The sequence below is a fragment of the Xyrauchen texanus genome, chromosome 21 (assembly GCF_025860055.1).
Source record: "Xyrauchen texanus isolate HMW12.3.18 chromosome 21, RBS_HiC_50CHRs, whole genome shotgun sequence".
Classification (NCBI taxonomy): domain Eukaryota; kingdom Metazoa; phylum Chordata; class Actinopteri; order Cypriniformes; family Catostomidae; genus Xyrauchen; species Xyrauchen texanus.
The window spans coordinates 19,562,605-19,634,693 of record NC_068296.1 but is presented as its reverse complement, the minus strand read 5'-3'; the positions used below and the strand labels follow the sequence as shown (position 1 = coordinate 19,634,693).

Below are 72,089 nucleotides of genomic sequence, written 5' to 3'. Positions count from 1 at the left end.
AAATAGAAATGTTCGTTTGTAAAAATGAGATAATTATTTAGATTGCCTATTTGTGCACTTCGCAAGAAAAACACATGAAACATTTGATCTAATCCTATTATTTAAAAGTCTAATTTTCCTTCTCGTTTTGTGGTGTAACCCCGAGCGTCATACATTTGCAAGGGAAACCATGAACGAGGCGAAACGGTGAGAGAGGGAGAGTGCACTCGGTCATGTTGGCAGAGGTTGAGGGCAGTCTGAATTGGTTGCCAGAGAGAAGGGAAGCATTAATGTTCCTCTCTTGTACTTAAAGGTGCTGTAAGTGTCCCTGAACAGCTGTTAGCCACAGTGTTACACCTGTGAAGTTTGCTCATGTGAAAACTGCTGGAAGGAGGGCGGCAAGCAGCCTGAAGTCAGTACAGTGACCCCTTCAAATTTTAATTAACTGCGAGCAGATGCACTGAAGACAAAGGTTCAATAAAAGACAAATTGGGAAGCATGAAGAAAGGAGAGAAGGAGGTAGAGAGGTTGGAAAACATACATTCAATCCAATCTGATCATTTTGCCCTTTTAGTCCAACGGTTTAACCACTCATTCCTAAAAACAAAAAAAAAAAAAACAAACAAAAAAAAAAAATCATAGGCCTACATCAGTCTCAGTTTTGACAGAGTAAAATGTTTAAACTGCATGTTTTAAAATAAATGTTGTGCAAATAAATAGGGCTTGCCAATAACGAGGATATGGTGATTAAAACGTTAAATTGTACATTTTGACGGTCTGAGAACAAGTTAAATAATTTAGTTCTAAACGTTAATGTCAGATGTCCATGTACGTTTTTCTACAGGGATATTTATACAGTTTGATCCGTGTAGAGGTGTGCGGTCCACCTGCAATAGCCTACAGCGAAACAATCTCCCAGAGGGGATACTAGACACCTGTCTGACAGCATGTGACATGTTTATATGACGGAAATGGTCATGTGATGAACACGTGAGCAAGTTTGCCTCAGGTAAAAGCACTTGTTTTGGCACTCAGAAAATTTTACACGTATATCAAAACCGCCTCGTTAATAGGCTATCTGTTGGGTATCCCAGTCGGATTTTTATAAACACTTTTTTGTTTCTTGGAAAGAGTGTACAGTGGCTTTGAAATGATCAAATGTATTAATATCACTCATTAAATAAGATTCAAAAAATAAGTTGCACTTTATGGACTTTTTAGTGGTCCACAGCTCTCATTGATTTACCAACGTTTTTACGTAATGCAGATGCTTTTAAACGGGCTGTAGATATCAATGTGCAGTTTACATCGAACGTGTTTTTGCGTCCGTCTGCGACGTGTGTTTTTTTTTCTCTCTCTTACAGTTGTATACCTATAAACATTCGCTTTGATTGATGACGTCTTTGATTTCGCTGTTTTTCAGCGTCTCGTAGCCTAATGGCGTCAATTAAAAAAAAAAAAAAACAGTTAAAAACACCCGCGTTCGACACGTTCGATGCGAAGTAGCCTTCTACTTACTTGCGAGTAACATTCTACTTAGTGCTTTGGGAAACCCTGCCTACAGTAGCGAAAACAATTCTAGACTTATGACAAAATTATTACATGGGCGTATTAAATGCATATTCATTAATATTACTTGGAGTGTAAATTATGTTGCCATTGCAATATAAAGTGTTGCTGAATATCCTTGGAAAGAAATATTTCAAAAGAATATTGACTTAAATATTTATTAAAGAATAGTGGCTACTATTGCCTCTCTCTTCTTGTAATTTGAAAATGCATGACCTTTTTTTAAAATAAACCAAACAAAGCAAACTTTGACTTGCAGCCTTTGTTGTAGTCTATTGGTTTCATAATTTTGTCTGAATGCATGAAAGAGAACACTATGCAAATATTAAAAGGAAACACACGTATAGCTGCCCATCTGTAGTCACTAGATGTATCAAACTGGTCAGTTGTGCCTAGCATAAAATATTCCACTGGGATACTCATTTTGATCAATATAAGAATGAGGAGTGATGGGCTTCTAAAATCAAGTTCCTAAATGGGCCCCAGCATCTCCCAATCTGTGCCTCAAGATTGTGATGATGGAAAAGCCCTTGGACTAGAGAACTGATTACATCAAAGAATCCCATGCTTATAGCTATCATTTGAAGTAATCTCTAGCCCTCTTCTGTCTCCTTCCTATACATACAGCGTTTCTCATTCCTCTTGTCATTTTCCCAATGCTCCTGTCTCTCATCTGTTCGTCATAACATGTAATAAACTGCCCTTTTTGTACAGAGTTAAAGTCAAAAGGGCATCAGATTTATTTTCAAATGATAGAAGAGGGGACAAGGGACAACCTCGCATATTGGCTTGGTTCTTCTCTTTCTCTCTTTATGTGAGTGTTCTTCCATTTCTGCTCACAGACTAAATTTAAAATACAGTGGCTTCAGAGTGTGGACTTCCACCATTAGAAACGTTTAGTAATCTATGCTAAAAGGAGATAGGCAAAGCTTTTGCCTTAAATAAATATTCTGGGCTCAAAACAAATTAAGGTCAAACAACAGCATTTGTGGCAAAGTGTTGATTACCACAAAAAATTATTTCAACTCGTCCCTCCTTTTCTCAAAAAATAAAAAAGCATAGATCGAGGTTACAATGGAAGTGAATGGGTCCCCCATTTTTGAAAGTCTTAAAGGCAGAAATGTGAAGCTTATAATTTTTACTATAATTTAAACTTACTTACGTTAATTCTTCTGTTAAAACTCATGTAATATTTGAGCTGTAAAGCTGATTAAATAGTAATATTTATGGTCGTTTTAGGGTTTATGGCAATGAGGTTATAAAATTGGATATAATTTGTGTCTTTACTTTTAAAATAGATCATACTGAAACATTTACAGATTGGCCCCTTTCATTTCCATTGTAAGTGCATGTTACCCAGAGTTTTGCTTTTTTTTTAAGAAGAGCAGGGACGTTGAAATAATTTTTTGTGGTATTCAATATTATGCCATAAATGCTGTTGATGAAGCTTAACTTGTATTGAGCTCAGAATATTCATTTAACATGTGCTTGTGATCATCAGTTTTAGTTGTGTGGTCCTCATCCACTTGACACACTGAATGCATAACTTTTAAATAATTGAAGGGAAACAAATATCCCAAGCACTTAGAAAAGAAACAATAGCATAATTATTGTAGGACCCCCCACACACACACACAAACACACAGACATACTGTTTTGATATGTCTGCTTTATCACAAGGCTGTAAAACATCTGTACATGTGCTGCTGCGTGGGCAGGACTCCCACACACTGTCAGTGACCTGCAATGATTCCTCCAACAACTGCTCTGTCATGTCATGTCTGCTCTGTCGTGCTCACATTTTCTAGACACTGAAATTCAAAACACAACATCTTCTCCTTTAGTTCGAACCGGGCCATGGCACTGTGTACACCTGAGCCTCCCAATGCTGCACCTGATTGTTATACAGACACAGTACTGTCAGACTGTGACACACATCCAGATCAGCAACAGTGTTTTGCTCTGTAACACTTTCTCTTTTCCCATTGCAATGTAAAACCTAAATATTGCTTGTCGTTGTTAAAGAGGGTCAAGATTATGGTGAGCACAATAACTCAGGTTGTGTCCCCTAATTAAGTATTTATGTGGTGGCAACTGGAGAAAGGGATATACTTTTACACAACACAAACTGCTCAGATGGTCTTTTCTTCCCTTCCCCCTCCATATATTGCCCTGCTTTCCCCAACGGCAGTGAGGCCATCATTTTAAGCACTTCCAGCAATGATATCAAAAGGTTTTTGGTCAAGCCAAAGAAAGGTCATTCTAATAATACCCAAGGTCATCAGTGGGAGCCAATGAATCTCCCAGTAATTTTTCATTTGGTCGTAGAGTTAACGACAGTTGCAGGGGGACGGGAACTTGGAGCCAGTAGCCATGTGATGTCACTAACACATGCCAGGGGATTAAAAGGGCAGGCAGGGGACAAGGACTGTTTTATTTCTTTTTACCGTATACATAAAGAGAATAGTACAATGTCATCATAAAAATTATTCAAGTTGCAAATAATATAACTTGAAAATATATGTTTGTTTTAAGCTCTGGTAAAGTTGTGCCATTTCTCTGGAATGTCAAAAGTGCTCCAGAGCCCAATGTGAATTCATGATATTACTTTATATTGCCAGTGTGTGCAGCCTGTGTTTTTATTCCAACATCTAGAGAGCATCCTGTATATGGTTTTTAGTCCCTCTCTAGCAATGTAGTTACACTTGTAAAACTCCAGAATGGCCTTTGAAAACCTATTGGTAAACTGTACACACATGTATTCTTGTGTCTTTCTCTTGAAAGCATTATGACATATTCTCAAGTTTACAAGCCTACATTCTTCATAATATCAACAATGACAAGCACACTCAAAATGCTAAATTGTTTTTGCTTTTCACTGTTTGAAAGGAAGGAAAAAATAAAATTGCAAATAATAAACTATGCTTTTCTTGCCCCCCATGTGTACAGCACTTACACTCTTCTTGGGGTAAACATGTCAGATCAATATAGATAAACACCTTTTCTGTGAAGGTTTTGGTATTTTACCTGGATGAAGGATTCTTAAAGGACAGAAGACAGAACAGCTTAGCTGTATTTAATAACCTTAGTATTAGCATAATAAAGTGTGGTACACTGAAGAACACATCTATTCCATGAAGAGGGAGTTTCAAAAAACAAAAATGCTACTATCCCTGAAATGCATTGGACCTTGAAAAGTGATGTTTAATGCATTTGATGTGAAAGTTAATGTCCTTTAACACATTTTAGGCACATATTAGATACACTAAAATGTATTTCTATAAATATGTTTGTGAATTATGTATGACAGGGTTGTTCAGTTTTGAGTTCTTGTGCACTTTTGTGTGATTGGAAAAGCCATTTGGTACTCTGCAACTCAGCATAAAAAGCTTGGCATATCTATGTGTATGTTCTGATTCTACTCTGATTCATCTTTCCATTCTTTACTGTGCTATTGGATGACAGTCAGACACATTAGTATGACATTTTTGTTGCTGTAGTTGCAGGTTGCAGTCTACGTTATCCTGGCGTTCACAGGCTGGTTTGTCAAATCCTTTTGCTGCCACTGTAATGACAGCATTGACCTAATTTTAAGCAACCCAGCACATCACTTGCAGCCTTCTCACTGCATAACTTCAGCTCATAATAATGATAAGGAAAGGTGTATTTTGACAAATATCTTTTGAGGAATGATCTGCACTTCACTCCCTATGTCTCATTTGCCAGAATGTAGAAAGCACTGTTTCTCTAGCACGAGGGCATAGAGTGTAAATATGAATTGCATTTTGCATTACTTCCAGATGAGTGAAGCTGTCAGACCAATAATACCAGCTTTCAATCCTGCATTCTGCCACTTCTCCCCCATTTTTTGGCCAAGAGGTCACGGGCAAATTGAAAGTGGCAGCTCTGCCAGCATGTTCAGCAGACTAATATTGTTAGAGCAGCCTGCCATAGCTCAGATCAGAGCTGCAAAACACGTACTGTCTGCAAGGGGTCCCAGTGTTTTGGCTGTTGGAACAACACAGTCCCAGGAAGGAGGCAAAGGAAACACTGAGGGGTCTCATTCCAGCTTCATGGTACAATACACTGATTATATGATAAAACAGGTTGCTAAATTCTTAATTTTTTTCTATATAATCTTGTCAGGTGCCTATAGCAAAGTCAACAATTCTTGCTTCCACACACAGGCTCTTTCAAAGATGTAGTTTTTACTTTGTTTTATTGGAGCCTAAGTTCTATTTTATTAAAATAACTTGACCCACTTCTGAACTCGTAAATTTTAATTTACCAGCAAATCATTTAGCACGTAACTTTATGGAGATCAATAAAAATTATGTAACACTTTGTAATCTTTCTAATTGATAGATAATTCAGGATCTTTTTGCAGAAATATAGTACTATGGATTTCTCCCAAATGATTATCACAGTGAGGTGCACAGAGATTTGAATGCAGAGTGACTCATATGCACTAGGTGTAAATAGCACTTGCCATTCAGAGCAGCTATTTGCACTCCAGAAGTCTAGTAGAAACACACAAATTGAAGGCAAACTCTATCTGCAGTGTTGCTGCAGTTACGTGGGGTGCAACGACAACAATGATGTGGATGTTCTTTTTTTCAATGGGACGGCCCGGTTTTGATTTGTCCTTTTTTTCCCAAGTTTTCCCATCCTGTTTCCTGTCCCCACTCTTAAAATATCTTTAATTCTACTTATAATAATAAATAATACAAAAAACAAATAATATAAAAGTTGAATATAAAGTATAAGATTTCCTCATAGTAATTTGGTCACAGTAAAGGTCGTGGAGTTGATAGTAACCATGGTTTTAGAATAAGAATCAGATGAGCTTTATTGCCAAGTACACTTACACATACAAGGAATTTGACTTGGTGAAAGAAGCTTCCAGTGCACAAAAAAAAAAAAAAAAAAAAAAAAACAAGACAGATAATAAAAAATAGAATATATAGATAGATAATATATAGATAGATATTAATTATAAGTAAATTAATAATATTGTAGTAGCCATATATATATATATTTTAATTTTTTCAGAAGTCATAGTTCTAATCAGAATCAGCTATATTGCCAAGTATGCTTACACATACAAATAATTTGTCTTGGTGACAGGTCAAGACATAGGTAATTAAAAACAAAAAACAAAAAAAGGAATAATACAAATAAATAATTATACATACGTACATACACTCACCTCCATACATAACCACGTACACACATGTAGTGCAAATCTATTACAAATCCGTTATATAAAGAACAAAAATACAGTATATTATGTACAGTGCAATGTATGTAATGGCAGAAGTGGATATGTTGGATAATATAAATAGACTTAACTGTGTATTGCACATAATTATTGCTCAATGGGGCAATTTAACTGTTTATGAGATGGATAGCCTGAGGGAAAAAATTGTTTCTGTGCCTGACGGTTCTGGTGCTCAGAGCTCTGAAGCGTCGGCCAGAAGGCAACAGTTCAAAAAGGTATGCAATTAACCATGGTAGAAATGTGGGTTTAACATAGTAACAATGTTACATTTTATATTTACAATGATTTTATCACAAAATACTATGGTAATACTATGGGTACTGTAGGAAGACCAAGGTTAAATTAATTGTATCTGTAAATGAAGGTTAGGGTTACATTTAGGGGTAAGGGTTGCTGTAAGATGTCTGTGGGACTCTGAACAAACTCAAAAAACAAACTCCAGTGATGCCACTATAATCTATGAAATTATTTAATTGGGGTGTTAATAGTATCTAACTATTTGGTTGCTATTTACACTTAATGTAAATGCATCTATCACTATTTGCACTTAGTGCAAATAACCTCTACCATTTCGATGCTGAAAAGTGTTTTTTTTCTTCTCATATTTATTTAACTGCCATTTTATTACAGATCTTGGAAGATACTTTGCAGCCTATTAGAGGAGGGATGCAGTAACTATATTACAGTCTTTTGAATATGTATTTCCCTTTTCATATGATGTCTGTTAGCAATGTCTTGGTAGCATTCATTGTTAACAATTTTATAAATGCCTACACATAAAAAAGGTTGTTTTATCTTTGTCTTAATGTGAAAAATTAGACCTTGACATTTTGTCACATAATTTTCTATTTGTACTAACTTCTAAGCAACTGTCCAATCATTTATTGTAAGTAATGGCCAACAGAAACTTTGACAACTTTTTTATCCAAATGGACAGAAAGTGGTCATATCGAAAATAACTTGCCTGTCTCCTTGCCCAAGGGTAATCTTGAGAGAAATGAGACTTAGTAAAGGTGTGTGTGGATGTCCAAAGATGGTAATTATTATAAATCTATGGGGATTTGTATATTCCACACCTTCAACATGCCACAGGACAGATCAAAAACATGCAAAATACAAAATAATGGTGCCTGTCACTGGTTTAATGGGAGATATAGCAGGAGTGCTGGAGGCTGAAAGGAGTGGGGGGGAGTTGTGTGAAAAAATGAAATGAAAGAAAAGCCTTCTCTGGAGTGAATATTCATATCGGTGTTGTCATCTACAATAACTAGAGGTGTCAATTTCGCATCATTCAGAGTACACTGATGTGTGTTAGAACTGATCTGGACAACATCTGAAAGAACAGTGGAACATAGCCAACCATTCAACGTGGGCACAAAAGATGTAGGCATGTTCAGGCTGGCCCTGCAGAAGCCTCTCTGATGTTATCAAAATATCAAAAGTAAGTCGTGCACAAGAGCTTTGACAGGGGTCAAGGTCCATGTCTACATCTTCCCATGTGTCAGGATAGGTCTGGGTAGGAGGCCTGTGGTGTAAATGGGCTTCTACGCCTGTCATCCCCTTAATAGACTTGTCAACCAATGGCACAGCCCAAGGAGCAAAGCTTGTGGCATGTTGTGCGACGACCATATGTGGGAAGGTGTCATGAAGTCATTGAGGAGAGGTGGGGGACTCAACATTGAGCAAAAAAATAAGAGCATGGTGTCAATTAACACATTTTAAACCTTACCCTGCACGCTTATGTGTAATAGAGGGAAATCTTTTTTTTCTCTCCACCAAATCTGCATGAAAATTCAAGAATTTTGTTCTAGGAACATATTTATTAGAAATATTATTCCAGCATTTTTTAATATGGCACTGCCTAGTTGGAATTTTAGAACTGGTGTCAAGAACAGGATTGACTGCATATTTACATTATTTGTCGATTACGTAGGCTTATTTATCGTTTTTTTCTCAGTATGCTTCGGAATTTTGTCAAGGTTCTATTAGGCTACGGTAGTTCAAATACATTTGTATTAGGCTATTGTGGCTTGAGGGCCCCATGTCTAGATGACGTGCTAGGTAGGCTAATATCACATGTCACTCGACAATGACAATAAAACTGTTCCAGAAGAACTAGCTGCATAATAAAGAACTATATAATCTATGGACAATTAAAAATGACAAAGAATAACCCCAAAGCATTTTGTACAAATCATTGACAGAGCTATAACTTACTCCAAAGCAGTGTTTCAAAATATTGAATATTTATGTTATTTTATCTTGGTGTAGAAGTGTTTGGTTTATTAAGTTGTTCAACGAATCAAACATTTTGAAAGCGAAGTGTATTGTTGTAGCCTAATTATTATTATTATTATTATTAAGTTTAAAAAAGTTATTCAACACCATTCCAGTTAAATTAGAGTCTAGAGAATCAGTTATAGGTTTAGAAAATGACAGGGAAATAATCCACTTATTTAGATTTTCTGGCTTATCTTTTTGTTCTAAGGACAGCAGAAATATGTAATATACTGCCTATACACAAGCAGTAGTAACCAACTATAGTCACCCGAAGAAGGTCATAGGTCAAACTCAGGTTTAATCAGTTTCTATGGCTTTCTAAATTAGATTTTTTTACTTTATAGACTATTAATTTACACTAGTATGTATGCCAGTTATCAATCATAATGTGAAACAATAAACAACCAAGCCTGTATTTGATATCAATGTAAATTATGGCTCAAATTACAAAGCACATATTTTCTGACACTATAGCCTATTTATTTGTTTGTCCCTGTGGTACAGGCAATATATGATACAGAACATAATAATAATAATAATAATAATAATAATAATAATAATAATCGCAGAATGCACTCTTTGAGAATGGTGCGCACAAATTCACGAGCACGTGTTGTGCAGTGTTAGGCTACATGTGATCAATTATTTCGTCATTTAAAGGTAAGTACATAACATACACTTATTTTTGTGCTCTATACTTTTCACAATCTTCAAACACCCAAACGGACTCACTGGGGCTTAACATTTAAAGAGCGTTACTTTAATTGTGTTATAAGCTACATTGCTTGTAATTGTAAAAAAATAAAAATAATATATAGCTATATATATATATATATAGTCATCCGAGTTCTCTCCCTGTGCTGAATAGCCTACAACATGGATATTCTCTCGTCTTCCAAAATATCTCTGTCCAAGTCCAGTTCTCTGTTCATCAGAAATTCTTTAGCTGATCTCTTATTTTCTCACTCTTCTTCTTCTCTCTCTCTCTCTCTCTCTCTCTCTCTCTCTCTCTCTCTCTCTCTCTCTGTCTGTCTGTCTGTCTGTCTGTCTGTCTGTCTGTCTGTCTGTCTGTCTGTCTATCTATCTATCTATCTATCTATCTATCTATCTATCTCTCTTCCAACCCCCCACCACCACACACTCTTTTTCTCTCTTTTATTTCACTGATCTGAGCTTGAAATGCGAAGACAGCACAGCACTAAGCCTTCAAACGTGTGATTTTTTCAAAAGATCTCTGGAAGCAATCTCAGCTCGCCTGACCCCTGACAGCTGCACATCTCTTTATTTCTCTCGCTGCCGACACTTCATTTGGTAGAAAAGCTCTAAGATTCACACCTCTGTTGGTCAGCACAAGAGTTTAAATGTGCACACTCAAAATGCCCCATATAGTGAACTAATAATAACAATAATAACAATAACAATAAAAGTAATAATAATTAAATCATGCGCGCGCCGGTCTTGTGCGGTCTTCTTCGTCATCATCTTCATCTCGTGACATATTCTGAACAGGTGAAAGTTAGTAATACGAAATTGATAGGCTACTTACCAAAAAAGTTGTTCCCCAAGAGAATCGTTATTATAGAAGAAAAAACGGTTCGTTAATTAACGAGAGCTTCGGACCACACTCTTAATTCTATTATTTGCAATTGGCAAACGGATGTTTCTGCTTTCTTCAACAGTTTATCAGAGACAAAAGCACATTGATTTTGATACATTTTGATTATTGCAAAGCCAATATGTATTCAGTTTATAACGTGTTGGTAAAAAGAAATCGCCTGAAACGATATTCCGCAATTTGTGCATGTCAAGTGTTGGGCCTAAAATCTGTAACATACAGTAGTCGCCTATTGCATGTGCATGTCTATTTCAGCTATTACAGTGATAAACCTCAAATTGACGGTCTTGTCTATGTCGAAATTGAGTAGGTCTAGTTCACAATTGTGAGAATGTGACCATGCCCGTCATTATATGTCATTCCTGTTCCACATGCATGTTTTTATTTAAGTTTCCAACTAAAGGAGGATAACTATATGTTAAGTTGAAATTGCTAACTACAACTAAAACATTTATTTATCGGCTTGACAAGTTAACGTGCAATTTTCTATGTTTGGTAGCATTTTCGCGTTGTGGTTCCTCCTTGTGATATTGACCAAGTTTTGGCCTTAGTTCAGCACCTTTGGACTTGACAGCTCCCGTAACAATACATTTCATATCTAGCGATCTACGTTCTGGTTTGGGAAGCAGGCGTTACTCCGTTGTGGAAAAAATAGATAATTAAATTATCTTAAAAGTTGCAACTTTAACGGGTCACCCAGTAGCCTATAGCCATATTCGCTGAAGTCGTCTCTGATGTGCTGCAAAACGCCTGATAATTTAGCAAAACTATTCGTATATTTTGTTACCACGTAGTTACATAGGGTGCTTTTAATTTAGCAGTAAATTATTATAAAACTTATAAAAAGATTGTAATTATTCCCAAACTATTTACTCAACAATATATCTGAACATCCAAATTAGTTCGTATTGTCGCTTTATTTCTCAAAGCACAATTTCTGTCCTGTGTTTTTGGTGTTTTAATTGTTTTAGTGGTCTTGTGACCTAATTTTAAAACAATTATAACAGGTCTTCTGCTTGTGTTGTTACTATTGCTGACACAGTAGCATTAATACGTTCATATAGCTATATGCACACAAAGACTTGATTATTGCTGTTAATTTGTAGTATACCTTGAATTATTAGAATTCAGGTTCCCCTCCCTCTTTTAAGGGTGAATATGTTGTGGGACCGTCCCTCTTTTGAAATGAGACTGTAGGCCCTATCATTAGATCGGATGGCAAGTCTTTATACAAAGTGTTTTGCATAATTATATACCAAAGCCAGAATAGCTACCCTCAAATTTTATGGGTCACAAAGCATCCACAATTGCCACATTATTGTCCTCCGAAGTCTGGCCCAACTAGTGACAGGGAATATTAAAAAAATCCCATACGACTAATCTAGGTTTGTGAGATTTAATTTTCATTCTAATAAAACAGCAAAGAAGATTATTTCTAAACTGACAACTTGTTTACATTTAGTGATAAAGTTCACAGAACTGGCCAAGACTTGAGGGAACATGATTGGAGACTGCACACTCCGTCTAACATTTTGAAAGCAGATCGGTAAAGCCAGACCCAGATCTATCCCGACTGATGTGTCAACTATAGTGTGTTAATGTGTTCGATGGCTGCATGATATAGCTTGTCTGTGTGTAATATTGTAAACAAAAACTATTATTATTATTATTATTATTATTATTATTATTATAACAATAATAAAATAATCAATATCAATAATCAATAATAACCTAGGGCTATTATTATTTATAATTGTTCGTATTTTTTTCCCTGCAATAATTAACTTCTGGAATAACACCTGTAGGCTATATGTTTACACATAAAACGTGAAAGAGAAGAACAGACTATAGAAATGGCTGAGAAACAATTTAAAAAGAAAATACCGTTTAACAAAGTAACAAATGTCATCATATCGCTAATATAATAATAATACTACTAATAAGCCAATAACATTATTACTATGATTATTATTATTATTATTATTATTATGATTACTATTATTATTAAACATTTTCAGGACAGTGGTCTGGAATGACGCTATTACAATATTTACCTACTGCTAAAACTAAGCATTAGTACATTTTATTAAGCATTATTATTTATGATTGAATTCGTCAGTGTACAATGGAATGCGGCTAGCAGAAAAACGAACAAAAAAGTGGATCGATTGGGGTTTACATTTAGAATGAATGTAAATTGTTCACATTTGAAAATATTGTTCGCATGGCCATTAAACTGCTGACGTTATGCAACACAATTAGTCTTGAAAAGTTGCAATACGTTACGAACACATTTAAAAGAGAATTTGTGGAGACAAAAAAAAAAAAAAAAAATCGGCATTAGCCTACACAAATGGTCAATATGCTAAAATATGAGTAATCTATTAAACGGTCTAATTAGTTAAAACTAATTTTAAAAAAAATGCTTAGCAAAATAAATTAATAAATAAATAAATAAAGCATCAACAACAAATAATAACAATAATAATAAGAAGAAATACATAAATTATTATTATTAATAATAATTATTATTATTAAGATGGTCTTTTCTTTAGTGTGTACAGGACTTAATTGTGCTTTCATTGTCTGTTATACTATTTTACAAGCGTTACAATCCTTTTTTTTTTTTTTTTACTTATGTGGATTATCGACATGCCGTGAACAAATATTTGTATGTCACTGATTATATCACAAAGCAGAACTAAATGAGAAAAAGATAAATAAAAACGCAACATAAAAAATAGAAAAACAGTTATGCGAATTTACAACTACTTTGGGAATTTAATTATTTAAATATATATATATATATATATATATATATATATATATATATATATATATATATTAGGTAGCATTTGCAGTTAATAGACAAACCAAAAAATGATTGAACGAAATAAATAAATAAATAAACTTCAGACTTATACAAGATTTTATACACGTGCATGAAAAGGAAAAGAAGGCAAAATTGTATTTAGGTCAGTTTAATAACAATGTAAATAACTATTACAAACTGCATCTATATGTTAATATTATCACATTTGTTTATTATTTGAATGAAATGTATGTCTTCAGTGTGGTGATGTTGCATATAACAAACTTCAGATAACAAATTACAAATATCTGAAACAAAATTACATTAAATTTTCATTCATGGTTTTATACACGTTTGATTAACTGTGTGATATATCAACATTAACTAAAAAACAAACAAACAAACAAAAAACATCGTCTGGTGACTTCGACATGTGTGATAGCAGAAAGAGGGAACAACTGAACATCTTTTTTGACGGATGAACAAAATAGCGCCATCTTGCTTTTAAAATATAGAACAGCATACATTCACTGTGAGATGTCTTTGGATTGCGTTTATTGATGCACACAGCAAAAAGAAATCCTTTTCCAACCTCAGTTTTTATGATATCCATATTTTTTTCTCATATATTTATTAAAGGTCAATATTTATTATCGTTTCTTGCTCCTTGTGTTTTTACATGTAGATGAAACTATATATTTAAAACCTTTATTTTCCCTTTATTTAGTCCTAAACATTTGGGCTTTGTTACAGCGTCCCCACACTGAAGTCTTCAACATGCTCATCTCAGCATGACTGGCAGCAGTGCTTGAGAATTAAATGCACCCGTGCATTATTGTTGCTGGAGGGGGCCGCTAATGATCTTAAAAAAAAAAAAAGAATAAATAAAAAAAAAAAAATTTTTAAATTAAAAAAAATAATTTTTTAAAATAAAAAAATAAAAACGGACATCGGTCGCTATCATGAGGTCTCTGTCTTTCTAATCACTGTGCAATAGGTGATCAGATGTTAAGGTGTACCTCTCAGACTATCAGACCCCCACCGCAACGTCTTTTATAGTTGGGCATTCTTCGACCAACTAATATTCAAAACTGAGTTCACAACATATATCCTGCACGCACACTGTCGAATGAATTGCTTTCCTCTTAAAATCCTACCCGTGGAAAGCGTGTTGGAAATGAAGTTGTGAAGAGGTCTAGCAACTTTCAGTCAACGCCGTTTTCAAACTGTACCTCTGAAAAACAGACATGTCTCTTGCAGAGGTGGAGAAGAAAGAACAACATCCAGACAGTCCGCGGTCGATGACAAAGAGACACAAGGCCTTCGTAGTTTGGTGCTTCTGAGTGCTGCGCTGAGAGGATTTGATCTTTACATCTTGTTGGAACACGTCTGTTGTTTCAGAAATATAGTTTGATGGTTGAGTTACTATAACCTAATAATGCACGTGTATATGGGAGCGCTTTCATGATACGCTCGTGTTACACGTTTGTCTACGTGTAGACCAAAGTACAATGAAATGCGCTCTGAAATCTATCAATTGAAAAGTAACGCTAGTACATATTCATATTCTCAATGGAAGTCACCAATTTCTTTGTCTGATCACAAAGAAAACGAGCACATTTCGCAATGTTACTTGACAAAGTTGTCAGAAAATAGTAGAGAACATGTATTCTTTTGTAATCTGGTATATGTTCAGTAGATGTAAAAGCATTTATATAACTTACATTAATTACAACAATACTGAAACGCTAAAAATATCAAGCTCAAAAATATCAGTAGTACTAAAAAGAATTATCTAAAAATAACAGCAGACAACAACAATCATAGGCTACTACTAGGATATTACTACTACTATACTATTACTACTTCTACACTAACACTACTACTAATAATACTAATTATTATTATTATAATTTTTATTATTAGTCTGTTTTTATATTACCTCTAATATACCCTCCTTACTGTATGGGAAAAGAGAGATTTAGACAAACATTTAGACAATCAAGTTCCATCCAACGATCGCAACAAAAACTTCAATATGCAAACTGAATGTTACATTAATTCCATTGTTACAAAATAAAATTACATCCGAAATGGATTTAAAAACGTTGTGTTCAAGATAATAACTTTCCTTTCCATAACTGTAAAAAGTAGCCTAATATCAAATAAGTTTTGAAATGCATTTGTTGTAAATAAACACTGTTGCATGTATAACTTTTAACGGTGTGCTTAAGATGAAATTACGCTGAATTCCAAACATTGTATTTTAGTTTATATGACTCATCAGCTTCAGACATCCCTCTCCTTCTATTGGCTCCTTTCTCACGTTTAGGTAAATCAAGTTCAGACGCTTAACTCTAGCGACAGTATTGCCGAGAGTCTTGGCAGTCGTCATCATTGTCAAGGTTGCTCCCTTTTGACTTAACTGTTTTAATTTGATGTCCTATTGTCTACGTCTTTAAAATCAAGTTTTGTTTTCTGTTTATTGTTTTTATTTTTTTATTTTTTTGAGACGCAAAATAAACAGGTTTATGTGTTGTTTAAATATGGTCGTTATTGGTCCAAAACAAAATATACATCAGATAATCTGTTAGCAAAAACAGTCATCTATACATCTATGTTTTCTTTCCCCTCTTAGGTAAAGTGCCCATTTGTAATGCTGAGTATGAGGATTTTTTATGTAATTTTTTTTAAAGGGAAAATAGTTTAATGAACCCATTAATTTCAACTGTATAAGTCTATTCGACATTTGGCTGGTCAGGTTAGGTAGCCTAAAGGGAAGAAATAGTTCAAAGCTATATTGACTGTTCAACAAATCTAACCAAACCAAACCTCAAATGCTTGGCGCAAGAAAGTAACCAAAATGTAGTAGCTTTTAAAGACAATCAGAAAGCTCTGGTCGTGTGCTTTACTTAAGAAACAGTGAATGGGAGTCATTGCAAAGACGTGTCATATAAGGGACAGATGTCTGAGAGGAACCCGTGCACTAAGAATGCTAATGAATGAACAAGAATTAAACTGTCCATTTGAAACTCTGCTAAAAGTTAGTGTTATATGTTCCTCTGCCGATGAAAGACAGAATGGGAAAAAATGTTTACCACACTGTCCGTAATGTACCATTGAATAAATATGTCTGTCTGCTGAAATACAAGATTCTTATAAACATCATGCGTGACACTGTGAGGGAGTGTGCTATTGTCATCCAAGTTGCTTTATAGTTCATGAAATGATTTAAGTTGGGATCAATATAAATAGCATTACCTTTCTTCGCCCCCAATGATTTGACACATTATTTTTGCATGGAGAAATAATTTATATATTTTAAACAAAATAAGGATGGAGGGGATATTTAATTGTTTGCGTATAACACCCTTACTGTCTTATCATCGATGTGGAGAATATGTTTGCTTGACTTAAACACGTTGGTACATTGTAAATTCTATTAAAATAACATATCGAGCTCAAATTCATTTGTGTTGTTGAATTAATACATGTTTCAGCCCAGACTGAGAATACTATACTTCGAAGCATCTCACCAACCCCCTCAGTCTCTCCCTTTGTGTTAAAGTTGGCTCAAGGTCTCGGGAGGTCCTGGAAGTGACAGTTCTGTGAATAGCGGGTAGATGGCACAATTTTCTAACATTTAGAGAGATGAGCCCACCAAGCCGAAAGCAGCAAGTCTATTTTAAAGCACTTTATTCAAAATAACAAAGATAGCTGACAGACGGACAGGCAAAATGCATGTTCATCGCAATGAAAGATTTGATGTAAGTATGGTCCACTAAATAACCAACACGAATCTTTTGTTTGGCTCCATTTTTAGCAAGAGATTTAAAAAAAAAGACATTTGGACCCAATAATGTTTTTGGCGGGGTTGTAAAAAAACCTTGGTTATTTGCCTAATATGGAGATTCTCGACAATACAATATTTTACACGTAAAGCGGTTGTAAAAAAAAAAAAAAAAAAAAAGAAAGCAGTCGACTAGTAAGAAAATCGTTTAGCTATGTGGTAAACCAGTCACATAAATGAATTGTTTAACTGCTCCATTACAGAACATTCCAAACAATTTGTAGCAAAATTATAGATGACGTCAGACAAAAGATTTCAAAATGTACATCATCATACATCAAAAGCCAAAACACTAAGGTCGTGAAGGGAGGTCTTTTCATATAAAGTGATATACATCTGAGGGATGAAATTATGGACATGTCCTGTCTTCATTCAAGACCAAGTCTTACAAGGGGCATCAACCTAACGAATCAGAAATATGTGGATCCCCAAGTGACGTGGACGAACAACACCGACGTTAAATTGTATTTTTTCTTCTTCTACTTCTTCTTCTCCTCTTCCTCCTCCTCCTCCTCCTCCTCCTCCTCCTTCTTCTTCTTCTTCTTCTTCTTCTTCTTCTTCTTCTTCTTCTTCTTCTTCTAAGGGAGTGGGGGTCTATGCTTTGCTTATTATCTCTGCTCTTTGGATGTCGCTATGGAAACCAATTGTTGGCTCTTCCTTCGTCGAGCTCATCATACGAACAACACAAGCGAGCATATGATAGCCTATCTCAAAGCTATGATGACTTTTGCTAAAGAGTATGACATATGTGTGACCGACCGTAAAAAACACATACACCTGAAGTCATAGAGCTTGTGCCATGTATGTGATGTCATGGGTATAGGCCTATTTTAATTTTGAAAATATTTAAGCCCAAAACATACAAAAACAAGCAGTTTTATTCCGTTAACTGTACCACTTGGGGCCAGATCTTGTGCCAATTTCGACTATCAACATCGGCAATTCAGTAACGATGCTTGCTGCTTGGACCAGTTTCGCCGAGCCAAGATAATAAAAACAATAAAACCTTTACATTTGAGAGAATACAAAAAAGCCCTCGCACCTGCAAGGATATCGACGTGCTTTATTCATTAAGTTTAAAATAGGCTATATGCTATAGGTATAGTTCATCAACAGAGAAGCAGCTGGAAATCATGTTGTTGGCAAGCCATATCCCATTTTTCCACGAATAAATAAATAAAGGTGACATTGTACTGAGGGAGACCTCATTAGTTCGTTGTCCAACGCTAATAAAAGAACAGAAGTGCAAATTATAGAGTTCAGCCTCAACACACGCTCTGTCAACTAAAATCAAGCTTGTGAAGCCATGATCCAAATTACTACTAAACTGCCCAATACAGAGTGCTTTTAAAGCAAACGAACTATCAATCCATCTCTGACAATATACCATAAAATCATACGATCTATTAGATCTGTGTAATTTTTTGAAAGACTAACATTAACATACTGGAATTTGTTCTTTTGAAAGCATGCAGTGACAATGGAATCTTAAAGCTACTACAGATAGTATGGAGTAGTTAATAGGTCTTATAACTGTGTGTACATACTTACACGCCTTCCTGTGCTTCATGCATTAGCGCTCCCATCAAACGCACATCCTGGACCACGTTTAAAACAATACCAAACATGCGTCAATCATTTCCGGTCACCTAAACAAGCTTTACCAATTGCCTCAAACAAGCAAACTTACCAGAATTAGGCTAAAGCTTTCGCCTGCCCCATCAGTTTTAGGAAGGAACCCGACATTTTTACCGAAAGAGAAGCAAATAAATAAATAAATAAATACTCAAACCAAACTACACGGAACATAAACTCCATATAAATTATATAATGTAATAATATAATAATAATACTTATTTGTATTATTACTATTCGTGCATTTGAACAGCAGCAAACAATTGTGCTAGTGATCTGATTACCCTTATTGTTTATCGTAAGTAATTAATAATGTTCATAAAGCCATCAAACGTTACAATATTACCCGATATCTTACCAATGTATAACCAAGTTTTACTCTGGATATGTTCTCCTTTATTTTCAACTACATTAGTAGCAGGAGAATATTTAGTTGTTGTAGCCTCATTTTTCATTACAGTGGCGATGCCCACATCAAGCACATAATATGGATTTTAGGAATCTGGGAGTTTTGACAAAGCAAACTTTAACACGGTTTCTGTCTGAAGATGTTTTAGGCATTAGGTGTCGATTGAGGGGGTCTTTTATGCAACAATGTGGTTTCTATTACAAGACAGCGCTTTGCTCCGGGTGTCTTGAACCGTAGCTTGCATTGGATTGTAAGACGCCATATTGACTCAACTAATAGGACACCAAGTTGAAGGCGAGGTTTACGGGATAGCTTCACACGCTTGGTGTCTTCTAACATGATAGCCCCAGATGTGACAAGTAGTTCTGCTTTCGAGATAGTTGTGAGAATAGAACATTGGTTTGCATTATACGTCATTGTCAGGTTACAACGGGATTACATTTCATTTGACATGCATTTATGTATCGAATGTCCAATGTTGTATTTCATCGCTATACTTCAGTTCAGATGTGTCAGTACCTACACTAAGAAGATTTTATGTATTTAAGTGGAAAGTGATAGGCTATTCCAAACGAGGCAATGAGCAAGAGCTCCAGCGCATGAAAACACTTAAGTTTTTACCGGGGTCAGGAAAGGTGACATGATAGTTGGCATTTCCTTATTGTGCAAACGTGTATAAACTAAAGAGTTTGAAGGTAAAAGTGTGCATTCTCGTTTTAAGCTGCCCCACTTTGCACGTGTATTTGCATAGCCAAATTTAGACGTAACCTGGACAATTTCCCATGCCAAACGTGGAAGCACCCTTACACCCCCATCTCTCTCTCTCTCTCTCTCTCTCTCTCTCTCTCTCTCTCTCTCTCTCTCTCTCTCTCTCTTTCACACACACACACACACACACACACACAGAAATGCAGCCTTTAGCAGTTTAAGACAAAGCATGAATTCACTAGAACAGACAGATCAGTCCGCTAATCATGAATGACAAAACATTGAAAGCCTTTTGATTTCAAATTCATAAATTATAATTTAATACCAAGAACAAATTTACAGCAGAATGCTTGTTTACAATAAGCTAACACAAACAAACAAGAATTGTTTCAACTATAAACTTCCACACACACTCACGTATATCACTTGCAATTAATAATAATCAATAATAATAAAAAAGTATCTATACGTTATCAATACCCTGCAGTAATATATTTTATATATTTATATAAAAACGTGGGTCAGTTTAAACTGTTCATAATTACAATCGTGTATCATTCACTGGTCCATATGTGGCATGAGAACAGCCCAAAACAACTGTTCAATCAACTACACAATATGATCCCTTTTTATCCAATCACAACATGGTGTCTTGTGTGTCGAAGAAAAGCCTCAAAACAAGAACGAAATTGCAAGCTTTCAAACATACACACACAAGGCATCTGTTACAGACCGAAAAGGAGCAGAACACCAAGTCAAATATAGCCACCCCTTTCCAAACCAGCTCACCCTGTTAAGTGTCAACATTTCGTCGAACTTTTTTTTCCATTTTTTTTTTTTTAAATACAAGGGCTAGTGTACTGAATGCACAGATTATATCTATACAGTCAAAAAATTACATATATATATATATCTCAAAGGTAAAATAGGTTAGCGACCTGTGGCCATGCATTCACAGTCTAAATACATGAAAAAGAAAGGAAGAAAAAAAAAACGTATTATGTATATACATTACAAACAGAACTTTCAGTGCTACTAGCTAAGTCTGTCACTCATTTGAAGACATTTGTATTACCGAAAAATTGGCAACCACAGTTTTATTCTTAATCACATATACGTTGTATAATGAAAGAAGTCATTAAAATGATTTGACCTTTATTTACAAGAATACTGCCTCTACTTGTGTGTGTGTGTTTTTAATAAATTCTAAGCGTGTTCCCCATGGTGTATAGACTTCAGTAACCGTTAATAACACATTTGCGCTGAACAGGCACTTTAATGCTTTACATGTTGAGGGACATTTATAGGGACGTCTTAATAATACTGCTGCTTTATCGTTAAAAGAACGATGACCCATCAATTCCCCCACGCTCAAAATACAGTTTACTGTGGCAAAACACTTAAGCGAGAATCCTTAGGGGCGCTAACAATGGTTGGATTCTTGCAATAGCCTACATAAAAAAAATTGTTCTATTGTTTGTGTTAAAACCCGACAACCATCCACAAAACCAAATAATTCCATGGAGGCAGGTCACAACACTCAAAAAACGTACGTACGACATCTTGAAAACACTTTTGTGGAGCGAATAGTAAAACGATGGGGTCGTGCAGAGTAAAAAGTATTGCTACTACATCCATGTGTGGGGGGATGGGGGGATGGGGGGGGGGGGGTTATCCATGCCATGGGTAGAACAGTGGCATGAAATGTAACACACTGGTGCATTACATATATTCTGCCATTTTGTGGTTACTGGTTTCAGTCGATCATCCCTACTCTTGTTCATTAAGGGACACCAACCCTGTAAGTGCGCTTGCAGCATTAAACAATGTCTATATTGCTGTGGATTTAGTTTTAATTCTCGAAGAACGTCTTTAGGATCACTTAATCGTTTTAGAAGTCATGGTTATTAGAAAAAAAATAAAAAAAAATAAAATAAACAACAATTGCATACTGCAGAATCACATTGGCCGGTTTGGAACCAGAAAGAACAAAAATTTACAAAAACAGCTATAGATACATGGACACAGGACAGTATAGCAATTTGGAAAATATAATTTTTTTTCTTGTGTTCTTAATCTTCCCAAATTGTCGCTTAAATGCACTTTATAGTTTTGCTGTCCCAGACAGGATTATCAAAATCCTTGATTTATTCTTTTGTCTTTTTGTCTTTTCTATTGTTGTAATTTTAGTGGGTTTATTTCTTACTTCATTTTTGTTTTTATTTGTTATATATATATGTATTTATTTTTTTACAAAACACACACACACACACACACACACACACACACACACACACAAAAACAATAACATTAGAACAAGCTGTTCATAATGACATTGGAGCAATCTCTGGACTTCGAGGGTTCACTGAAAGTCTCAATTTTAAAATTCACAGTCATTTATGAAAGTCTTTCTTCGTCAAAGTAAACTCGTGTAACAGCCGTTTCCTTCTACAAAAAAAAAAAGCGCTAACTACTGTAGTCACAACCCCTTTGATCATTCCTTCTGCCTACTGAATCGACATGTAAGGCCAGTTAAAACTGCTCCCCGACAGCAACATATCCCTGATGAGGGTTTCAATTGGGGTTTTACCTACCAATCGGACGAAAAATAATTGCTCTATGACCGAGGACGATACTGTACGGAGAGAGGGCAAGCGCAGTAATAACTTCCCAAATCGAGTTGGTTGGTTGGGGTACTGGCTCCGAACGTACTCCTCCAGAGCGCACTGGGACTTCTCTTGCAAACTTTCCACATGGGCCACATCTGACAGGCCGCAAGCATCTATAAAGGATAGAGGGATAATCAAATGTTTAATAAATGAACTGTACACATGGACCATACATTTACAAAACGCCAATGACACACACCATACCATTTCACTTTATTTATGTATCCTTTATCCATTTATAACAGCATACTAAAGCAATGCGCAATGCATTGCGAATATCATATGTGGCACCTTAATTAACCGGCAATTTCATGTTCATATTCATATAAATAAATAGTGTTATGCTTCTCGTATTTCTATAAAACTGTGCTGAGGGAGCGAGCATTCCAGTGTAGGTCCTTATACATTTTGAATCTTGTTGCTTACAATCTCCATAAAAAGGACAATTTAGCAGCATATGGGTCATAATAATATGGAAAAAAGAATTTACAGAAGGGCAATGAGAGTACTGTTTTTAAAAGCATGTTGAGAAATAAAATGACAAAATACAAGCGTTTCTTGACTCAGTCTTCTTTTAGAACATTTACAGGTTCGACACACCCTTTCGTCCCAATCTTTTAGACCATTTTGCAAGTTGGCTATTCTTAAAGAACGACAACCAGCCAGACATGTAACATAACCACAAGAGGTGGTAGGTATAGGCAGCCAGAAGTTTAACTCAGTGAAGCGATTGCTAAAGGCTGACTTACGTGATGAACTTTTTAAATAGCACTTTAACTACATTTCCGTTGATATTTATTATTTTAGGTTTCGGTTCATTTCTATTTATATTGTTGTAGGTAATATTACCCGTTAGGGAAGGAAACTAGTGGTTTGTATTCTGGGGGAACAATCTTAATTGTGCAAATGACACTTAAGCTTCTCCAGTCATGAATTTCCAAGATAATATATTCGCTATAAGGTATTAAATCTTTGAAACTTTTTCGCTTAACGTTGTAAAACACAAATAACGAAATGAAGTCAGGGTCATGACCCAGTTCTGGAACGACTCCAGCATGTGTCTTAGATCTCTAGTTCATCTGAACAAAACAAGGAAGAACCGAGTCTCTTAATAAAGCACAAAAATGTATTTTCGGCCGCTGCAATAAAGCACACGTAACTTGAAGCCATCTATCAATTTAAATAATCGGCTCCAGTGTAAAGCTGAGCTGTAATATGTGTAAGTGGAGCATTAGGCCTTTCTTCCCTTTCCTACGAGCTTTACCCCCTCCCTTCGAGCATGACATCCTTAATATCTGTCATTCCAAATAAATACAAATAATTAATTAATTGTCTTTCAAGATCACGTTATGATGTATTGTAAAACTAGTACAAATAATGATGAAATCTACAATATAGGTTTTATAAGTGAATAGTTCTCATTTAATGATATTGTTTACATTATATTATTTTATTTCAGGACAGGGTTTAGACGAAATAATAGTGAGCTTAATAGGTGATGAGTCAACTTTTTACTGCTTTTTTTCTACGTAAATATATTTTTATGTCTCGGTGACCCACAAAATGGTATATATGTCACTACATAATTGTTATCAAGTGTTAGGCAGAAATGTTGTATGCTATTGACTATGATTTTATAGCTTCTTTAAAAGCATTTAGGCATAAAACTAAAAATATTATCTCGATATTGCTTGCTCTATTGTAAAATCTGTATTGCATTTTTGTGTCCATACTGACTTTTACATTTAAATGGTATTTATACAGTAATAAACGCTGAAACTGTCACACAACGGGTTTCTAAATTAAATAATATACAACACGTTTCTTTCCTCTATAAAACAAACAAAACTAGAAACAAAAAATATATAAAATGTCATCTAAAATAATTCATTAAAAACATATGTGCTGAAAGTAAAACTTACCTGAAGTGAATAAAACGATGGCCTTTAAACAACTGTATTCAGCAGAGTCTACGTGCAAAGCTTTGAGCTTTTCTACTTGTTCTTGGAAGATCCTAATGTGGTCCATAAAGGCGACCACTCTGTCCGCAGACATGGGGGAGGCATGGAGCCCAGCCGCCGCCAGAAGTGGAGCCACATGGAGCGGCATGGAGCACTGAGCAGCGTTGAGCACAAACAACTCACTCCAGGTCAACCTCAAAAGGGCAACCTGGTCGGTAATTTGGAGGTCTGGGAAGAAAGGAATATTCCTGGCCCACTCCACCGCACTAAACAGCATCCTGGCTGCCAGTTCACAAATGTTCTCGATGCCCATGATGTTGTTGGGCTGCATGCATTGACTGCCATACCGAGAAGTTGGGTAGGGCTCCGCTCGTAGAAGTAGAGAGATATATCCGGATAAGTAGGAATGGCAGTGCAGCGGGTCCCCATTTGTCAAGGCGAACTGACCATGGTGAGGCTGTGTGGGTGGCATCCGTCCTCTTTGCACTGCTGCAGTAAAAAGAGAAACTGTAGATATTGATGCTTGAATTCTACATAAACAAAACATAGCTTGACCTTGCCTTTATGCTTAAGTTGGCGTGATTTTTCCACACAGTTTCCTGAGTGAGCCAAGCGCCATAATATTAACTTCAGTTACATTATTATGATTAATTATTGTCACTTGACACGTGCAGAACTTCTAAACTATAGCAAAATGGCCTACGTGATTGCACAGTTCAGTTAAATTATTAATATATATATAAAAAAATCAAACCAGGTTATTGATGTCAGAATAATGTTCTGTACTGTACATTGCATTGCATACCCACAAATAATTTACAAAGTCATACACTATATTTTACTACGCAAAAAATATAACATCGCATATAGTTTACGCTCTACAAAGGCATTGACAAATGTTTCATTTTTAGTGTACCTGTCAAATAATTACTGTTTTGCGTTTCATAGTAGGCAACATGAGTCCAGTGAGTACATGCACAAAGAAAGACATGAATGCTAACCCTTAACCTACTTAGCTAGCCACAGAGTCGGTTTTGCTGTCTACTGAGGATCTGCGACTGAATCGGGTTTCTGGAAAAATATTTAATCAAATAGACAACACTAATAAATGCTTAACAGTGAATATTATTCACTTTAGTGCCAGAGGAGAACGATGTAGATTGCGGTCGATGAGGATACCATAGCCTTGTGTCTGTGTGAGCAAGAGAGTGTATGTGATTTTGACGCTGTCTCTCCACACTCCCTCGCCATAACCGCGCGGCATATCTGCAGTGATATTATTAAAATCCAGACGCACGCCCTTGTTTGCTTCGCTGAATAAAAGTGATAATCAAATTTACGTCAGTGAGGAACATGTAAAAGGCGAAAGAATCGCTTAAGAGAGGGTGTTTATATTTCGAGCATTAAGGGCGCCGTGATAACGCTCAGTCTCGAGCATTAAAGGCGGTTCCTTCGCGTGCTGTGGTCGGGCAGCTTAAGAGACATGAGTCGGGGATCAAATACAATGGGGATGTAGCATGCGTCATTAGTTAGACTAAATACAAAAGACAAAGACACCAGTAAAACAACAAAAATCCGAATACCTTCCCGCCTCATGCCAACTTTGAGGCATTTTTTGAGGCGACAGTACTGACACTGATTGCGATGGTGCTGGTCAATGGGACAATTCCTGTTGGCACGGCATGTGTAAGTGAGGTTCCTTCGTACGCTCCGTTTGAAAAAGCTTTTGCACCCCTCGCAAGTGAACTGGCCGTAGTGTTTGCCGCTGGATTTGTCCCCGCACACCACGCACTCTATGTGCTGTGGCTGCTGTTTTTCCGATTGATTCTGCGTCGTCTGGTTCGTTGGGGTGGACTGCGTGTTGTTGTTCGGGGGTCCTTGAACGGGTGTCTGAGGGGTCGGAGGGGCAATCTGAGAGGCCGTCAGACCCAGCTGGCCTGGTTGAGGGGTTGGAAGGGATAGTCCTCCTTGGGCTTGCGATGAGAGGGTGCCCTGGGTCTCGGCCACATCGTCCTGGGAGCCTCTCCACACTACCATTGCCATATCTATCAGTCAACGTTAACAAACTTTTTGTCCCCGTTTTTGGTTTCGGAATGCTTTGTTTCAAAAATTAAGAACGCAGCACGGTGCCTTTATCACTTAGGACGGTCAAATAAATAATTCAAGATCGGTATGGTCGGCTAGAGTCTGATTGTCCGTTGAAAGTTGCGCACCGATGACAAACAGTAGGCTATTTCTTGACTGAAATAGCGTTACCTGGCATGTAGCTAAAACTGAAGCAAGCCGAATAGTAGCCTTGCTGTTAGAGGCCAAGTCCAGGGGCACTTGCAGTCATCCATCCAGTAAACCCATCGAGGAAAAATGGAAAATAAACACGGCAGAAGAAGATACTAACGGAGGACAGATAACTTAATGCGTGTAGCGATGTTCGGACGCACAGAAACACTGAGTCTTTTAAGATACTTGCGACGCGCAAGAAGTTCGAGCGTAAAGTCTTGAAGAAAACCAACAACTGGCCAAAAAATATTGTCGCTTCTTCCTTTTCTTCAGATGAGGTAGCGCTAGCAGCCGTGCGCAGTTGTAGTCAAATATGAAGTCAACTCTCCGGCATGCAGGACCGACAATAAAACAAAAAGATCACAACCTACAGAACCTCCTTCATGCGCGTAAAAATAATAAAAGAGCGAACAGAGAATCAAAGTGATCAAATATGTTAAAAAGGGGGAGGTTAGGAAGTGACTGCGATTTGTAGGCGCGGGGATGGCAGAATGCTTTCTCTCTGATCAGCTCACTGAGCTCTCTATATAGTGAACTTTGACACGACTGCTGCAACTTAGCACACGTTACCATGGAGATGAGTTGCCATATATGGAAAGTGACTGTGTTTGACTGGTCAGAGCTCACGGACCTCCCCCTGAACCCCATTGGCTAGTCGGCACTTGTGCTACTTGGTTCTTTGCCAAAGCCAGGAATACGGGTCGAGGAGCCGCGTGGTCCTAAAGAGAGCATATACAGTTTGATGGAAAACGATCGCAAACCATGTATTATTCCCATTATTTTAAATAAAACCCACGATTTCCACTTCTTTTAAAGCGGCGATTCCACAGCACAGATAGTACACTATGCAAATACCTGTTAATACAATCCATGTTATGTTATAACTAGGCCTACAAAACAAGATAAGTCTTAATGATATTTCTTTAATTTTGATATTTGATTTTTCAGTGTTATTGCTTTGCAAAGCATTTTGTTACATCCATTTCATAGACTAGACCCAAAGTGTAGGCTATGTTTAATTGTTCAATTCTATTAGTCCATTTGCACGCACTAATGCGTAGTTATAAATAAAGAAACTGCATATCATTTATCAAGAGTCAATTATACAGTTACAAATACATTTAAAACAGAGACGATGCACGAGAGAACAAGCGAAATGCTCGAGATGCTATTGAGTCAAGTTCGAGTAGCTTACAATGTAATCAGTGAAGGGCTTTATGACAAAGATATATGCCGAAACTCTAGTAGACTATTTTGTAAGTAATAATGTGTAAATCCTACCAGAGTAAAAAAATAAAATAAAATAGGCTATATATATTTAAAAGCCGCAAGAGTCGGTATTTTTACACGCATTTTCATTAGACGCTATTAGTAGAATACTAAATCTTTTAAAAAAAAAAAGGAATGGGCTAGCCTACTTATTTACTTTGCTTTGATTTAAATATATATATTTAAATATATATTTTAAATATATATATATATATATATATATATATATATATATATATATATATATATATATATATATATATATATATATATATATATACCCTAAATTGATCAAAAATGCTTATAATAACAATAAATTGACTGTCTTTAAGTGCTGGCTTTTGTAAAATCAGTTTCCCAACAATTTATCATTAGTCTACTTGATGAAACCATCACCAATTGTCACAAATGAGATATCGTTCTGAACATGAATACTAGCATTACAGTTATTTACAAAGTCATTACTTGCACAGTAGCTAATGCTATTATTTTTGATAAATCTATCATCATGACACCTGCTTTAGATGGAGATTAAAGGCCAATCGGCTCTCAGTGTCATGTATCATTTATGGAGAGATTTTACATTCAACGTGTTCTTAAATTGTGTTTAAGTGACAAGTGAATTTCAGAATTAGCCTGTGCTTTTAGGGCCTTGACATAGCCTCATACAGATATCCTTATCAATTATATAAAATATCACACAACCTACTCGAAAGGACCTCTGTGCTACAAAATAAACAAAAGCATTCACAATTCATGCAAACCTAAAATGAATGATGCTATTTAAGAAAGCAGAAGCTTAGAAGTCTGATGTTAATGAGCATGGATGTTCTCTGAGCCTCGGTGTGGTCAAATGAGGTGCCTCCCTTATTGCTCCTCGGGTTATAAGTCAGAGTACATTTTTTTAAAGCTCGCTTGTTGAAGTCTACTTTCTGTAACACCAGGGGATGTCAGACTTGGGTCCACTGAAAAATGTACAGAGCTAAATCATAGCATAAGCTGTCTACAAGGAAAAATGTCTTAGATTGGATGTACAACAGTGTATGGGCGCCCCCTAGTGTATGGATTATTTCTGCATGCAATCACTCTTTAAGGTGGAAGAGCCATCTTAAATGGAAACTGCAGACGGTCGCTCGCCTCTCACATACAGCAAACATGCGCTTATTTTAATCTGATTAATGCTTTTGAGATTTTCTACTAATTTACTTGGACGTTGCGTTTGCATGTCTCTACCGCGCATTTTCTCTAGAGTGTTGTTCGCGCATGGAAGTATTGCAACGTTTCGGTAAATTTCGGCCAGTTTATTGAAACGATAAAAGTGAGCACCGTACCCATTCAAAGCCTGCATGTGAACAATACAGCCGAAAGCAATACTGCAGAAGTAAATTATAACCTACCGATTCAACAAGGATTTTACGCCCAGATAAAGGTGAGTGTTTTTATATGTTTATTTATTTACTTAAAAAAAAAAATGGTCCACCACAATTTAACTGGTTAAGATGCGGATGTGTGATATTATGTTTTTTCTTCAAAGCAAGAATAGGAGTGGTAAATAAGACTGATTTCAGACTTCTAACGCGCAGACAGACAGTCATGCAATAAATTAGCATCACTTCCTAAATAACAGCTATATATATATATATATATATATATATATATATATATATATATATATATATATATATATATATATATATATATATATATATATATATATAATGTTCAGTTCAAAGATGCGATGCCATAGTAATTGTTGATGAATTCACAACATAAATAGGCTACGATCAGTTTCACACTTCTAACGCACAAACATACATGCATGCAGTACATTAGCATCACTTCCTAAATAACAGCCAAGACAACTTAAAAAATATATTGAAAATTATGACTAGAAAGACTGCATGCAAAGTTGCGAATATTATATATTAAATGGACAAAGTGTTCAGTTCCAAGATGCGGTTGCTGTGGACAAATGTCTCTGTCAGAAGGCTAATTTTAATCTATATTGCGGATGAATTCACAACACAAGAGACGATCAGTTTCACATACTATACACTCAATTGATGTGTAGGCTACATGTTAAGTGAGATTTAATTCCCAACAATTATAGCCCAAACATACCAAATGCATATGATGTCGATTCGTCTTCCCCGTGGTGCATCCTCTCCTATGAGAAAATGTACTTAGTCTTCTCTTTCTGTGCGAATTTACGGTCTGTTTGGAAGTGGAATCAACGTTTCCTTTTCCGCTGACGGATTTATACACAAAAATGCGTCTCTCTATTTATTTGAATGATTACTAAAACTTCAGGGAGAGGAAAAAAAAGACAAACCGACAAGCAAAATCAGTCAAACTTTTCTGCGACGCTTGAATCACGTGCTAATATTTGTTAATATCCTAATAACAGCTACAGTCATTTTAATGACTTTAAAGATAAATATGTTTTTTTTTTTAATGGCAGAATAGGCTCCTTTGCGTCTTTCTTTTCCACAAAAGGTAAAAGCCTTCCTCAGTGCAGCTGCTTTGTGTGGGCTGTGTGACTGGGAGAGGGAGGGGTGAAGTCAGGAGAGACACCTGTCTGTTTATGTGCAAACTAGTAACAGTGATCTGTCTTTGTCGCTTTTTTTTCAATGGCTAAGTTCAAAGTAAGGACTTTACTAGATCAATGAATTACGAGCATTGACGCAATAAACCTTTACCGTTGTGCAAAAATTGCTTTAATATGCCCATATTGTATGTATCATGAAAATACATAATTATAAGTCTCCAAGAATACAAGTGAAACATCTTAACCGGACATGAAGGTTCGATACTCTTAAGACCATTAGTGTCCGAATAAAACATAGCTGACAAGCACTTTAGAAAACACTTCTAGTCTGCAGACTGTCTATAGACTGCATTCGTGCGTCCAATTGCCACAGACCAGACACGGTTGAGGTAATTTAAGGCCTGATAGGTTCAAAACCTTGCGTACAGGTATAGGGCGATTTAATTGCTTATTTTGCTATGCCATCTATACTCTCAAAATTCAGACCGTGTAGTCTGTAAGATTAAAAAAAAATAAAATGTTACATACTAATATATATATATATATATATATATATATATATATATATATATATATATATATATATATATATATATATATATATATATAGCCTATATATAACAAATATTAAATAGAATAACATACCAATAAAACCATAAAAAAATATATAGTACATTGTTGTAGTGTTTATCACTAATTTAAAGCGTGCAGTGTAGGCTAAAGCCTTAAATTCATAATTTGAATAAAATTTGTAAACATTGGATACCTCAAATGTGACAACTTAAACAGCTAATTAAATTACTAAAATGTGACTATTTTTGGCCAAGGCAATTTATTTTTTTTACAAAAGGCTAATTGTTCCATCTAAAAGAACTTCAACAAAAGCAAACGACACTGGCAACCCTGCAGAAATGCATCACTTTGCGCATAAAATATATAATCGGCGGTTCTTGTGAAAGAACGTTGGAGGACATCCTTCAAACAGCCGTTTTATAACAACTTGATGTTGATCAGTGTAGTGCATTCTGAGTCGTCGGGGTACATTTATCATTGTAAAACGCACTAAACAAGAAAGAGTCCTTACACACACACACACACACACGAGAGAGAGAGAGAGAGAGAGAGAGAGAGAGAGAGAGAGAGAGAGAGAGAGAGAGAGAGAGAGAGAGAGAGAGAGAGAGAGAGAGAGAGAGAGAGAGAGAGAGAGAGAGAGAGAGAGAGAGCTCAGCGTGCGCTTACACACACAATAGCGCACCCCCATCGGGGCCTCCATAGAACGAAACACTAAACTAAATATTTACTGATCACACACAAATAGCAGGATCTTTAACGATTTTCCATAGCAGGGACGCAAAGAAAGGGGTAAATCACGTTATTATTGTTTGCAAAGTAAAGTACGCACTCTGGGATACGGGTGTGTAAGATGTGACTCGTGTAAGAGGAGTTATAAGCGAATAAATCGATGGACACTAAATAAGACAGCAAAATATCCAACGTTACAGCAAATCTATGTGTGAGTGACAATACAATCAAAAGGCGATCAGCCGATTAAACTAGATGTTAAACTTGAAAAGAAATATCTAAATTTGTATGATTAATTGCAATTTTAAAATTACATTATATAAAACCTAAAACATAAAATGTTCAAATTGCCCTTTTGATTCTTAAAAAAAAAAAAAAAAAAACACACACTTTTAGATACACAGTAGGCCTGCATGTATTTTGCTCATATTAAGCCGTGGCCATAACATTGTCATTCTCAAAGATCTGCAAGCGCAGGTTTGGCGCAGGTGTCTATTGCGCTTTGATGGGCTGGAAGAGGAAAGTTCACCCTATTCTTATCGCTGCCTTCACCGTATCCTTCAAGCAAGAGATAGAGGGAATCTGACCCTCGGGTCACTGAGATCCCGGCCTGATTAACCCTTGCGGGCCCAGTATGGAGCAAAGGTTAACCAGGCTAATCAACGTGAGGAGTCTGATTAAACTGGATGATCAGAAGTCAGAAACAAAATTTAGCTACTCTCTGAAATACAATGATCGAATACGTAGTAAAAAAAAAATCGTATCTCACATATTTTATCATAGGTTATTACACCAAAATGGTCTAAACTATTTAGTTTTACTAGTCACACATTATTATTATTATTATTATTATTATTATTATTATTATTAGCCTAGTAGTAGTACTACTGAATGTATCCTGACTTTTGATTGTTATTACTTAGTTGTTGGGGTTGATCAAACAATGTGGTTTAAAACGTGTCCAAATGAGCAAAAAAAAAAAAGACCTGTCAGATGGTACGATTACAGAATAAAGCACATCTGTTGTTACAGTCATGCATTTTGTCATATTATTACATATTATTAAATAGGCATTATTAATTTATTGAAAAATATGTAAAATTATCTGTATCCACATATTTTCAGACTGACTACATATCTAAAATACATCAATATGTTTTCTTGCTCCAAAGTATGTCATCTTATGTCTTACATTAGTTACACAAATGAATAATATAAAAATAATATTTGCAATCCTACTAACAATTATATTTGAATGATGTAAACTGATTAAATAGAAACAGCATTATTTGAAAGCTCTTTCAGTGCTCCACTACTAAGTCAGAAACAGAAAAGGACTTGACCATTCATGTTGATGACAGTATAATATGAACCTGACAGCTAGGATGAAATGTTTCCATAAACAAGCTACAAATGTTTCTCATATGGATGATGGTCTAAACTGTCATTTAAGCAAGTACATGATTATTTCAGCTGGCCCTAGTTTATATCCCATTGCGGTAATTTTACTACTAAATAGGGAGACCATTTATTTACTGTTTCAAATCTGATGATGTTTAACACATTACTCCAAAATAACACAGCATCTCGTGAAGCATTTTTGCACGCAATCTAGCCTTTTATATTGTGTGTCATTTAAATAGTTCTTAAAAACTCCTGTTGACAGTCATCAAACTCATTCAAGAAAATCTCCTATTCAAATTGAAAAGGATTATGGTTTTATTATGTACAGAAGCCTGGCTCTGTGCCCATATATGGTGTAATTTGTTCAGCATTAACTTTAGTCTTAAAACAACACCATAGCCCTGGGAATTCAGAAGACTTGGTGTTTCTTCAGAGAACAACACGTTTTCACTGTGTATTTTTCGATACAAGACAAGACTACCACAGTTATGAAAAAACATAATAGAGTAATGCCCATGTAGCCTGACTTCAAAATGTAAAAGCGTGAGATTTATCTTAATGTCCTTTTCTTATTTCCTATAATGCTAATTATATGACCTGTCACACAAAGTAGAGTAGAATGAACTGAACTACTGAATCAGTGATAGTTTCCACAGTGCTTATAGCAGTGATATAAAAGAGACAGTAAACATGACCCATACAGGTGAAGGGTCATAGTACTGCAAATAAATACACCTTTGGTGCAATAAAATAATTCAAATTTGAGTTTTGCTCAGGTGTTATTAGATATAATGCATTACAGCACAGTACTTGATATGGTATTATGCAAATTGTTTGCCATCTGCAGCAAGTCTTTAACAGGCAGCATATCATCATGAGTAATGATAAGTGATTATTGTATTTGTATTTTGTTGTCAGTTTTAATGTACTTATGGCAAACACGACTACTGTACTGTACTGGAGCACTAAAGAAGTGTTTGTAACCATGAGTAAATTGCTCTCAACTCCCTTTTTTCAGACTTGTGTGTAATGAGTGTGAATTTGATTTGATACAAGAGGCTTTGCAGTTTTATAGATTATTCTTACTATGCATATGAGGCACTTTTAGGTAAACTACTGGTAATTTAAAGTTAGGCATTTCTGTGTTAACAGAAAGTCTGTAGATAATCTTTGCTGCTCTTGATATGTTCACAGATAATGTTTTGGCCTAATACTATTAAATATTTCTTAAATATGTTTATTTGTTGTAATCTCTAATTATCATTATCCACAGAAAACTATTTCTAAAAATAATTTTGCTTTTCAGAGCTATGACAAAAGAACACGACTAAGCCATTAATTGAAGGTTATATCCATTATGGATTTTTGGAAAAAAAATAAAAAAATATTTATATACACTTCTCTTCTTAAAAAAAACTAACAAAACAAATGCCACTGGTGTGTGTGGGGTGTGTGTGTGTGTATATGTGTGTATATGTGTGTGTACATGTACATGTACATGTCTTTGTGTGATTGATTCATTCATTGGGGCAGGTTACCCCCTCCCTGTCTATTTCTGTTTACCCTGAGGGCCGATCTAAGAAGCCAGCAGAATCATGATAGATCACATAGTTCGATTCTCCAGTGATGGATTACAGTCAATATAAACAGCAAAATCTTAATTTGTTTCAATAATCTCTTCTTAGACTGAATGCCAAACTTCCTTCCATTTTCCATTTCACCACTTTCAAGCAAAAATCCCAGTGTAACAAAACGGGGTGAGGCAAATAAAATACGTGATACTAAAAGCCACAATCGACAATTTAGCATTGTTCCATTTCAAAAGTTTTTCCCTCAGTGCAATATAGGAGTAAAGGAAAAAGGGGTGTATCTGCAAAAAGCTTTGCATTGGAATACATAGAAAAGAAACACTTAATAATTTTGATGCAATTGACCATGTACTGTGATAGGTAACTGTCCATTGGTCTGCCTTAACCTAAGAATACAATTTAAATTAATGTGTTCTGGCAGACTAGCTGTGCACTGTCTCAGACCTCAGCAGGACTGTGAGGAGGGCAGAGGACACAGGACCCTGTGTGAGGACTGAAGAATGCTCAGTGGTGACATCAACACCAAATGCACGACGGGAGGAGGAACTTTGCGCAATGATCCCACAATAAGAAAGCAGGGAAGGTAGGCCTTGATACCAGATTGGCTTAATATATTCTTTTCACCTGCCTGAACAACTAACCTGTAATAGATTATTTTATAGGCAAAAGGATCATTGGCTCAGTTGACAACGTGGTCCTTGAAATCAACTATGTCTTTTTGGAAATTACACAGCACAGAATTATGGTATGCTGGTTTTCAAACTTTTCACCCCAAGGATCCCCATTGTCTAAGATAATATTCGAAGGCCCCCCATAAACTAGGAGACTCAATAGATTCTAATTCTTTATCTTGATTAATTTTGTCATTCTAGAAGTTTCAGGAACTGTCAGTTTGTTGTATGCCTACATCTCATACATTTCATAAATCTATCTATTTCATAAAATTATTTTAACTTATATATATATATATATATATATATATATATATATATATATATATATATATATATATATATATATATATATAGTTATCTAGCGGCCCTCATGGAAGTTTGCTGAGGCTCCATAGTTGGCCCTGGCTCCCTGATTGCGAACCACTGCTTTAAATAACGCAACTGAATTAGAGCATGCATTGTGTATCTCCACATAATTATGAAAATACAATTTTATTTGATCTTTCCTTGACAACAGTAGAAATGTTTAACTAATTGTAACTGTACCATAATCTTTGCCAAAACCTTAAGAAGTAAATAAATATGGGTCCTGAATGCATGTTGTTTGTTGTTATTATTATTTACTTATACAGCACAATTTTGCTTGTGGTAAAGCTCTATATCTTCATTTAGTGTGGAGCTGTAACTGACATTTTTATTGCAAGAATTGCTAGGTTTTCTTTTCTTAGCTGCTATGAAAAATAGAAATAATTTTCCACATATAATCTTTTGCACTTACTATACCCATCTGGATTTAATCATAGGCCACTAGACTAAACCCAAGTTATTAGGATACATAAATGTTTTCAGAAGTAATCAAAGAGCCAAAGCTGAAGAAAGGAGATGGGAAAGTGAGAAGAGGAGGGAGAGAGAAATTCAGTGTATTCTAGCTGTCTGTAATTGAAAGCAGCTTGTTTTCTAACGAGGACTACTGGGAAACATGGGTAAAGATTTTTAGTTTGCCTTTGCATTTATACCTCACATGTTTCAGAATGTATTGTGAGCAGTATCTGTCTCCATATCAAAGAGGCATATAAAACATGTGTAGGAGGAAAGCTGTTTTGACTTTATCATCTTCACAAAAAATGCTATAAGAGGAGCCACTTCTCTGGAGTCAGCTTGTGCACAGCCTTGAACACACGTCCTTATGTCCTTTACCAAGTGTTTTATAGTATAATTGGTTTGATTTTTTTTTTAAAGTACTGCATGAAATAAAACGATTGAACTTTCACAGTAGCAGATAAGACTTTTGAAAATGTTTGTATAAATAATATAATTGACAGTACAGATGATCTTGTCCATTTGCTGATCCAGGTTGTGCAAATCATGTATTCTACAAGGTTGTAAGAAACAGAAGACAATACACAGATAAGCACATATAAAAAATAAAAATTAGTCACATGCATAAACAGCTTATACTACTTCATTAACAAATATACCATCCGTTGATGTTTTTCTAAGAAAAAATATGAGTTGGCATGGTACTGTGTTTGTGTGTGTGTTTGTGTGTGTGTGTGTGGGGGGGTTGTTTTTTTAATGTATATAAAATGTTCCTTCAATTAAAGACAGACAGCAAAGAGATTGAGTGCAAAAATATATGAAACCACACACACACTGGCAGTGGAAAGGCAAAGAACATTCAGCACAAGATTTAATGAGTGCTGAGTTGTTGTGGTATTTGCAACACAGCCAAAAAGCTCAGCTATGTTCAGGAAGCATGTGAAGTGTCTGCACTGAAAAAACGTTGTCAAACAAGATTTGGGATCAATTACCCAGACAGAGGGTGTAATGTTTATGTGAGCCCCCTGATAGAAGAGGTGTCCGGGTAAACTTCAGCTGCAGGCCCTGAAGTGCTCATGTAACTGGCTCTTGAAGTCCTCTTTACAGACATTTGTTTTGTTACCTCTAGTAAGGGCTGTTTGGTCCCAACCATAGTACTACCTGCCCTATGTTGCCCCCAAGAAGCAGACGTAAAATACAGGTCAATAGTTTGGCTCAATTATTTGTTGCACAATAGTTGTCAAAATAAATAAATAAATAATTACATTTAATTATCAAGGCCTAAAGGAAAAGGTCAGGTTGTTGAACTGAGAATGTTTTTATTTAATTTCAAGGGAAACTATTTTGAGGATTTTGTGATTGGTGATTTTTGTGATTTCATTTTCATAAAACAAGCATTCCTATGGTTGAAAAATTAAACATTTTTAAAATAAAATAAGGCTAACCTATAAGAATGATTGCCAATTATGAAATATTATATTACAAAGCTAAGTTCTAAGTTTCTCATGGCAGAGAACAGAATTGAACACTTAGTATCAGTGTTTTTATTCCATGCAGTGGATAGTTTAAACATGACCAAACTTGTTCCAATGTCCCTCTAAGGACTCTTTGTGAGGGAGGGTGATATCCTTACAGGATCATTGCCAAGGGAATATTTTTCTGATGTAGTATTTTAAAGCATGTAAAATTCAAATAATTTTGTGGCTAACTTTTTAAGATGCCCATTTAGAAATTCTAAACACATAATTACTTACTCTGTCTTTAGCCAAATAAGGGGGTTAATATAATCAACCACACTCTTTAACCTTAGCTTAAAAGGTCTGGGTATGTAGCTGCCAGTACACATATTTCAAAGCCACGATATATTGAGGAAACATAAATGGTGATTAGTAACCAAAGCAGATTATAAAGAAGTTCATACGTAAATAAATTACAAACTTCATATTTGGGTTAAATATCCCTTTAAATTTTTTTATTTTTATTTTTTTTACTTTCAAAACCTTTTAACCAACTTTTCTGTTTACTTAGGGTCTTCCTGAGGATTGCCTTTCCTACAGAACTCAAAGAAAAGTCAGAGTTGTGGCCTCACTATGAGTCTCTACCCATAGAGAAAGCTGCAAACAAAACATCTGCATTCCATTCAGAGAGTGTAAGAGGTGTGAATGTCAGAGTGTCAGGGCACTGGGTCAATGCTTGCAACATGTTGAGGAAGCATATTGCAGAACTGAATGGTGTAGCAATTATAAAAATAAACGTGTGCAAAATAACTGTTCTTAATTCTTGTTTTTCAACAGCTATGTATACTTCTAATAATGCCACAATGTTATATAAAGTGTTACCAAAGATATATTATAAATTCACAGGAACATCAACTGCAATTTCTACATAACATAATGAACTATAGCAGTTCACAGACAGAGATAGTGAGCAGTAAATCTTCACAAGGATAACTGATAACTCTCAAGGCAAATGTTGAATGTTGTGCACGTAATGCGATGTATTTTGGTTTCATACAATTAAATCTGTGGTTCCCCTCAAAAGGCACAAAAATGTGGATGGACTGTCCTACACCAAGAGTAACTGTTATAGTTCTAATCAGATATAAATATATATCTAAAATAAAAAAAAAATCATCATCTTAACCATTTGTACATTTTTAAACATGATCACAAAGGAAGTCGGCATTTTGTTTCCGAGAGTTCTAGTACCACAGGATTGGACACATTATGCCGACTCTATTACAACAGCCATCTACCAACAGACATTTTTGCATCGATTTAAATGTGCTGGGATTGTGAAAAAAATTTAAATTCTTTCATCATTTACTCACCCTCAATCCATCCAAGATGTGTGACTTTTTTTCTTCTGAATAAACAACTGTTTACCTTAATGTCTTCCAAAGCAAAACGATCACTTTTGGTGTGAAGAATCAATTAATCCTTTCCTCCCCAATTCCCAATGCGCTCTAAGTCCTCATGGTGGCGTAGTGACTCGCCTCAATCCAGGTGGTGAGGACGAAACTAAGTTGCCTCCACGTCTGAGACATTAATCCGCGCATCTTATCACATGGCTTGAGCGTGTTACTGCGGAGACATAATGCGTGTGTGGGCTTCACGCTATTCTCCGCGGCATCCACACGCCCCACTGAGAGCGAGAACCACATTATTGTGACAACTAGGAGGTTACCCTATGTGACTCTACCTTCCCTAGCAACCGAGCCAATTTGGTTGCTTTGGAGACCTAGCTGGAGTCACTCAGCATGCCCTGGATTCGAACTCGCAACTCCAGGTGTGGTAGTCTGCGTCTTTACTCGCTGAGCAACCCAGGCCCCCTCAATCAATTTTTAATAATCGCTTCCAGTCAGCAGCAGTATGTGCCTTTACGAGAGGGTGGAGTTCACACAGCCTCTTGTGTGACGTATTTGCCATGGCATGTTACGAACGTAATATCGCCCCGATTTTCTGTCGGTTGCGACATCTAGGATGAGCAAATAAACGCACCATTGTAAGTAAACAATCAAATACAAATACAGATCTGAACCAAAACCAACGAAGCTTCTGTACAGAGTTCCTCCTACTCAGCTTTAAACAGCGCTGCTCTTCCAGGTGTGTCGCACATGTGTCTTCCTCGCATGAATATGCCAATGTGATTATGTCATTCGTGCGCGTACTGCTGCTGACCGGAAGCGATGAATTTTGGTTAAGAAGTATTTAAATATTTATATTTTTTTCACCATAAGTAACTGTTTCACTTTAGAAGACATTCATTTAATTAGTGGAGTCATGTGGATGACATTTATGGTGGTATTTTTCCCTCTTACAATAGATTTATATTTCACTGATGGTAAGTTTTAGGGATTATGGTGTACAGTTTATAAAATATGCATTCCTCTTAACTGTGTAACAACCTGTACAGCTGAAAACAACTTGCTTCACATCTCACTTTTGGCACCCCTCTATGGATATTTAAGCCAGCCAATGGAGCTCCCAGATGCCTATACTCTCAGCAACACATTACGCTTTGGCCACTGGGGGCAGTATTTCGAATTTGGGTAAGTACATACCAAATTTAGCTAAAGTAAAGTCAACCTATTCTTTCTGATTTTACTGTGAAATCAGTCTGAAATGTTTGTGCTTGGGTCCACTGGTGCAATTGGCTATGAAATGTCACATGTTAATCTTTTATTCAAAAGATACAAATAAAAGCAAACATACAGTAACTTTTTTTTGCACTATGGAGCACCTCACAATTACTCTTCATTTGGGACAGGCCCTGGCTAATCATTTGACAGTTTCTTATTATTTCAAGAGGTTTAATGATAGAAGACTAACAAAGATTGCAAAATGCCAAAAAATCGATTTCCTCATTCTGAATGTCCATTGTTAAACCAGAGAGACAAGAAATGTACACAGATGGTTGAATATTAAGTAAACGTAAGAGAATTTAATCCCTACTTTCTTGACCAGCAAGCAGTCATGGAAGTGTCACATCAAAGATTCCAATAGACCTAACTCCACAAACAAGGTCTAGTCTTAGAAGGGAGATGCCTCCAAAAAAGTCCCTATTGCACTGTCTAGCAACATCCTAAAATACGACGTGACCTTAATCTGTGCGGTGCAGCTAGCGCACTGAATCAGCTGGACCATTACATCAAAGTCACCAAAGCTCATTAGACTGGAATGATCAGTTTAGACATTGCAGTCTGACCCAAAACACTCACTGATCAGCGGCACTCATTACTGCTCATGGAAGTCCGAACACATCAGGTCATGCACTGGGTAATCTCTCCCACAGCAAGCCTCCTATCTGAATCTTTGGACACCAGGGGATGTATGAAGAGGGCCATATTACATACTTTTTGTCTAAATTGTGTATACACAAAAAAAATCATAATCCCTCACATAATTTACAGTATGTCTGAAGCTTTTCCGGTTTCATCCTTTACAGCAGTATAGGGTGTCAGATAATATGACTATTTGGCACAGGCCTGTCAAAATTTTTATTTATGAATGGATAATAAATGAAGGGAACACTACTAACATGGATTTGGCTGTTACGCCATTTTTGAAAAAGTTAATTATATTTACGTATTCCTTTATACTTGCAATAGAAAAGTTCTGAAGAGACAATCAACCAAATGCCTTAACTACGCACAGGCTCTGATTTCAATTACAGGTAGGGTTGATTGTAATGAAATTTCACTCCACATAATGAACACCCAGGAAGTCAGCAATCTCTAAAGGTAAACAGTGAAATGACCTTACAAGCAGGGTGTGTTTTTTTACATGAATAACATCTGCTTATACTTTGTCAGCTTCCTTAAATAATGAACTTAATTGTCAGCAACTACTATAATCTACTGGTTGAGTGTACATGTGAAATACAGCCTACAGACAGCAGTATGTTATCACATATATGGATAACACTTAAGTACTCTTCAATGTGACTATTTTACGCTAAGATGACCAACTGAATCTGTCTTTTTAAATATGAGAAATTTTTGATACAATCCAGTCTCTTTTTTCTTTTCCTTTTCAATGAATGAATGTGCAGATTCACACTTTAAAATCTGCTATAACAAGAGGCTGGTGCTAGCATATCAGCAACACTATGTAACTCTGGGCATTGACCTGCAAATGGAAAACATTGCATTGCATTCCATCACAGTGACTCTCTTCCATGTAATTACTTCCACATTAGATCCCTCTCTCACTACTTTTCATGAAAGCAGATCCCCCCTGACATCTTCAGGAACACAGACACGTGTTAGCAACGCACTTACTGTCTTTTACATAATATTGCCATAGAATTTCGCTTCACTGCATGTCTGCGCAAAACAGTTGTGCACTGATCTGCTCCTTCCTATATGCCTGCAGAATTGATTTGAGACACAGGAGCTAAACCTTCCATTGACAATCATTTCTCAAGTTCTCTTGGTTTATTGGGGCCCAGGGTGCTGTCATGAAAATTGAGCAAATTGGCAAAATTAAAAACTATTTAAAATGTAAAAAGTATTTATCAAACAAAAATGTCTTAATGACTACAGGGTGGCTGCCACTAAGACGTTTTCCATTTGGACTGCATTAATTTCATTTGAGTCTTAATGCTGCTTTGATACATTGTAGTTTTCCTTTGCATATGTCAGAACATTTAAAGGAATAGGTCACCCAAAAATAAAAATTCTTCTGAAGTGATACGATCAGTGAGAACAGACCAAAATGTAACTCTTTTTTCACTCCTAGGTGCAATCACGATTTGAAGGGTGTGTACAACATGTGCAAACGGGCTGAGCACATGTACAGTGCACTGTGCATGTGTCAAGAGTGAGGAAGTGTAATCAAGCTTCAAATCATGATTATGCCTAGGAGACTGCAGATGGCTAGATTTATAGTAAAAAAAAGGGGATTTATTTTGGTCTGTTCTCACCCAAAACCGATTGTATCGCTTCAGAAGACATGGATTAAATCACATGAGTCATATAGATTACTGTTCTGCTGTCATTCAGTCCTTTTTGGAGCTTTGAGGTGTTGGTCCCCATTTACTTTGTATGGATATTTTTACATCATATCATCATCAAAATATCTTTGTGTTCCACAGAAGACATGAAGTCATATGAGTTTGAGGCAGCTAATGGGTGAGTACATGATGAGACACCATTTGTAACTATTCCTTGAAGCAAAAGGTATTTAAACAAGCATTCTTAGTTATAGATTGATTATAGATTCAGTTATAGATCGATACGTCTGTGGTTCTGGGCTTGGCAGGAGTCTAAGATTTGGGGTGTTATACAAGACAATGCTTTGTGTACACCATAACACCTCCTCCTGTTCGACTCAAGGTGAAAATAAAAGAACAAGTAGTCAACCCCATTATTATAATATCAGTTTACATATCCAGGGCATCAAACAGTGAGGGCCATTTCATCAAGCTAATTGCCTGTGTGTAAGTAGGAGCAAACTTTGTCTCTCTCTCTCAGTTATGGAGCCTTTTTTCTTAATCACAAATAGAACCTTTGTATTCCAGAGGGACTTGCTTTCTAATTTATAATTGAACCACAGAGCAAAGCTATCAATCTTTCCCAGACAGTTTTTTCGTCTTCCCACCCCCATCCCATTTTCACCCTCCCCTCTATATAACTGCTTTAAAAGTATTGATGGATCAAGAAACAGGACAGCATAGCTGAGTTTTTCCACAGAGTCACACTCTGAAATGCAGTGTTTGACAGAGGCAAACCACAAGAGTCAAGGCCTTGGCACTGTTAGCCATGAGCAAAGGCCAAACACTCTGGCATTCATAAGCTTCTGGCAGCAAAAAAGCCAGTGTAAATGACCTCTGGAGCTTAAGAGGCCATTCTGTGAACGTACATGTCATTTGAACTAAAATCGTTGTTTAAGCTTCATTTAGTCAGTTCCAGCTTGCGTAGCAAAAAAGGTGGTCACTTGTAGCCTGTTTTTGTATCATGTTCACACTCATTTCTAAAACTTATGCACTTGAGTGGGTCATCCCTCCATCACAAAGACTCATATCAAAGCCTGAGAGAGAGTGAAAAAAAGGGATTGGCCACATTCCTCCATGCCAAGTGTCACCCATTCAGCGACACACCCTGACCCCCCCCACACACACACACACACGCTCTATCCATGGTGAGTCTTGTCGTTAATGAGTTAATGTGAAAACTCTCAATGTCATCGGCAAAGATAAGAATGAAGAAAGCGGTGCATTGTACACATAATGACAGACTCCCCAACTGCCCCCGAGATGTCACGGGTCAGCCATGTTAAGAATGTGTGTGCCCAATCATCTACTGATCCTTATCTGGCTAGCCTGCAGCTAACCAAGGCATGGGCCCGATCAGGGGCGCTGATGAATGAACAATAGGGGCCCGTGGATTGTTCTGCCTGCCACATGACAGCTTCTGTACTAACAGATGTTGACATTACCAATCAATATATCAATTATCCAACAACTTATTGGACCAGATGCATGAAAACGCACATTATGAAGCATATTTGGTGTCATGATTGTGGGAACTACATCTAGCTCTTCAAAAGAAAAGGGAAAAAGGAGTATGAACTAACAGTTAACTGTATGAACTGTTGTTACCTGCTTTCTCCAGGTAATTGGTACAGTTGGAATTCAGATGAAACTGAAATATGCAGGGCCAGTGCCATATGGGACACCCTCTCACAACAGCTAATTATATTATGGTTCAATTTGTCTAGAGCAGACTTTACAGTAAGAAGCCAGATCTAAGACCCTTTTTGAACCATTCATTCACATGACTTTTCCTGGTATTTGGCTTGAACATTTGTACATCAGTTTTGAAGAAGCAGGTTGTCTAAATTTGCACAAACTCTGAGATTAGTGTTTTGCAGTGAGTTCAGAACAACTTCTATTAGGTGCAACAGAGATTGAAACTGAACCCTCACAATTTACTCTTCTATCTCAGAAATGCTGATTCTCTCTCATGCATTTGGCAGTTTTAATTGTAATACAATTATGATATCATGATGTATCACAAAATACTAAATCGTGTCACATGTATCGTGAAATGTATCACATCGTGAGATGGTTGGCGATACACAGCCCTAATGGAAAGGTATACAGGACATAGGAAAAACCAATGAACTAATAACCAATTAAAACAATTGGAAATCTGTCCTTTAAAATGTTAGTTTGTCATTTTTGAAGCCAAAAAGGCAATATCTGTTTAAACAAATAATTTAAAAAAGAGGTGAAAAAAGAAGTGAAATTTAAAATGAACCCCTTTGCTGAGTTTATGATGATAAAAGGAAACCTTTATTTCCTATTCCTTTTTTTTTTATTTGTTCAAATATATTAAAACGTGATAAGGACGTGAAAATATACTACATATTACAAATGACCCACATAACCTACTCTGCATTAACACTTTATATGGCACACATATATTTTCACAGGAATCACAATTGTGGGAAACAATGCATTTCAAAATTAAATGATGATTGTCAATTTGCAACGATGGGGAAGACTTTAGAATAGAAGCCACATTCTTGAATCTCTGCCGTTTCCCTCTCATTAATTTCATGATCAGAGGTTTACAAATTGTTCAAAAGTTTCTAATAGTTTAAAAGTTAAATCTCCAGTCTCTAGCCTATTTAATAATTGCACCTTCTAAATGACAGAAATCTAGAAAGCTTAATAGAAAGAATCTGAGCACAGAAAAGACAAAAGAATGATAAAAGTATTGGGAAAAGGGTTTAATATTCCAAAATAATATTCCAAATATTCCAAAAGCCATCCTATTTTGCCCTGATACAAATGTTCAAGTATGATTTCACTACTTGTCAGAGGTGGGTAGAGTAGCCAAAAACTGTACAAAAGTAAAAGTACAATTACTTTACCAAACAAAACTTAAGTAGAAGTAAAAGTGCTAACATAAATAATTACTTGAGTAAAAGTAAGAAAGTATCCAATTATAAGAGTACTCAAGTAGTGAGTAACTCATTACTTTCACAAATGACATAATGGACATTAACTTCCACATATTCCATTCCATAATAAACATTTAACATGTATTACATAATCATTATTCTAATTTTTTTTCACCCCTTTTCTTCTCAATTTGGTATGCCCAATTACCAATGCGCTCTATAGTGGCATAGTGACTCACCTCAATCCAGGTGGTGGAGGACGAATCTCAGTTGTCTCAGCGTCTGAGACCATCAATCTGTGCATCTTATCACGTGGCTTGTTGAGTGCTTAGGTCAGGAGTGTGTGGAGGCTTCATCCTATTCTCTATTCCTTTACTTTAAATTTACAGAAACACCCTGAAAATCACCATGACACAGTAAAGCCCGCATTATCATTAGATCCACAACTTAACTTAGTGAGCTGCCTTAAATTTGATCTGCATTTTTAATCTTGAAATATCCGCTTGTCTTGGTGTTAAACAGTGTTGGGGTAACACGATAAAATTAACATGCTTTACATAATCAGATAACTTTTTTCAAGTAACTAATAAAGTAACTATTTTTTTTTTATTTTAGACCATAATATCTGAGTATTTTTTTAAATAAAGTAACACATTGCTTTTGTACACCTCTACGCATCCTGTATTGCAAAAAAATCTGAAGTAAAAGTGTGAAAACTTCGGGGAAGAGAAGTAGTTCTATAGAGCGTGAGGCCAGAGACTATTTAGCAGATAGAGAAAAGTCACTACTATTAAAATTAATAGGATAAATTAGAACTCCCAACCAAGATGCTCTAGCACCCAACTGTCAATGTATGTAGAAAGGAAGTCCCGTCTTGCAGGTAAAAGATCCAGTCACCTATTAGGTACAGACATTGCCTGTCAATTAACTTGCTAACGCACATGTGCATTTCGTGATTTAGAGTAATATGAGGTCAACATTCAGTTGAGTGAAACGTGGTTGATTCATGTGTTAATACACATAAGACTAGTATTCCACTGGCCACAACATGATACATGGGGTAAAATACTCACTCAATTCAATGATTTATGCAGCCGAACTGTTCCGTGTTAGAGCACCCTGTAACTGGGAGAATGGAATGAGAAATGCTGACTCTGGATCAGTGGCTCTGAGCAACGTTCTACATCAATTGTGTACGCAGATAAAATGTTTTTAGTTTCTAAAAATATTCTACATTTTTGTTTTATAATAAACATGTCATTTGATTCATGAAACAAACTTTTTTTATGACATTTTGGTAGCATTAAAAATTATTCCATTCAAGTTGTATCAGAATGCACCTTTGAAGTTGTGGCGTCTGTATGCATCATGGATCAGTTCAAAACAAGCATGCACTGAGATGACTTAAGTGCAAAATATTCATTTATTTATCAGACTTATTCCTTGAACATGTTAGACTGGCATTCCCCACCGAATTTTATCCTGACTTTTGAAAAACATCTCAAGTTGACTCTGGCATTGTCGATGGACACAGCACATGATGACATATATGATGCAGGTTCAAGTGTTGGACTTTGCTGCTTTAGGTAAGACAGTGGTTATTCTTCATTATTCATATTGGCTGCCATGTTGATGGAAAAACAAATAATGCATATTCATGTTATTGATTCTTTGTTATAAATATGACGTGAAGACCTACTTTGTAAATATTTGTTTTTTTTTACTGTTTTGACATGAGTGTACAGTAGCTAGCATGACCTGTGATGTCTCTTGTATGGAATGCATGGCTTACTTGTATGGAATGCATAGCATTGCAGAAGAGAAATTGGCTGTGAGAATATTTTTTATGTGAAATGTATGCTTTACTTTCCATAAAAAGTTTTTTAAGGAGTAACAAAATATTCTAATGAGTTACTTTTAAAAGTTATGTCACCCAACTCTGGTGTTAAATTGAGGCATTGCATGATGAAACTATTATTATTTCACTGTATTTATTACCTTTATGCTGCTTTTATGTGATTTTTGGAGCTTCAACATTTTAGTGGAGCGAAAAAAAGTGTTTCACTGAAGAGCTTGATGCTGCAGCAGTGATGACTCAGCTTGAGTGACAGTCTATGACAGCATGTGCAGCTGTGTGAACCCACTTTTAAACCTACTCTAAAAGTATTTATTTTTTCTAAAAAGTTACTCAATTAAATTAAATGGAATAAATGTAACACATTATTACCCACCTCTGCTACTTGTCTCCCACAAGTAGTGACATCATGCTTGAAAATTTGGGATATGTCACTGGGCAAGTCCATCAACAAAGCATTGTTGACAACTTTGTGCACATTTGTTTTTGACAGTAAATTTATGAGAAATATCAATGTTCAGATTAATAATCTTAGCACAATGCTATACTGTATGTTTCACAGTTTATCACTAAAGGGAGCTTGGCTTGGTAAATTATGTTCAACTAGGCGACAACTTAAGGCTTTGCATGGTATAAAGCGCATAACCTGAAAAGGTGAAGGGGATGAATTTCAGCTTTCAGTGATATCATAAAACCTGACAAATTGTAATATAACAGTCAGTGAAATCCACACTAACAAGGTGTTTTTTCTTGCAGTCCCCAGTGCAGTCTCATCTCAGATTCAGGTCTCTGGCTCAGCCTGCCAGCTAAGACAATAGGGGCCCTGCCAAGTCCAAGCATTTTGTCTGGTTCTACATTATCTGAAATCAAATGCTCTATTCTGCTCCCATCACTACACATGGAACAATCAGTGCTGATGTGGGAATGCCTGTAATTCACACAATAGGACGTTGACATTTATACCCAGCAGAGGGGAAAAAAGGAATTATAAAAGACTAGAGTCCTAGATTCCATTTGTGCATGGTACACAAGACAGAGGGGTGGAGGAGATAATGACACTTTAATACAGGGCTGTTAGTAAAGGTAGCTCTTCATAATGGGAAGTGGAGGTTCATTCACAATGAACACCTGTTTGCCAAGTAACTCAGTGTGTGGACAAATGGAGCACTAGGCGTAGTGGGACTAATAGATTTTACATAAGCTTTTGGAAGGTATAAGAGAGTGACATTATCAAAATGCTAGATTAAGTACAAGCGATTGATCATATCTATCATTGAAGTTTATAGCACGGGTCTGTTCAAAGCTTGATTTTGATTGGTTCTTGGATGTTCTAAGGTGTAAAATTATTTTCAAATAAACGTAAGGCTATGAGGTAGTTCCAGATCTTGCAATTACAAATACTCACGTTACTGTTATTAACTACTTTTTCCCAAGAATTGAACTTTTTCAAGTAATTTAAAAATAGTATACTTTTACTTGAGTACATTTTAAGTGCTGTAACTGTACTTTTACTAGGCTATTTTCCCATCGTCTGTGTTCGCTACTTCCCTGTCCTGATTTTAATTTAATCTATCAACATGATTGGCTAGGGAGAGTCTCGTAACTCATCAAATCAAATCACACAGATGCAGATTTTGCGTCATCTGTTATGTATTTGGAGAATGCCTAAAGCACAGTTTACAAGTGAACATCATGGCAGCTCCTAAAAGGGTGTTCGCAATGAAAAAGGCCAATTGCATGATCGTGTCATGTGAGTTTAACTTGCTCAAGCCATATATCAGCATTAATCCTGCCTCTAATTTGAAGAAACATATCAAGGTAAATGTAATATTTCTGTTTACTAGATTATCTGTGTCTATAATGAAGCCTGTAATTTAACTATCTATCACTGAGATTATTGGGCTGCTGTGAGAGATTAATGCAATGTTATCAATACGGCTGGGCAATAAAATGATCTAGATGTTTATCGGAAAAAAGAGAGATATCCTTGATCAAATTTTGAGTAGTTTTCTATATTTAGCCTATTTTTTCAGTCTAGAACAAGGGGATTTATTACATCAATTGTGATAACAAGAGCACCACTGGTTGGTTGATCTAGATGAAATATAAAAGATTGACTTTTTATTTCCTAACGTCTGTAGCTGTGTGTTGTTTGATTTACAGACGGCTAATGTTTGAGCAGTAATGCGTATATTTCAGCTCTGTAGGTCCATTCAATATAAGTTATGGGGTGCTAAAATGTTGAAGCTCCAAAAATCACATAAAAGCAGCATAAAGGTAATACATACAACTCCAGTGGCTTAATCCATGACTTCAGAAATGATATGACAGGTGTGGGTAAGAAACAGATCAATATTTAAGCCAATTTTTGCTAGAAATTCTTCTCTCTGCCCAGTAGATGGCGATATGCATGAAGAATGTGAATCACAAAAAATATAAGAAGAAAGTGAAAGTTAAAGTGGAGATTGACTGGGTAGGGGGAGAATTAGCAAAAAAGGAATTAAATATTGATCTGTTTATCTATCATATCGCTTCTGAATACATGGATTAAACCAATGGAGTCTCATGGATTAGACTCATTTTATGCTGATTTATGTGATTTGTGGAGCTTCAATATTTTAGCACCGATTTACTTTCATTGTATGGACCAAAAGAGCTAAGATATTCTTCTAAAAATCTTAATTTGTGTTCTTTAGAAGAAAGTCTTACACATCCAGGATGGCATGAGGGTGAGTAAATTATTATAGAATTTTCACTTTTTAAGCATGATGTTGCCCCTGTAACAAACAACTTTTACCATGCCTGCTCTACCTCCACTATTGTGCAGGACATGACGAGTCAAGTGATCCTGCTTATTTAGCATTTTTTTGCAATCCTTGTATTGCTTGAACATGTTTTATGCACAACAGTAACGCTCTGTCAGCATTAAGGGAAATTTAGACCCTACACATAAACTGATTTGAATGAAAATTGTTTCATTTTTTTTTTACAATATATAATTGTGATCAGTGTATTGAAAATAACTTTTAATTTGTGTTTGGGGCATTGGTTTTCCAACTCAGTACTCAAAACTCATGAGTACTTTTAAATGAACTACTCTTTTACTGTTACTTGAGTAGTTTTTAGGACAGCTAGATTTACTCTACAGTGGCGAAAGAAATTAGTTCCTCTCATAAGAGCATTTTAGTGACGAAAACTAGAAAATGTCTTGAGATAAAAACCTTGAACGATGTCTTAAGGTGTGGTAACAATATAGTTGGTGCAATATTACTCAACTTTATAAGATCTTAATTTTAAAACTTCCAACTGAGTTGATTTATATACTAAGGTTTATTTAACTGACTGTCTTATGTTGGTCCAAATGTAACTGTAAGGATAGTGTTATACTGTCAGTTTGATAGCAACTGCTTAAAGAGCTAACGCACATTCCCCCCAGCGCTAACGCTAAGGAAGCGCTCTGTGAACTGTATGGGGCTATGAGCGAACTGCAGAACGCTCACCCCGACGGACTGTTTATTGTCGCCGGAGATTTCAACCATGCAAATCTCAAGACAGTGCTCCCTAAATTTCATCAGTATGTGGACTTTGCAACGAGAGGGGCGAACGCGCTTGATCTTGTTTACACAAACATCCCAGGCGCGTACCGGGCGGAGCCCCGCCCACACCTCGGCTACTCAGACCACATCTCTGTTATGTTAATTCCAGCATACAGACCGCTCGTCAGTCGCACAAAACTGATTCAGAAGCAGGTGAAAACCTGGCCAGCAGGAGCCATCTCTGCTCTTCAGGACTGTTTTGAGTGTACTGACTGGCACATGTTCAGGGAGGCTGCAACATATGGTGATTCTACCAACTTGGAGGAATACACAGCATCAGTGACCAGCTACATCAGCAAGTGCATTGATGATGTCACTTTCTCCAAGACCATCACCACACGCTCCAACCAGAAGCCGTGGATGACTGCGGAGGTGCGCACGCTGCTGAGGTCCCGAGACTCCGCCTTCAGAGCAGGCGATAAGGCAGCCCTAAGAACAGCTAGGGCCAAACTGTCACGGGCAATCAGAGAGGCAAAGCGCGCACACGCCCAGAGAATCCACAGTCACTTCCAGGACAGCGGTGACACGCGGCGCATGTGGCAGGGCATCCAGGCCATCACCAACTACAGGACAACATCAGTTGCCTGTGACAAATATGCCTCCCTTCCAGATGCGCTGAACGACTTCTACGCTCGGTTTGAAGTGCAGAACGACGTGATGGCGAGGAAGTCCACCCCTCCTCCCAACGACCAGGTGCTCTGTCTTACCACGGCAGATGTGAGGAAAACTCTACGTAGAGTCAACCCACGGAAGGCTGCTGGACCAGACAACATTCCTGGCAGAGTGCTCAGAGGATGTGCAGACCAGCTAGCAGATGTTCTTACCGACATCTTCAACATCTCTCTGAGCAGCGCCGTTGTTCCAACGTGCTTCAAGGCCACCACCATCATCCCCATGCCAAAGAAGTCTTCAGTGTCCTGCCTCAACGACTACCGTCCCGTTGCACTTACACCCATCATCATGAAGTGCTTCGAGAGGCTCGTCATGAGGCAGATTAAGACCCAGCTGCCCCCTCACTAGACCCACTGCAGTTTGCGTATCGTTCAAACCGTTCAACGGACGATGCATCACCACAACCCTCCATCTGGCCCTCACCCACCTAGACAATAAGGACTCATACGTTCGAATGCTGTTCATAGATTTCAGCTCAGCATTCAACACAATCATTCCCCAGCACCTGATTGGAAAGCTGAACCTGCTGGGCCTGGACACCTCCCTCTGCAACTGGATCCTGGATTTCCTGACTGGGAGACCTCAGTCAGTCCGGATCGGGAACAGCATCTCCACCACCACCACACTGAGCACTGGGACCCCCAGGGCTGTGTGCTCAGTCCACTGCTGTTCACTCTGCTGACTCACGACTGTGCAGCAATGCACAGCTCGAATCACATCATCAAGTTCGCCGATGACACGACCGTGGTGGGTCTCATCAGCAAGAATGACGAGTCAGCATACAGAGAGGAGGTGCAGCGGCTGACGAACTGGTGTAGAGCCAACAACCTGTCCCTGAATGTCGACAAAACAAAAGAGATGGTTGTTGAATTTAGGAGAGCACAAGGTGAACACACTCCGCTGAACATCGACGGCTCCTCTGTGGAGATCGTCAAAAGCACCAAATTCCTTGGTGTTCACTTGGCGGAGAACCTCACCTGGTCCCTCAACACCAGCTCTATCACCAAGAAAGCCCAGCAGCATCTCTACTTTCTTCGAAGGCTGAGGAAAGCACATCTCCCAACCCCCATCCTCACTACATTCTATAGAGGGACTATTGAGAGCATCCTGAGCAGCTGCATCACTGCCTGGTTTGGGACTTGCACCGTTTCGGACCGCAAAGCCCTGCAGAGGATAGTGAGGACAGCTGAGAAGATCATTGGGGTCTCTCTTCCCTCCATCAAAGACATTTACAAAAAACACTGTATCCACAAAGCAACCAGCATTGTGGACGACCCCACACACCCCTCACACAAACTCTTTACCCTCCTCCCGTCTGGCAAGAGGTACCGAAGCATTCGGGCCCTCACGGCCAGACTGTGTAACAGCTTCTTCCCCAAGCCATCAGACTCCTCAATACTCAGAGACTGGTTTGACACACACGTGTCCTGAGTTGCACTTTAATTACTGTCACTTTATAACTGTCTGCTACCTCAATAACTGCTATGTGCATAGAACACTATCTCATAGTATGTTATGTTTACATTTTAGAAACTGTCATCTTTTTGCACTACTGAGTACTGGTCGGCGCTGCACTGTCTATTGTCCTGTTCATTGTCAGAAATTTGTTGTACTGTCCCGTACTTTTTGCACATGTTTGCACGTGCACTTTATATAGGTATATATAGGTTTTTTTTATATAGGTATTTTATTTCGTTGTGTTGTCTCATGTGGTCCTGTGTTGGTCCTTTGTTGTTTTCATGGTTATGTAGCACCATGGTCCTGGAGGAACGTTGTCTCGTTTTGCTGTGTACTGTACTAACTGTATATGGTTGAAACGACAATAAAAAACCACTTGACTTGACATTCAATTCAAACATTACTTGCAGGCAAGTCCATCCTCAACCAAAGCACAAGCACCAGTCTTCAGCACAATGGTAACCCCCAAACTCCAGCCAGATTTGGGGGGGTTACAATGGTAACCCCCCAAACTCATCCTGTTCTTATCTTGCTAAAAAATGCATAAAAAAACACTTAGTTTCAACATTTGTGCACACCATCTAGACCCCTGCATAACATGGCCAGTTTCATCAACGCTACAAAAAAAAAATAATTGTAGACCTTACTAAAATGGATTAAGCAAATTTACTAATTTAATTGTATTTAATGTAATTAATTTAATTTCAGACAAAATGTTCTAGAATTGTGTTGCTTTTGTTAATTTTAATTAAGTAAAGTGAACAACAAGTAAAAATCCTATTTTTTTTTGTGTATGCACTATGTATTTGTTAAAGATAGATTCCATTGCTTTGCACCTGTTTACACACAAATATTGCCAGATGCACATACACCATAAATGTACATTTTGCAATTGTTTAGCATGTATTTTACAGAAAAAGAGACAAACAGGAAACACTTCCTCTCTGTCTTTACCTGCTAGTAAAGGGTGGTCCATTTTACCTTTAGTAAAGTACATTGATACTACTTGTAATAGCTGGGCATCTGAGCCTGTTTTCCAAGACCCTGACACAAAGCCAGCTCTTTACCCAGTAAGATCGTTCCTGGCTTTTGTAAATCCTTTAACACAAGATTAGGCATTTTGACCTTTAACCATTTTGATCATGTCCTGGAGTTACAGAAATTCTGTGTGTAGCACACAGAGACCCACAACCCTCATGTTGCAATGGCTCAGTTAAAAAAAAGGGTATCTCAACAACTCTCTAGGTATATGTTGGAGAAAGAAATGCCAAAAAATAATTTTAAATCTTTTGAATCCCAGTTTTTAATCATTTTATTCAATGTATATGATGTCATGAATTTGCATTTATAATGATACAAGCTGTTGTCACGGTTTGAAAGTTTATACAAATTTTTAACACAAAATATTCACAAGATTGGAACCTAATAATGAAAACCTTTTTCCAAACCCCTGCATAGATTCTATTTGTTAAATTCAACATTTACAGCATTTAAGTTGTTAAACTGTCCCTTTAAATATTTACACATATATTACACTTACACGTGTGTCTCTCTAAGCGTACCGGCAGTTCTGCAAACAAGTGTTTGCGGTCAGGCGCACGTTAAAGAGAAAAGATGTACGGTGGTTTTTACCTAATCCATGTGATGTTTAATTAGAATTAATGTTTCTTTTGACTTTTTACCAACAGCTGTCTGTTAATAACAAAGGATATAAAAAGAGACATTATGAAATGAAAATGGAGAACGTGGATCTGGACACATTACACGGAAACAGTCAAAGCAAATTTTACTCGCATAATGTGTATTGACTTACATGTACAAATATTTATTGTACAAGTTCTCAAATTCAAATCTACAAGCTCTCGAGTTTTGCAACACTTTTTACCTTCCAACAGATGTCCAAAATGCACGTTACACTGGTCTGTAGATGGTGTAAATGGAGAATGTTGTGAAAACAGTTTGTGGAAAATGTAAGTAAAATCAGACATGACGTTGTTAAATGCAATGTAAATTAAACTATGGCATATCACGATTCAACTAAAGCGATGGTGACACTGTGATCCAGGACAACTCAGGACCTACTTTAGCCAAATAAGGTACATTTCCTTCAGAGTGTGTGCTAATGAGACACAGCGTGCAGTGAAAGGACCTTGGTGCTACAGTTCTTCTTCACCACTACACAACTTGATCACTGGTGAGAGAAATCTGAAAATGTACAAGCCAATGGCTAATAACAAAAAATGTTTAGTCGCAAAGTGCACAATTTGGCTGCACTTGCAAGTGATTTAAGGTGTAGTCACATTTATCTTTGCACGGCAAAACTCTATTGGTGAAGAAGGCGTGGGTGGACTATGCTGAACTTTATGCTTATAAATGTGAAATTCTTTGCCACCGGAAGTCCATCGCTCGAAATCAACGATCACACAGATTCCAACTGAAATAAATGTTTTTCACCAGCAGGATTTTGCAGTGGAAAAGTACATTTCACCACATCTGAAGTCACAATGAAGAGGGCTGCTTAAACACAGGCATGTTTGGTAAAACTGCTACATGGTAGATAGTAGGGGTGTAATGGTTCTCAGTAAAAAGAAAATTAACCGTGTGGTTTGCATTGGCACTGCGGTTAACATCAAGTTTGATGACGCATCAGTTGCACAAGGTTTGGCGAAGAAAACAAAGCATCAAAAAGACAAGCACAGTTACAACCTCCGCTAATGCACCTGAATGGCTCTGTAGATACGCTCCTGCTGTGTTTCACATGGGTCATCTTGATGACATCACAGTTTTGCACGCATTGTGTTTAGTTGAAAACGGCAAGCAGAGAAAACAAGCCGCTAAAGAGAAGCCCCCTGTAGTATTCAAGTCTCTTTTGTGTGAACATTTTCTTATTGCAGTCAATTAAATGGTAAATGGTCTGCACTTATATAGCGCCTTTTTAGGCCTTAACAGTATTCAAAGCGCTTTACACTGCATCTCATTCACCCGTACACACACATTCATACACCAATGGCAGCAGAGCTGCTATGTAAGGTGCTAGCCTGCCATTGGGAGCAACTTGGGGTTCAGTGTCTTGCCCAATGACACTTTGGCATGTGGTGTCGAATGGGCCGGAATTCTAATCACCAACCCTGCAATTAGTGGCCGACCCACTCTACCAACTGAGCCATAGCCGCCCGCAATTACAACAGCGATGGTAAAAACACTTTTACAAAACAGTCACTATTTGCAGACATTGCTCGACATCGATATATGATTAATCATTTACACCGACATCACCCAGGGAAAGAGCCACAGGTTAGCTGAAACTGCACACACTCCCTTACGTTTTCAAACAAGCACTCAGTGCGAATTCGGACAGATATGAAACAATAACTAAAGCGATGTTGTTTATTAATTGCCAAAGTTATGTTGCCCTACTCTGTTGATCAAGATTTGTGATTTCAGCATATGATTAAAACACTTAAGCCAAGGGCCAAGATAGCTCAGCGAGTAAAGACTCTGACTACCACCTCTGGAGTAGCGAGTTCAAATCCAGGGCATGCTGAGTGACTCCAGCCAGGTGTCCTAAGCAACCAAATTGGCCCAGCTGCTAGGGAGGGTAGATTCGCATGGGGTAACCTCCTCGTGGTCGCTATAATGTGGTTCACTCTCAGTGGGGTGCGTGGTGAGTTGTACATGGAAGCCGTACAAAAGGGAAGAAAAAAACAACAACATTGGTTGAATGCCCGATTCCCAATGCACTCTAAATCTTCGTGGTGGCGTAGTGATATGCCTCAGTCCGGCTGGTGGTGGACGAATCTCAGTTGCCTCCGAGACTGAGACCATCAACCCACACATCTTATCACATAGCTTGTTGAGTGCTTTATAGCGCATGTGGAGGCTTCACGCAATCCATGCCCCCCACCGAGAGCGAACCACATTATAGTGACCACGAGGAGGTTACCCCACGTGACTCAACCCTTCCTTGCAACCGGCCAATTTGGTTGCCTGTTAGACCTGGCTGGAATCACTCAGCATGCATAAAACTGAAATATGTTCACTCATAAATCATCATTATAGGGATATATCATGTTTATAACACAACCGTGTGATATGTGTTTGATGATGTACTAAATACCTGAAAAAGGAGAATATCAAGACACATACATGCAAGCGTGGAGAGGCACAACAAATCATAACCAATCACACACATCCTTCACATAACAGCATCATGTAAAACATTCACTATTAATAACAAATATTATAATACTCATAATAGTATATTATAATATTAAGAAATAGTTTTTAAAGAAATTGCATTGTAGAACATGGATTATTATATAAACTTTACAATCTGTAAATAAAGTTTCCAATGATGTGTAAAATCTGTAAATACCTTTAAAGCACAAAAATTATAATATAAATTGTAAACTCTACAATTTTGTGCATAAAACACTTCAAATGCATAAAACTTCATATCAGTTTTCCTGCATGACACAAGTACAGATTGGTCGTTGTCAATAAGATGACAGGCTCTTTGTTGGGAGCCTTCCTTGGTTGGCAGAGTGGAGTTGGGTTAATTCAGTTGACCTGCGTTTGTTTTCTTTCAGGCTAATGTTCCTAAGAGCTTCAAGCTCCCATCCTGCGATAGCTCTGCAATGCTTTGTGCCTTCAGATTCAGTGGTGTAAGATTTTACCCCCTTGAAATGGATGGAAACCCAACACTAAAACAAGACAAGCCTATCAAGATTGTAGTGTCTGTCATGCTCTACTGACTTCCCAGAAAACTCAGGTCTTGTGCCAGCACATGGGATTTTGTGTGTGAGCATTATTCTTGAACACTAAAGAAAACTTTTTAAATGTAATTTATTTCATAAACAAGTTTAGTATGATTACCCATTACTAGCACATTATGAAATGTATTTTAAAACAACACATGCATTCTCTCTGCATACTATGTAAAACACATAAATCATAATTTATAAAATAGGATGAAATGAAAAATTACAATCATGTGAAACTTTGCATATGTGTATATATATATATATATATATATATATATATATATATATATATATATATATATATATATATAATTATTATTATTAAGCAAAGTACAATGTTGTGCTATGTGCTGCTCATAATTACACATTAATTTAAATGTGCATACATTTAACACATGAATACTTGGTTGATGTGTTTCTGAGACAGCTTAAATAAAGACTCAAAAGTGATTCTAGACATAAAAGAAAATGAGAATTGAGCAAGACCACAACATTAGAACAAATAAACATGTTAGCAGTAGGTGACAAGTCATAAAAGTGTCTGAACTTATCACTCAAACTTTTCATATAATCAATTTGTTTTCTCTTCTCTTTACATGTATGAAAAAAACAACAACAGAGCATATACTATGACATACAGTTGAAGTCAGAAGTTTACATAGACCTTAGCCAGATACATTTTAACTCAGTTTTCACAATTCCTGATATTTAATCGTAGAAAACATTCCCTGTTTTTGGTCCTTCCTGCTTTATTTTAATAATTTGAAATGTCAGAATAATAGTAGAGAGAATGATTTATTTCAGCTTTTATTTCTTTCATCATATTCCCAGTGTGTCAGAAGTTTACATACACTTTGTTAGTATTTGGTAGCATTGCCTATAAATTCTTTAACTTGGGTCAAACGTTTTGGGTAGCCTTCCACAAGCTTCTCACAATAAGTTGCTGGAATTTTGGCCCATTCCTCCAGACAGAACTGGTGTAACTGAGTCAGGTTTGTAGGCCTCATGCTCACACAATATTTTTCAGTTCAGCCCACAAATTTTCTATCGGATTGAGGTCAGGGCTTTGTGATGGCCACTCCAATACCTTGACTTTGTTGTCCTTAAGCCATTTTTCCACAACTTTGGAGGTATGTTTGGGGTCATTGTCCATTTAGAAGACCCATTTGTGACCAAGCTTTAACTTCCTGGCTGATGTCTTGAGATGTTGTTTCAATATATCTATATCTACATCATTTCCCTTCCTTATGATGCCAGAGGACATTTCTCAAAAAAGATCTTTGTACACATGTGCACTAGCAAACTGTAGTCTTATTTAAAATATTAATGTCTCTACCTGTTTAAAAACACAGAAAAGTGGTGGTCAGTTGTATGTTGTATGATGAGGATGAACATTAAATCAAACATTACTATACATAAAATGTGGTAGCTTGAGAAGAGAGCATATAATACACTTTCATACATGTCAAAACAACGTTGATGACAACTCCAACAAAATAAGATCAAATTAATAAAAATGACCCAACCGGAACCAGTTCGCTACACAGCACCAGCCAATGTGTGGAGATTGCAGCTTAAATATAATTAAAGGGTCATACACAAAATTAAGTAAAGCAAGTGGAAGCACCTATCTGATCCTGTTACACAATACAAAATGAAATGGCCATAGAAATAAATACAATAAATTTAAATAAGAGATGTTGCAATAAACATTATTATAAGACACTTTTCAGTCCTCCTGATTTTCACAGTGTTGGCTGGATTTCCAGAAGCACTAAGAAGAAAGTTAGTAGCGCTTAAGTAGTACTTAATCTAACGAGAGCTTTGAACCACTGTTAAGTCCATTAAGTGCAACTTAAATATACTGTATCTTTTTGGCATCTTTCCGAGTTTATAAGAGAAAAGGGGACATTGAATAAATTATATTAATATATTTTGATCATTGGAAAGCCATTGTACACTGTTTTAGAGGATATAAAAGTGTGAACATTTTTTATTGAAATCAGCTGCCAGTTTCCACAGTCTGCACATGCAACATAATAGGTCTAAATTAGGTCTAAAGATAAATCTAAATGTATATAACACAGTTAAATAAATTTTACTAAATAAATAAATAAAATAAGTTTATCAAAGGAGCTTATAGTGAGTGTGCAAAGAGAGATTCCATTCATTCCATTTAGAAAGGACTATGAGTAGTTCAGCACTGATGTCCGTCATTTTAATCCTGTTCTTTGTGCATCTGTTCAGTTTCCAGCCAAAAAAACAACACAGGCTATGTGAGATCCCCTTATTATGATGTGATGCTCATCGGGGGACATTCGGTTACATGCACTCCTTGAGTCACATTTATTAATCTCTATAAGCTGAGCAAACATCTGAAACCTTGTCTTACCAAAGCCTTAATTATTTATTTCATTGAATTCTGTAATAGTTAATAAATTCAGCACCTCGAAAAGGTTGCAAACAACGTCCATGTTTGTTAGCATTTTGAGAAGTCAAACGCCTGGACATATTTGCCAAAGTGATCAACACCTTTGGACCAGACAGTTCTCATTAGGAAGCATTTAAGTTTTACATTATATCAAGCAATCTATGTGCTGGTTTGGGAAACAGGTGTTACTTCATCGTAAAATAGTGAACAACATCAGTTAAAATTATCGTAAATGCTTAAGTTGCAATGTTATCGGGAAATCCCTAGCATTGGCTATTTCCCCAAAGACCGAATCTTTAAAATCTTACAACTCTACTTTGGCTTACATTCTGGGCTTTGTGGAGCTGCTTCAATGTCCCAAAATAGTTATTTTGATTAGTAGTCTATATAAGATAAGAGGACTAGTGAAAAACGCAGTGAATCAGATGTTCTATTTAACAGCTGTCCTTTAGAGTTGTGGAATGTTACATTCAAATGGCGGCTAAAGAGTAGACAAGCACAGAAGAGAAACTTCTAGTTCAAGAACCATTTCTGATATTATAGCTACTGAATTATGACACATATGACAATTCACCTGTCATTCCAATGTCCTTGCATTCTGAGATGGTCTGAGATCATATTCCTGCAAACAGGAAAGAAATAGTGAGAACTCGTCATGCACGTGTTCGTGAGCGCAACGCACCAATAAATCGCTAAATACACAGCGAATCAGAGAAGCCCATTGACGGCTTCTTTTTGTCTGTTATCAAAATATGATCAATTGAGCTTCTTCAAACGTGCATATTTGTGTCTAACAGCGTCTATTGTCATTTGTCACTCCAAGAAGTCTTAAAGGTCACCTGCCACACAGCTGCGGGTAGATGATGAGCAAAATTACCCACTAATTTCATACCCTGCCATGTCATCTACATCAACATCTACCACACTCACATTTAAAATAATAAAAATGAAGTGAGACAAAGCGTGGATACATTATCTTGGCGCTAAGCGCAGTAAAGGGATCTGTTTAGGTATGACTGTATAGCGCTGCGCAGTGCAGAGAAAATGAACAATTTGGTAAGAAATGCAGCACAACCCATTTCAGTTCACCATAATCATATCAAACTATATTTATAACAGGAATATGATAATTATTTTGCATGTGAGCTATTTTGCGTGCAACAAAATACAGTTTCTTTTTATTTGCAAACTGTTCTTATATTCCTCAGTTTTGATCTGGGTGGACTAGTGCCACTATTGCCCTTATGTGGCCTCGCGCCTGGATTAAAGTCAGTCACTGTGAACAGAACAACTCAATATCACAAGAGTGTCCTAGCAGAGTAACTACAGGTCTAGTTCATCACATTAACTACGTTACACAAATTTTGACAACTGGAAAGTACATTTTAATTTTTTTTTATTTAAGATTTACACATATTGTTTTTTTTTGTATTTTTAAGTGTTTTTGTGTTATATTTCTGTAGAATAATCACAACTCGGCTTGATATTTTGTTATATAATGCATAGACATTTACATTTATTTGCATGTGGCATAAAGGCTTTTCTATCCAAATGCTTTTTGGGGCCCTGAAAATTCAAATAAAAAAATCTAAATATGCATAGTATTTTAATTTATTTGCTAATTTAAAGTTCAGAAATGCAAGATACAGCTAACTGCCCATAGCAATTGCTCTTCATGACCTGTGAGCCATTCTTTATGACCTCTTAAATATCCAACTCATTTGGTAATTTGGATCAAATTAAAGTGTGCCATAAGCTGCTACTCACAAGCAGTGGCAGCAGCAACAAGCATCTCGCTGCTCCAGATGTGATGGGTGTTTTATTACAAGAGAAATGTAGCTGATAGCTGCAGGTGCTGGGGCTGACATAGCAGGACTGCCTTTGCATGGTCTTGGCAGAGAAGGGGTGGAGGGGGATATCCATTGCCTGTGTTTAATCAGGGCCAGTCGGATGGGATGGGATTCATTGCCCTTTGATGGAGAGCACTGTTATGAAGACAGACAGTCACTTTGCTCTCTAAGCGAAACCGTTGTTTAGTCTCAAATTCTGAGAGAAAAAGGCCCATTAGTTATCCACAGAAGAGTGAGGCGGCCAGGGCTTGGCGATGTTGGGTGAGAGCGGCATGCATTTGCCAAACAATTACAACACTCAAGCATATATTTGGGTGCAGGACTACAGTTAGACTGCAACCTAATTAGAAAGTGTTTATTTTGGGGTTTACTGGCCCTTCAACTCTGAGCTATTGAAATGTCACTCTGGGTGACCCTGCGACAGGGTGAGAATGCCATTTGTAAACACAAAGAGACTATGAGACCCCAGATAGGTTATTAATAATGACAGCTGACTGACAGGACCAAGGGAATACAGCAGCTCTAAATTAGTGGCATCTATGTCTCATTTAGGATACGATTATAGGTGTTAGAAGAAGCTAGTTTTCTAATGGTTTCACTTGACATGTCCAATTGCATATTACACCATTATCTTCATTGGAATTTATTGAGATAATACTTTCAACTTAAATATACTATCAGTATCAACTATTTGGACTTTCTATGCCTACACATCAAATTAAAATCATCGGGATATATTTATTAGGAGATGCATGACTAACTGCTAAAGAATGGGCCTTGCCACTAAGTCAGACAGTGTGGGAAAGACAAGTGTATCGCAAGACCTAATTCTTAACTCAATCATCTGCCTGCAATGTGAATTGCATTATGGATCATTCTGACAAGACAGCCCGCCCCAGTCTTGGAAAAGAATTTCAACAGGGAACCAATATGCTTTGCATGAGAGACACAGAGAGGTTAATATACATGAGAAAAAGCTCTTTAAAGTTCCTATCTGTCTTGCCTACTTGAAAGTCTAGATATTCTAATGACCATCGCTAATAAAAATGCAAAGGAATCAATTAGTTTAATTAAATCTGGCAACACATTATGACTTCCAATGTTTACGGTCACTACGCAATTCTCAATCAGTGATAAGAACATAGGCGCTATTGCAACAGCACACAGGCATACACACTAGATTAGGCAATGTCATGCTAAAACAAAAATGTTGTTATAGGATATTACTGGTAAGATATGATGATGTAAATTATTCTATAACAACAATAACAAGACTGCAGTTGTCAACATCAATAATATATGATCTGATTTATTACCTAAACATTGGTAAAACTTTATTTTACAGTAGCATTGTAACACATATTTCATGAATTGACTATAATAATAACAGTCAACTATGGATGATTACAAGCAACTAACTCTTAACCAAACCATTACCCTAACCCTAAAACTATAGTAAGTACATGTTGTTAATAAGTAATAAACAGTAATTACTTGTGTAATTACACTGTAACGAGGACACTGTAAAGTCACTTTTACCCTCATTTCTCTTTTTTTATACCTGCATATGTGTCCTATACTAGTCAGTCATATTTAAGCTATTGCATTTTGATATACACTACCTAAAATTAAAGGGATATTTCACTCAAAAATGATAATACTCTCATTATTTACTCCCCCTCATGCCATCCCAGATGTGTATGACTTTCTTTCTTCTGCAGAACACAAACAATTTCTAGAAGAATATCTCAGCTATGTTGGTCTTTAAAAATGCAAGTGAATGAGTACCAACATTTCCGAGCTCCAAAAAGCACTTAAAGGCAGCATGAAATGAATCATTAATACTCCAGTGTTTAAATATATGTCTTTAGAAGTGATGTGATAAGTGTGGGTGAGAAACAGATCAATATAATACTCAATGTTTTATGATAAATCTCCACTATCACGTTCACATTATTTCATATTTTAAAAGTGAAAGTGGAGATTTTTGGGGAAAAAAGGGTCTTAAAAATGGATCTGTTTCCCACCCAAAGTGATCGTATCAGACATTACATTAACTACTGGAGTTGTATGGATTACTTGTACCATGACTATCTGTGCTTTTTGGAGCTTTAAAGGCTGATCACCATTCATTTTCATTGTATGGACCTACTATGCTAATATATTCTTCTACAAATATTTGTTAGTATTCTACAGAAGAAACAAAGTCATACACACCTGGGATAGCATGAGGGTGAGTAAATTATGAGAACATTTACATTTTTGGGTGAACTATCCCTATAGCAATAAATGCTAATTATGTCATGGAGTGTTCTCCAGAGAATACTCCAGAAGTAGCTAGAGAAAAATAAATATGTAGTGATCCTCATGAGGCTGATAGGGCTCTAAGGCTAGTCATTATTATTTTTATCCACCCCAAACTGACATTTTCTTTCGGCCTTTCAGCCTTGTTCCCAACCACCTTGATTGGACCACTTTCATGTTTTGTTTTCAAATTCCTTTTTTGTTACTAACTTACACAGCTTGACAGGATGGTGCTGAACTTATCTTAAGAAATGTGGTTTCACAGAACACGTGACTTTTCAACCATATGTAGCATTTAGCAGGGTTTTTTTCTCTGCTTCTGGTTCTTCTTTATAGTCTGTGGCAGCTGTCAGGTCTGTGTTGTGTTTAATGGTATCTCAAGCTTTGGACCACTGATACCAGCCCGAGTGGTCAGAGTGTTAGCACTCCTCCAATATCTATTACAATTAGTTTTTGATTAAGGGGCCTGGCTTGGCCGTTTGAAACCTTTAATGTTGTGTCAACTGGCTGATGATGGAGAGAGAAGCATGGATGCCTCCCAGAAACAAAGAGGCTGGTAAAATGCTCCAAGTGAACCATTTTATCTTTCTAATAGAAACCAGATGACCCTTTCTTTCTCTCATTTTTTTTAAGCAACTGCTTTTTTCCCAGTGTGAGATATACAGCTCTCCCACTCCAAGTTATTTATGCAAGAGTTCTGGCAGTTTTATATCCTTACTCCAGCAATAGCAGGTTTTTATACAGTTTTGAGCAAGGTTTCCATTGTAATATAGAGTTTGAGGGCTGATGACCAATGACATTTCTTAATTAATACTGACCAGAGTTGCTAAGGCTACCCCTGACCTTTGAAATGATCACAGCAATAGATACCAAATAGCACAGATTTACTAACAGAACTCTGGAGACAACTACTTTAACAAAAATCAGGTTGATATCCTTGGTCTCCACTAATACATTACACTGTTAACTCCAATGCTCAAAGTAATTTAATTGTATTGAGTTGGGGAAAATTATATAATTCAAATGAGATCAAATACCTCTAGTAAGTAGTTGGAATAAACAAATAATTAAATTCCACCATTTATAGAAATGTTAACACGATTTTGTATTAAGCTTTTACGTATTTAGAGGTTAAATATCATGTTAATATATTAAATGTTACTTCGATTATATCTGGAATTTTTGAATGTCCTCAGCTCACACCCACATCTAAAAACAATTGATAGAAAAGTCAAATGGCATTTATTTATTTTATTATTATTATTTGTGTGCATGTTTAGGGCGATTCACTTGAAAACACTTCTGTTTCACCAGTACAGGAGCTCAACCTATTTATATAAATAAATTTGCATGATGTTTATGATTACCCCACTTTTAAATTACCAAGGACATCAAATGATTGGTGTGAAAGTAGAGGAATTGCCTGCATCCTGTTACTGGAAAGCCTTGAATATCTTTTCATTAAGCCTAAGAGTTTGTTCATAAAGATTACACTATGTACTGAACATGTTTGATAAGCTCATACATTTTGATAAATGTACAAACAAAACAATTTATTTAAAAATTTGAAGTTTACTCCAAGGACATGCTTTCAAAAATCATTCCTAACAGTTTTATGAAAATCTTTGATAGAACTGCACTTGGTGTGTTTAAGGCAAATAACAGTCTGAATCATGAGAAAGTTGATGATTACAAATACAAATGGCAGTTTTTGGAGCAGAGGAAGATAGTAGGCTACTTGAACCGAAAGCTATCAGCTTGTTCTGTTTTTTTTTCTGAAACACACATTAAAATACATACACACAGAGGAGAAAGCTCTGGCATGCAGGCAGGCTGATAAGTTGCAGCTTGTGCAGTTTCGCTCAGTTTACTTTATCCCTGGGCTGGAAATGACCTTGTGAACTTAATGTTTTTTCCCTTTTCTTTCATTCTTTCTCTCCCCCCGACCTCCCTTTTTCTCTCTCTTACTCAAACCTGTGCAACAAGCCACCCACAGTACAGTACCTGCATGAATGTGCTAATGGCTGTTGACAAGTGTGGTTTACTGCTGCACTCTCACAGGTGTGTGTGGCTTCTCCTACAGAACCGTGACTCTCATACCTCATAGCTCAAAGGCTGTTGTCCTAAAACGATTACTATTTGTTTCTTTAGCACCGAAGTGGACCTGAATTCACCCAACATGCTTTTGTGCACACATGGCCTTTAACCCAGCAAGCTGTGGCTTAATCATTACCCTGACCTGCGTATCTGTTCGTCAAGCAGGTAACCATTAATAGGTGTTTACTTTCCGATGACCTCTGCAAATGTGCGCCGGCCCTTTGCCCCATGAATGTCAACACAGGCCTGATTTCTTTCTCCTTTAGTTTTTTTTTTCTTTCTTTTTTACTTCATGACCCAGCTGTGGTCTTGACCTCCAAGGCCTTATATTTTGCAGTGATAAGTCTGTGAAAGAGTGTGAATGCGGCGCAAAATGTATTTTTGCATTTGAACTGAGGGTCAACCATAGAAATGAAAAAATATACAGTATATATATATATATATATATATATATATATATATATATATATATATAATATGTGCAAATGTAAACATTATAAGGGAAAGACTGTTAAAAGGTTAGTTCACCTAAAAATTTAATTTCTGTCCATTTACTCCAAACCAATATGACATTCTTTTTTCCATGGAAAAGAAAAGGAGATGTTAGGCATAATGTTACGAGCTGACAGCCTCAGTCACCATTCACTTACATTGTATGGGAAAAAATGCAATGAAAGTGAATGGTCACTGAGGTTGACATTTTGCTTAAAATCTCTTGGAAGCGTAGATGATGACTATCCCTTAACAATTTTGTAATTGATGCCTATACAAGTGCACACTCTAAAACCATAATGCCACTGTGACCAATTTTTTAAATATTTTTTTTATTTAAAAATGCATTCTTTGTAATGTTCCTAAGGTAACATTTGAGTTTTGTTTGAATTTATTGAAACAACCCCTCTTTTAAAGATAGCACCGCCTCCAAAACCCCACCTTGCAGATGTCCAGATGTGTCCCCCACCCCCTCTTTAGCTGCTGCCCAAATGATAACTCGCCCTTTGTCTCTCTCACTGAGCTGGGTAATATATAGCTGTGAGATGTCCTGACATAGTTATATTTGCCGGTGTCCTAGAAAAGACAAGGAGACTCAATTACAATGGCAGAGAGTGCCTTTACGAATGTCAACTCTTCGCCCAGACACAGCGTGATGAATCACACCTGACCTCACACCAGGCGCCCATTTCTCAGCAGCCCGCGCACAAGTGTGGACTAGTAAATGAGAAATCAGGATGGGGTAGGCAACAGTGGTGTAGGGGGCTCGATTTTTGAGAAGTGTAAGTGTGTGTATGTTTGTGTGTGAGGCCAGAGGGCACAGAGATGAGACAAACAGTGGAGAGCCTGCAGACATCCTTGCTTGTACTGCCTGTTGAGAGAGGAGCAGTGTCGGTGCTGTGGAATTGTAAGCAGTTGTTTAAATCTTTTAGTTGGGGGGTTTGAGAATGTTCCATTGGGAGATTCATAGGCAGACTGTCTGTGGACCTATTGCAGCTTGTGATGCTCTCCTACAGCGCCGTCAGGTGGAGAACTAACTTGTATCTTCTTCATCACATGCTCTGTTTGTCCACACACACACACACACACACACACACACACACACACACACACACACACACACACACACACACACACACAAAACGCTGCCTGCCTGCCAGCAGCCTCCTCTTACTCTGGGCAGAGCGTAATCCTTGTTGACAGAGCGAGTGTGGTTATTAGGTCACTTGTGTTTTCATGCTGTACTGTAAAGCACTTAGCGTCTGCAGTGGCAGCGGCTCCCAGACTCACACCAGCGCTGTGGCAGTTCAGAGCAACTTTCCTCTGGGAGAAGGGACCACTCATCCTGCCCCTGCACTGCCTGACCCTGGCTGGATGGCGGGTGAGGAGTGGTGGGTGGTGGGGTCATCTGCGACTGTAACGCTGCCCTGGGCGAACTCTGAGGGCAGTCAGGGGAGTCCCTGGCCTCCTGGGAGAGGGAGTGAGTGGAGAAGGCGGGAGGAAGGAGGGGAGGGAGCGTGGAATGAGCAACAGGCAGACACAAGGGCAAAGGCAGATGTGTGCAAGGATAGATGAGGAGATAAATCACAGGCTGTCAGAGCCCTCGGCATTTGCATTCCTGAAATGGAGCTTGCAATGGTGGTGGGGTAAGGAGACCTCTGTGCAAAGTCCAGAGCACCATCAGATGTGGATAAGATTCACATACGACTCCGGAGGAGCGAGGTCATTTATTTGCAATATGTAATACGACACACGAAATGCAACTTTTTAATGTTGCAAAAGTTCCAAAATAAAGTAATGAAAATTTAATAAATAATGCATCTGTGTGATGGAGAACTTAAAAAGCTATGTTTCAGAGAAACAGAGCAAATGTCTCAGACCTCCTCAGGGTACAACTGTGGGTAACAATAAGGAATACAAATCTCTGCTGGATGCAACATTTTCTGGATTTATCTTGCAATTTTAAAAACAGCACATATTTAAACAAAGTGTTAAAGTTCAGAGGATTCTACAATATCCTCCCACATTGTAGGTGAGGGGGTCATGTAATCATAGTTTATGGATGGCAGGCTGTCTGTGATGTATCGTACCTATGTCCTGGACCTTCAATTCAATGTCATATGGAAGGACAGGCTACCCTTTTGGGATGTGAGTGGCCTCATCAGCAAGCTTTAGATGATGTCTGGTTGATGCTTTGACTTCATGACAGCAAAGAATCTGTGAAATTAAGAAAAAAAAGTCAGACTCAAAGTCAGAGTCATGCAGTCAGAATCACTCTTGTCAGGATTATTATTAAAAAAATATTTTTACAATAAGGTTCCATTTGTTAACATTTGTAAATGAACAAACAAACAATTAGCAATACATTTGTTACATCATTTGTTAATCCTTGTTAATGCTAGTTAATAAAAATACAGTTGTTCATCATTAGTTCATGTTAGCTCATAGTGCATTAACTAATGTTAACATTTTAAAAATGTAATAGTATATGTTGAAAGTAACATTAACTAAGATACATGCTTAATACGTATTGTTCATTGTTAACTGATGTTAACTAATGTTAACAAATGGAACCTTATTTGTAAAGTTTTACCAAATTATAAATCATATAAAAGATAAACACAACCCTGTTATATAATGCTAATTATAGTTTAATTCAAAGCACACACACAGACATATGTAAAGTATATATTTACACATATAAAGTACTAAAAATATTATATTAAATATATTTATTGAGATACAAGTACTGTATGCTTAAGGTTTAAACAGGATAAACTATTAAATTATTCATTAGAAAACAAAGAGAGAGAGCCTGTCAACAGTACATATTCTTTACAGTTTGTTTTGGTGGAATTACTAGTAGTCATGCCAAATGTATGTATGGTACTAGTTTGTGAAAATGTACAACAGTACAATCCATTAGAGACCTTGTTCAAAGTAACGTCATCTTTAATTTTTTATGGGAATGAAAATGAGTCCATAAAGGAATAGACTTGCAGTGTCTTCAGTGGCATGCAATGTATAAAGCCATATAAAGATCCTAGATTAAATCTTCCACAAATTAGATTTTTGTCTACTGAAATTTTGGAACTATATATTTTTTACAGTACAACACATTGAAGAGACTGTGTAGGTCTATCACTCATAGATTGTTTCATACCTGTAAAAAAATAAAGATGGCTACTACTATGCATAAGGTCTATAGCAGTAAACAAATACTGCATAGTGTTTACCTAAAAACTAACAAACAAATAAACAAAAACAAAAAACTATTTTCATTGTGAAGTATTTAGTACACATTATTTAACATTTAGGTAAATGCTGATATTGAAAATAATAAAATATTGGTTTTAAGAATGCAATAAAAAAAGAATACCAACTACATGATGAGCTACAATATGCAACATAATCTACCAGTATGTTCTGAAATTCCAAAAGATGAAGACAATTTAGACACTGGAGCACTTTATTCCTTTCATGGATCATGGAAAAGTAAAGGCTCTGACCAGGCTTTAACTCACTGTGTGCAAATCAATGGTATCCAAAGTGTCAGTGAAACAGTTAAGCAAAATCAAATGATAACATTGGCTTTGCAGACCTCTTTCCATGATGTCAAGGGCATAGTAAGGCTTAAAGGGGATTACAGTCTAATTCTATCGTTAAGGCCCCCAACTAAATTGACTTGGCTGACTGCATATGGAGAACCAAAGCAAACTTAATTTTTCTGTTTTCTTGGGTGATGATGTGAGCTGGGCAGCAATGGCCGGGGTGCAGAGGGCTGCTGGCAACAGAGAGTTAGAGAGAACGAGAGGGATGGGGGAGAGAGAGGATTAAGCAAGAATAAAAGCACTCGTGGTGGGAGGTTGGTTGGAGGGTGGAAGGGTGGGGAAACTGTCATCAGGAAACCCTTGTCGGCCTGGAATGAGGAGTGTTGAGTAACTAATGAGAATGTTTTACACAAGAAATGTATCGTGGCTGAGGAGTCACATCTGTGTATGCATCTTTCACAAACTAAGTGCAATCCTCCCATTTGAAAGCCAGCCAGAGAGTGAGCAGGAGAGAGAAAGAGAGAGGACAGAGGGAAACAGCTGGGTTTCCTAAGCAGAATGGCTGAAAAGGCTGAGGAGAGAGAGGGTGATGGCTTTCTTTAGAGAATATGGAGGAGGAATATAAACTCAAAGTGAAGTTTCTGGTTAGAAAGCCATGAAACAAGTGAGTACAGAAATAGAGGGAAACAGAGGACAAGATCAAGATCAGGGCCAAGGAGAAGAGATTATGAAGTACTAATAATGAAACATTGCAAAAGCAAGAAGGGATGGGGAGTGTCGTCCGTTTAGGAAAACAAGCAAGAAAGACATAGTGGCCAAAATCAGCGGAAATGTAATGCGAGAGAGACAGGAAAAGGGATGCATGGCTCTGATTTGTGAAATGAGATGAACTGAAACGGGATGGAGGCAAATTCCAGGAAGATGTCTGAAAGCCAGAAAATGAAGTCACCTGTGCAA

General features: G+C 36.9%; 1 protein-coding gene and 1 long non-coding RNA gene across 4 annotated transcripts; one reads left to right on the top strand and one right to left on the bottom strand.

Moving 5' to 3' along the window:
• Positions 1–22,394: 22,394 nt before the first annotated feature.
• On the bottom strand, positions 22,395–27,542 carry LOC127661462 (COUP transcription factor 2). 3 transcript variants are annotated; one of them, XM_052152198.1, is made up of 3 exons: positions 26,352–27,542; positions 24,730–25,275; positions 22,395–22,920 (listed from the first exon to the last, which is right to left on the bottom strand). In XM_052152198.1, exons 1-3 carry the CDS (start codon positions 26,809–26,811, stop codon positions 22,646–22,648), a joined length of 1,281 nt encoding a protein of 426 aa, XP_052008158.1. In that variant the 5' UTR covers positions 26,812–27,542; the 3' UTR covers positions 22,395–22,645. The 3 variants fall into 3 exon arrangements, with proteins under 3 accessions (XP_052008158.1, XP_052008159.1, XP_052008160.1); XM_052152199.1 differs by having other exon boundaries at positions 24,730–25,257; XM_052152200.1 differs by having other exon boundaries at positions 24,730–25,257; positions 27,025–27,542.
• Positions 27,543–29,245: 1,703 nt separating this feature from the next.
• LOC127661860 (uncharacterized) lies at positions 29,246–38,903 on the top strand. Its single transcript, XR_007972801.1, has 4 exons — positions 29,246–29,743; positions 35,579–35,740; positions 35,820–35,902; positions 38,679–38,903. It is a non-coding gene; the product is annotated as an uncharacterized LOC127661860 (long non-coding RNA).
• The last annotated feature ends 33,186 nt before the right edge of the window (positions 38,904–72,089 follow it).

What these genes read in the sequence shown, in the direction of transcription:
- LOC127661462 (XM_052152198.1), bottom strand. Translation starts at nt 26,811, where the DNA reads ATGGCAATGGTAGTGTGGAGAGGCTCCCAGGACGATGTGGCCGAGACC. An exon ending in AGTTGGCATGAGGCGGGAAG is followed by an intron (nt 25,276 to 26,351) that starts GTATTCGGATTT and finishes CAATATCTACAG; the next exon opens with TTTCTCTTTTTACTGCAGCA. An exon ending in CATCGTTTTATTCACTTCAG is followed by an intron (nt 22,921 to 24,729) that starts GTAAGTTTTACT and finishes TATCCTTTATAG; the next exon opens with ATGCTTGCGGCCTGTCAGAT.